We start from the raw sequence: 56,297 nt of genomic DNA, 5'->3' as shown, positions 1-56,297 counted from the left end.
ATAATTATTAGAGAGTTAGATTTATTATTATTAGAATGATTTTATTTGATGACTTACTATGTAATTATATATAACCTGAGCTGCTGTCGAGCCCAACGCAAGCCCACAGTAGCAGATAATTGAAATTCGTTTGGGCTTCTTATATGGATCATCCTGTTGGTGTAGAAACTATTTTAACTAGTCGAAGGTTACATTAAATCACCGGACTTGAAAAACCCGCTTTAAAACGACAACCGTATTCTTTAAACGACTGAACGCTGTACCTAAAACTAGGTTTCTGGCCTTTCAATTAAATTCACACAACTGATGGTTCTTTTATCTAACAAATCAAAAGGAAAATGTTAGCTTCTGCATGACAGAACTCAGAATGTATATGGTAATTACCCTTACATATAATCTTTGATATATTGGGCGGAATTCTTGGCTCTTGTGGTCGGTTACCTGCAAAGTGAGGGGCTTTTACTTCTAAATTCTCTACTGTTGCTTTTACTTTCTCTACCTGGTAGCTCATGACAAGATGATTTTCGCCTTTGATTATCTTCTGCTATTTCAATTGATATTAACAAAGCTCTCGTTTCTTGTCTGATGAATTTTGCCAGTTTTTGCTACTCTATTGCTTTCTAAATGGTAATGATTTTGTAATTGCACAGCTAAACAAGATTAACTTTTGTGGATAACTTTAATCTGTTATGTGTATGCCATGTTAATATCCAAGCGTCTATTTGTGATTTTGAACTTGATGCCAATTGAGATGGAAAGTTTCGAAAATCTAACTTTAAAGAATTGTCCTTTTGGTGTTGAGCTTTTTAGTTTATTTATTTATTTATTTATGTACTTGTTTGGATGATCCTTTAGGTCTTTGACGTCCATTTGCAGTTCATATTAGAAGCTCAGTTGCTCCCGCTCAGAAAAGTAAAACAGTTTCAGCCCAATACTGTCAATGGCTACTATCATTTTTAGTTCTTCATTAACTTTTCCTCATCTATATGCAACTTCAAGGTACATTCTCATTCAAAAGGATTTTTTTGTACATTTTTTTTATTAATCCAATAGTTGAATATTGTTTTAATAGTTTGAATTGTCATAGGCGGATTGTTAGAATGTCTGCTACTGCAACTAGAAATCCCAATACAATGTTCGAATCTGTGACGATACAGCCTCCTTTGCATCCTACCTATGATTTGAAGGGTGTCATTAAGCTAGCTCTTGCCGAAGATGCTGGGGATCAAGGTTTGGTTCCCTCACTTTTCTTAATGTTCAGTTGGTACTTTTCATCTCCAATTCACCAAGTAGTTAAATTATATCTATTCCAATGTATCTGTATTGCTGAGATGAGTATCTGCATTCGGATGATTTTTATGGTTTTCACATAACTTTTAAATTTGAGAGCTCCTATATATAGAAAATGACATTCACTGATATTCTGAATTGTTTTTCCCCATAATGAGAGATTACCAAGCAACATCTATCGTTCAATTGCAGGAGATGTGACTTGCATGGCAACCATACCACTTGACATGGAAGTGGAAGCCCATTTCTTGGCAAAAGAGGATGGAATCATTGCAGGAATCGCACTAACAGAGATGATATTTCATGAGGTTGATCCCTCTTTGAAGGTAACAACTCACTGCACTCTTATGAGTTTGTATTATTTGTATGGTTTGCATGCTTTTTCATTCTTGATGCGCATTAAACTTAGGTGGAATGGTCTCAAAAGGATGGAGATTGTGTTCACAGAGGGCTGCAGTTTGGAAGAGTCTCTGGTAAACTAATGGGGAAATAAAGCAACAAAAATCTCTTCCATACTGTTTGATGAGCTCATTCAGAAGTTATTGCTTTACTTTTCATTTTTCTTATGTGCAGGACAAGCACACAATATTGTTGTAGCTGAAAGGGTAGCGCTAAACTTTATGCAGAGGATGAGTGGAATAGCAACTTTAACTAAGGTTTTCTTCTTTCATTTCCTTAAATTTTGAAAAAAAAAAAAAATTCAAGTGCCATGATGTTATTACTTTATATCTGCATTTTTAATTTTGGCAATAAAGTATGCACTTATCTTTTTCTAGTGTGTATGATAATGGATTGGAAATCTAAAAGGGGGAATGATCAATGTAACATTTTAAAGAGTACTGATACTAATGCAGTCCAGGAATAAGTTGTGTTATATTAAAATTCTCAATTTTTTGCTTTCGTTGCTGCTGTCTCAATCTTTTCATTTTAGTTTGTAAATAACAAAAAATTTCATCTCACCTGCATTTATGTTAGAGCACAGCTAATGCATAATATTTGGGTAGGAACACTGAATAAGATGAAGTTATAAAGTCTTTTAACCCATGAAATAAAATGAGATTTTCATGTGCAATTAACCAAACGAAGTTGGGCGACCTAATAGTTAATAGTTTTTTCTATTTCTTTTTTGATTTGGAAAAGAGGTTTTTATATTTTTTTTTTCATGCTTCTTGCAGGCAATGGCAGATGCTGCACACCCAGCATGTATTTTAGAGACTCGAAAAACTGCTCCTGGTCTACGTTTAGTTGATAAATGGGCTGTTCGTATATCTTCCTTGGTTGTGTTACATAGGAATAAGTTCTCCTTTCAGTCATATACCAGGTTTTGATTGACTTTGTAGCATTCTCTTGTTACAGGTGCTAATTGGAGGAGGAAGAAATCATAGAATGGGTTTATTTGATATGGTCATGATAAAAGATAATCATATATCTATAGCAGGAGGTATTATAAATGCCATCAAAGCTGTTGATCAGTATTTAGAGCAAAGGAACCTTCAAATGGAGGTTGAGGTAGTCTTCAAAACCTCAAATTCAACCTTACAAATTTTAGATGAATCTGCAAAACCTAACACAGATTCATTATCTATCTTGTTTCTCAATTCCAAACCCTGTGATTTTTTAAATAGTCTGTTCTATATGTAATCGTGGCTTATAAGATCATAATTTAATTCCTGAATGTTGTTCTGATTTCTTTTTGCCCTCAAGGTCGAGACGAGGACACTTGAAGAAGTGAATGAGGTGTTAGATTATACATCACAAACAAAGACTTCCTTGACCCGGATAATGTTGGATAATATGGTTATACCACTGCCAAATGGGGATGTTGATGTATCCATGCTTAAACAAGCTGTGGAGTTGATCAATGGAAGATTTGAGACTGAGGTAGCTCTTACTAGCAGTTAATATGGCCTGTCTCAAGAATCTTATAAGAAGGATCACTTTGATTATTATTTTCACAATTATTTGACTGTTTAATTATATTGTAGATAATTACATGCTAAATCTTGGGATGTATTTATTGCATTGAGCTTATTTTGCTCTCCTTTCTGTGGCTAGATAATGATCTATCTGTTTCCTTGTAACAGGCATCAGGCAATGTTACTCTTGAAACAGTGCACAAAATTGGACAGACTGGTGTAACCTACATTTCTAGGTAACTATGCAATCATATATAGTAGTGGCTTTTTGCCCTGCAGTTTCAGGTTTTGACTTGAAATTGATGGGTGCATAGATAGAACTTCAAATCGGTATTGGTATATTATATTACATTCTTCCTTAGAATTAGCAGCTGTGACTTGCTGGATTATGCATTTGAATTTGTTGTCGGAATGTATAGTATACGTATAAGTGGAAATTACTGATCTACTTGGAGCTTCATTACTAAAATTCATTAACTTTTTTCACAGTGGTGCATTGACCCATTCTGTAAAAGCACTTGACATCTCCCTCAAAATTGACACAGAGTTGGCTCTTCAAGTTGGGAGGCGTACAAAACGAGCATAATTTTCTTGTTATCTTCATTAGTTTATGCACTGGTAAAGTCCAAGCTTTTGTACAAAATAATATCAGAAAGAGCAGAATATTTGTCCTGTTTTTGTGTTTCTAATGAAAGGCCATGCTTCCATAGGAGTTTAAAACAGTTACTCTGTTTTAGATGATATTGATTGTTATAGAAGATTGATAAAAATGTAGGAACACATTGATAAAGATATTTTAAGATGGAATTATAAAAAGTGATGCTTTAGTAATCGTTTTCTTGGTAGATTATGTTCACGCGTGTAGTCTATCTAAGATCATGATTGTGAAAAATTGATGGTTTGGTTTGGAAAATATAAAAAATTAAAGGTTGGTTCAATTTATGGTTTTGAAGTTAAAACCACCCAAATCTTTTTTTTTTTTTTTTTTTGTGTGCATCTTGATTAGTCAAATTATTTTTGTTTTTGATATGAAATTATTCCTCAACGTTTTATATTGTAATAATTAGTACTTTTCAAAAAGTTTTCATATTGTCAACTAAACTAAATTGAACCAAACTGTATGTTCAATTGATTTGAGTGCCTTCTATGATTTGTCCATGTTTTTTTTTTTTCTTTTTTATGAGTATTGGAGCAGCAGAGGATTCAGGTCAGACATGAATTTTTTTGATTAAATTTGCAATTAACCTAGAAAGGTAATGCTTTTTCTTTATCAAAATCATGACTTCTCTGATCTGTTTACAAAGAAAACAGGGCAAGTGGTATAAATTCAAAACGACTCCAAGAAAGTTAATGCAATAGGTCAGTGGAATGGCGTGAACCACGTAACATCTCTGACTCCCTCCTGTAATATGAAAGAGAGAAAAGTGGGGCCACATGTGCATCACTTCTTTAACATTATTTATAAATAAATGGTCATATGACATTTGGTTTGTGTCTCTGCCAAAATTGCCATGCCATCACCTGTTCTCTTTTTAGTGAGGAAAAAAAAAAACAGATGGCATTGGATGGGACTTTAATGGAAACCATGTCCTTGCATTCTTAGTTGTTGGGATTTATTTATTCTTCTTTTGATTTCATCTATTTGTTTGTTATGGTGCATTGGAATTACTCAAATAATAGGATTATAATTATTTAAACTTGACGTGGGATACGTCAATGTATAAAATTAATGAAAATATAAATTTTTTAAAATTTATTTATAGATATTTTTTTTCTCGGTGTATAGTTCAAAATATTTTTATTTTAATAAAAAAATTATTTTTTATTGATTTGGTTTATATAGACTTTAGATCGGAGTTAGAAATCAATCCTTGTTTTCTGAGGAAGGATGTTATTTTTAATGTTTAAACTTATTAAAAATTTATGTTGATGTGGGACTGAAAAGCTGAATGTGTTAAAGCGGATTTCATTTTTACATTGTTGGCAGGTGATGTGGCATGGTAAGCCACATCACCCACACATTAACCTCCTAAATGAACCCAAAAAATCACATCATGTCCTCAATTCTCTCACTCTCCTCTTCCTCCTTCAGCTATTACCACCACTTCCGCTGCCATTCCTTTTTTTAGACCCAAAAAAAAAAAAAAAAAAAATTATCTTTAATTAATTTATTCTTGATTAAAATTTCAAATTGCTCTTAAACTCAAACTTGAGGTCAATTTATTTATGAAACGAGCTTATAAATCAAGTAAAAAATTAGTTTATTAAATTTATCGAACGAATAATTTTTAAATTATACTTTCAATAATTTACGAGCAGTTTGACTCATTTTTTTATTGAAGTCAATAATTTACGAGCAGTTTGACTCATATTTTTATTGAAGGAGTATATTTATTTTACCAGATCGTAACTTAATTGATTTTTATCATCATGGATTAATCTCGGTAAAAGGGAGTTGGTGGGATTTTTTTAACTTGATATATACCAACTGATATTTTAATGTAATATTTCATGGAAAATGTGTGAACTTTTTCCTACAATAATTAAAAAAGATTCTCAAAAACTACTAAAAGAATCACAATTTGGGACACTATAGGGGGCATGGAAATTGAAAGGACAGAGGACCAAACTTATATTTATAGCCTTATAGCCTAAATTGCTTTACGTTTCTTCGTGCCAAATTACATTTTAAATTGCAGGCAGCCAACATTGAAAATTTTTCCTTTTGGTCAACTTATTTCTAAATCTAACGGATAGAATTTGGCTTATTTTTTTATTTATTTTCCATTATGTTCTGCTCAAAGTTTATTAGTATTAATTATTTTTATTTTTTATTTACTAAACAAAAACACGCAGACTATTCTGAGCGATTTTGAAGAATATTTTTATTTAATTTCAATTAATACCATCTTAAATGATATGTCAGCTTGTCTGGTTATTTATTATATAATTCATATATCTCTAAAATATTCATATCTTTCCGTATTTTTAAACAATCAATATGCATTTTTTATTAGTTTAAGAATTGCAGGATATATAAAAATAACTAAGTAAATATAATATTAAATTCGAGAAATCATGCTAAATTATCCACCACTGAACATAGAGAAGCCGGTGCGGTTCTCTTAAAATTTCAAAATTTTAGATTTAGCAAAGATTAAATATTCTGACTTTCCATTCCCTAAATCCAAATCCATTAGGATTAGTGATTAGCCATTAGGACTCTTTTGACAAGGAAACACAGATAGGGTTGCATCATCTATGCCAAATTTAAATGTCATGTCATCTTCCAAAAGTCCACCGCCCTACGAAAAAGGGCAATTTCTAAAATTAATTCCTTAATAATTTTTTTTTAAAGAAAAACATCATAGTCATAGCTTCTTATTTAGTCATTATTCAATGATGCCATTGCAAAATTAATATATACTTAAATTTTATCTTAATCTATTTTTTCTCCACCACTAAATATTAAAAAATATTAATATTTTTGTTTATTCTAAAGTGAGAAGTGAGGGTTTAATTACAATAGTTATTACTAATTTGTCGAGGATTGGTAAAAAGAAAATATTACTTTTGTTTTATAATTTATAATATTATTTTAATTCATTCAATTTTTACTAAATAGAAAAAAGAAAACTATATATATTTATTATGAAAAAGAAAGAAAATTTTAAAAGTCAAAAATGAAAAACGAAAATAGTTGCAACTATCAACATAAATGGCATGATAATGATATAGAAATTGGATAAGAATGTGTATATTGAATAATTATTCTATAGTTTAAATAAAATAATTAATAATTTCACATATTCCTGAAATCTTACCCTTAAAATAAAACTTTAAATATGCAATTATTTTGGGACCAAATAGATGAATTTAGTATAATTCACAAAAATTAATCATGTAATATTATTTTACTATTGAATACCTATTGTATATGTACACTAATAATTACCCTCTTCATTCCAAAATTTAAGACATTTTGAATATTTTAAAAAGTAATGAAAGATCTTTTATCATTTTACATTTATTTATTATATTTTTCATATATTATTTTTTATTTTAAGATAAATAATAATTTAATCTAATTACCGTTGATTTTTGTTATAATTTAAAAAAATCAATTACTTTCTTTATCTTCATATCAAAATTTTAAACGATTTATATTTTTAAATTAAAAAAAAAAGAAGTTAAATAAGTGAAAATAGACTATATATCCAATGAAATTTCCTGCAATATAAAAACTCAGAAATTTTGAATCACTACTGTTACCCTAATACTATCCAGCTTGAACATTTAAAAAAAAAAAAAAAGAAAAGAAAACCCGTATATATATTTTATTATGTCATTAAATAGGGGATAGGCTATTGGATGGCGTAAACTAAACAAAGATAACAGACATGGACAGTGCATCTCAATCTAAGGCATTAGAGAGTCAATATCAGCTTTGGACGTGCAGAGTATTTATGTTGAAAGCAACTTTTTTTTCTTTTATTTTCAATTTTCATCATTCTAATTGAAGTTTTTGGTATGGACAAATTAAATTATGAGAAATGGGAAAGTTGGAGCTTTAATTGATCTCAACGCCCTTCCCTTGCTTTAAAAGTTTCTTGTTAGGACATTAATTACTTTGCCTTCCTTAATCCTTAGCTTTTTTTTTTTTTTTTTTTACGGGGATGGTGTTCAATCTTTAGAATTGACCAGCGGACAGATATAATTCTTACTCATTACCTCGAATTCATATAAATTTTCAATACACATGAGGTTATGATTCATGAGCATTGACATTAAGCCTAAGCAGAGGTTAATTAACTGCTTGTACGCTCCCAAAAATTGAACCTAAAATTACCAAAAGTTTATCCAGCGTGATTTCCATTAGACTAACCCTTTGGGATATTCTTACAATTTACATCCTCAATTCAGCTAGTTTCTTGTTAGGACATTAATTATTTCTTGATATTTCTAATTAAGTATTAATGATTTTCTTAATCCTTATATAATTACTTTAATCATATTTAAAATGGATTGGACAGATTTGTTTATACTTTATAATAATATGCATACGTTGTATAGAAAAATAAAAGAGATACTGCAGTATAAAAATGACATTTTGAGCAAAATAGTGCAAAGCCAATGTGGGTTTCAAAGGTGGCTGGCTACTTTCAACTGACAAACCCTCGAGTTTAATTTATTTTTCTTTTAGGACAAGTCAAGAAAAGTTTAAGGAAGAAGTTATTAATAAAAGGATTCTGTAAAGATAAGAAAACAAAGTGTCAAAGATTCATTTGATTCCACACTTTTACTTCTAAAAATTATTAAAAGTTTTTTTTTTTTTGGCAAAATTTATTTTTATAATAAAACCAATAAACTACTCAATAAATAAAACAAATCTATCAGCCAATAATAATATTTTTACGAAATAAAATTGAAGAGGCAATAATGGAAAAGTAATTAGTATTTTTAAAATTATTATTTTTTATTTCCTCAAATGAATTTTTAATATTTTAAAAATTCTTTATGATGCCTGGTAGGTTAAAAGAAAAGAACCGAATTGAATTTGTCTACAAAAGCTAGTGGTACTAATCAAACCTTAATAAATGTCTTTTTAACTTAATGGTAATTATTAAGTCCATAAGCTGACATTCCTGCCTCTCATGACAACCTTTTGATGTGTCATTAGCAAGCAAGGCCAAAAAAAAAAGAAAAATAATCAATGAAACCTACAAAACATAAGAGCCTTATCAAAGAACATTTTGCTTTGGCAAAATTAATCACCTTGATAGAGATATTTACCAACTGATTAGTGAAAAATCAAGAAGATGATTAGATATTGAAGCTAAGTGGAGAAATTAATTATGCCCTGTCCCATCATTATTAAGGATAATATATATATATATATATACAAGTCCAACCAATGCATGCAAAAAACCTCTAATTTTCTTATAATGGAATCATTAAATTGAGAGCACAACAAACATTTTCTTCAATTTCTAAAATTGATGCCAATTGAGAGATTTCTCGAAACAACCAATTAGGATTTTTAGTAATTAATTAATTTGGGTCAATGGGTAATTATAATTTTGATCCACGAATGGATGATGACATCTAACATCACGTTTAAACAATTTCGCACTTAGGAACTCAATTGGGCCCTATTATACATGTCCTAAATGTGCAAATTTTCTAGCGTTAGTGAAATGACATATTTGAACAGAGGCATTACTAAGATACTCAAGGGACATATTGGGTTTTCTCAACCAAATTTTATAAAAAAGTGCAAATGGGTATCTTTTTAATTTTTATTTTATTGTTGTGGAAATACATATATAAATGGAAATACATATACATATATTTATATTAGAGAAAATATATATATATATATATATATATATATAATTTCTCCATAAAAAACCATCCAAAAAAGTAATTCAACAAAATAGCACATCCTCACATGGAGATGAGTCATGAATGATTATGGATGATGGAAATTTGTCTATAGAGGGCGGCTCACCCTACGCCTCTTTTATCCCATTTGTGACACTATACACTATGGCATCAATGATGTAATTTTTTTTTTTTTCCGTTAATCCTACATCAGAAAGAATTCTAATTTGTTTATTTTTGAGCATAAGTTTCTAATTTGGTGACAACCCAAAATTATATGTTTAAAAATAATGTAATTTGTCTATCTTGGCCAACAAAACGTCAAGAGGAAAAAGTATTAAGAACAGAAAAAAATTGCAGAAAAAGCCCCCACTTTCGGCCATTCTTCATTGGCAGCACACTCACCTTTGCAGATGTTGTCTTCTCACCTCACCAAACTAAATTCCTAACCAATGCTACCAAACCGCCTTTCTTGTACTTTTATCCCTCAACCGACTTTTTCTTTTCCTCAAAAAATAATTAAAAAAAAAAAACTTTTCTTTTTGTTTCTCATTTTTCAATTTGGAGAAAAAAAGTTAAATCCAAACTTATATTGGGTTTTATACACATATATCGTTACATTATATCTCAAAATAATAACAATAATAGTAAAATACCTCAAAGCTATAGAAATTAAACAGGGAATAAGAAAAATGGTGCTAGGTGCTAGATAGTTATAAAAAAATAAAATAAACAATGAATAAGAAAAATGATACTATCTCCTTTCATAATATTTATTACATTTGATAAAATAGTTTGTCAGAATAAATTTATCACATTTGCCGTTTGAATGAGTAATATTTTTTTTTTCATAATTACATTTTATATATGACCAATAATTATTATTTCAATTTAACAAAAAAATTTTCTCTCTTTATTTACCGCTACCTCTTTGTGTTCTAAAATCTCTCTATCATTACGATCGAACATATTATGAGAATTGAAGAATTTAAAATTTAATTTAATGTTTAAATATATATAAAATTAAGGATAATATAGTTAATTATTCAATAATTTATTGTAATCTAGATAAATTTAATGATTTTTTAAGGGACTTAAATTTTCAAATACAACAAGTATTATGAAACAGAGATAATACTAAATAGAATACATCAAGCGTGTATATAGAAAAAGCAAGATTTTTTATAGCTAAGAATATAGTTTTTAGGCGAGTTAACATCTGAGCGAGGAACACAGATATTGATTACTAAGCGGTTAACATAGATATCCATTACCAACTAAACATTACTAAGAATATATTCTTTTGACTTGTAACGCTTGGTCTTTTGACTATAACGGTCAATGAAATTTTGGTAACTTATGATTTTATTTTTTGTTAAATTATAATTATAGCCTTAGTTTTAAATGTGGTCTATCGATATATTTTTTTATGAGTATCCCACACTCTTTTTAGAGTACCTTCCCGTAAATATTTCTTTACGGATTAAAATTTTGAAATTATAGAGGCCTAGATTGAATTCATGTATGATTTACTATTTGTTTTTTATTTGAAAAAAGTATGATTTACTAGAGTAACTCTTTATAGATAATATTTTTTAATATTACAGTTTTTTTCCCTCGCAACGAGCAAATCTCAGGAAAAATGTTTCTCATTTTTTAAAATTAAAAAGAAAAAGAAAAGAAAACTATAAATGGCTTGAAAATTAAGAAATGGATTAGTCAAAACTGAGAAAAAAAACCCGAAGAAAGGTCTATGAGTAATACGGATTTGATTCAAAACCCGGGCGTAGATTGATCCGTAAATCAGACCGCCCAAGTCGTATATTCAGAGTTTTCTTTCTAGACGTTGTGAACAGAGCGTGAATACACGCTCATCAAAAAGAGGTCGTTAGTTGTTAATGGTAATAATTAAGCTGGCGAGAAAATTTGCCAAAATCCTGATGGGTAATTAAGGATAGTATTTAGTTGAGTGGGGCCAATTTTTTTAATATTTAAATTTAATTTGACTCTACCCGGTTGTTGAACTCAATTTTTTATTCAATTGATTTATCAGTTTTAAATTTCTTTCATTATTTAATAATAAGCTATTGGATTAAGGAGAAAAGATTTTATTTCGGTGTGAATTTTATCAATGAAGTTGAGATTTAAAAGTACAAAATTAGAAATTCGTGTATAAAATTTAAACGATAAAAAATTAAAATTTTCACTCTTAGAGAAACTTTACCTTAATAATCACTTTTAACACTCTATTTAAATAACCATTTTCAATTTGAGCGTTATGAAAAATTCATATTAAATTATAAATAAATTGAGCATTGACTCAATATTTTAGTATGTTACAAACTATTCTAACCATGCTGTTAATCTTGACATTTTAATTATTTATAAAAATTAAGAAAATAACAAATCACCTCAATTTAAAAAAAAAATATTTAGTTTAATGTAAAAAATCGTGAAATTGAATGGAAGTGAGAGAGTAATTTATGTCTTGTAATCCTATTAATTTATTGTAAACACTATACAGTAAAATACAAAATCCATGTACTTAAAAAATACAGGCAGCTGACTGAGCGTGCCATTTAATATAACACTAATTCCCTAATCCGAAAAAGAAAAGAAAAGAAAAAACTCTGTATTTATTACAGAGAGAGATGGCTGACCAATGAACAAAGGATGCTTACACAACTAACAGAATATTTTAATTAAATTTGAAAACATAATTAATAAAAAGCAGCCAATGAGAAGAAGAGAGAGAATCTAAAAACCCTAATCCAAATGAAAAGATGTATGAGAAAGAGAAAATACAGAATCATTAAGTATATAATATGGAAAAGAGATGAGAGAGAGGGAGTCTGTGCTTGCTTTGCTTTAATGTGAGGGAAAAAAAATATAGTAAAAAAGAAAATAAAAGGGCAAGTAGAGAGAGATAGGAATAGAAATGAAAGTAGAGAAACCGGGAAAGATGGTGGTGGGAATAGTAATAGGAGTAGAAGAAGAAGTGCAGAAGAAGAAGAGAAGAGATATAGAGATGCGTGCAAACTCCCGAAGAAAAGGAACCTTCTCCGTACTCCTCCTTTTCCTTCTTTTGATCCTCATTTTACCCCGTATTTAATTTTCTCGTCACAGTCTTTTCTTTACTTCTTTTATTCACTTTTTTTCTCAATTTTTCGTTTCTCTTCCATTTCTTGCTCTGTGATATGCTTGAATCGATTTGCGGATGCATTCTTGATGAATCCGGGATCGGTTAAATTTTAGAGGGTTTTGAGTTTTAATGTTTTATAATTCTGCTGCTGTTGTTGTTACTGCTGCTCGGAAATCTTGTTACTTCTATTGATAGAGATTTTGGTGTAAATAGTGTTAGATTTGAATCTATTTAGTAGTGGGGTTTTCCTCCTTGGATATATTTTGTGATTCTTGGAGGATTTTGTTTCCCTTTCTTACAGTAAATCTCATCAATTATACTAAACCCACAAAAAACAAAGACAGAAAAAAAAGGAAAAACATTTAATCCTAGATCACCCACCAATTTTATTCTGGGTTCTCATTATACCAATCTTTCATCCCTTCATTATACCATTATATTCTACCAAAACTGTTGTTATTGGATTTTGGTGCTTTTCTTTTACATATATATATCATAATAAATTTACAGAGAAGAAGAAGAACAGTAAAAGTTGGGGCTTAAACTGGGTTGTAATTCTTGTTGGGTGTTTTTGCATTCTATGGGCATACCTGATACTTCACTAACAGATCTATTACACAAGGTTAAGTCTTGGATTTCTCGGGGGGTCAGCGATCTATCACCATCTTCTTTGTCTGGTGAATTTGATATGCCGAATAATAGTATCAAAATGTGTTGCGAGTGTAATACAGGTTTCACTAGGCCTTTCAATGGATACCGCTGCCAAAGTTGTGGTAGGTGGTCATGTGTCAATTGTGCTAGGGGCTATGAATCTCCTGCTGTGGTTATTGAATCCGATGATGTGAAAAGTAAATACAGGGAGGGTATCAAATCCTGCAAGTTCTGTATTGGTTTTCGTGTGAAAAATGAAGGCGGGAGGAAGAATAGTGAAAAAGTGCATCCGTCGGAGTCTCCCAGGGAGAGCCCTGAGCCTCCGTCCCCTTCTTTTAGTGGTGAATCACTCCAGACTGATCGTCTTGCCCACTATCTTGAATCCCGGGATTGTGGGTATTCATCCCTTGCAGTAACCGGGAGTATGGTCTCATTTAGTGCTCACGCATCCCCCGTGTCTATTCACCACTCTCCAAGCAGGTAAAGTTTTATTTATTTTTATTATTGTGGGTTATATTATTTATTAAGGTAGGAGCCCAGACAACTTGCGCCTCTTTTGCACTTAGAGCTTAATCATTGATGCAGCTTTTCATATATGATTCTCACTGTCCTATATGGTACACTAGAATTTTCGCATGTTTTGCTTTTATATTTTGTTTTCCTTTTTGATCGTCTGTTCATGCCTTTTGTGTGTATATGTACTAATTTAGGAGTGATGAAGATGAGGCAGATGATTCTGGGAAGCACTTTTACAGCCCATCAAGTGAATACTGTCATGATGTTTCAGATATAGATTCAAGTAGTATTAGTGCTAGACTTGAGTTCTACGGTTGTAAGTCAGTGGGATCAAGTCCTTTAGACAGCCCTTCTAGGATTAATTTTGCTTCCTATAGAGTTGGTCATTCTGTACAGCGTGAACAAGAAGGAAGTCCATTGTCTCAAACTGATGGTCCCTTTGATCAAGAAAATGTGGCTATTTTAGGAAGGCTTGACAAAGAGACTGAGGATCCGGAAAATACTGATGATTACTCCGATGATGTGTCACTGTTGCATAACCAATTTGACAAGTCTCAAAAGCCATTGGATTTTGAAAGCAACGGTAGTATCTGGTTCCCCCCACATCCAGAGGATGAAAATGATGAGGCAGATAGTAATTTCTTTGCATACGATGATGATGATGATGATATTGGGGATTCTGGTGCATTGTTCTCATCCACTAGTAGCCTCTTTAGCATGTTGCCAGCAAAGGAGAAACACAATGAGGGCAACAAGGAGCCTCTCAGAGCTGTGATACAGGGGCATTTTAGGGCTCTTGTATCCCAGCTTTTACAAGGGGAGGGTATCAAAGTCAGGAAAGAGGATGGTGGTGAGGACTGGCTTGACATAGTTACAACAATAGCATGGCAAGCTGCAAAGTTTGTGAAACCAGATACTAGCAGAGGAGGCAGTATGGATCCTGTTGATTATGTAAAGGTTAAATGTATAGCATCAGGAAGTCCAAGTGATAGGTATAATTTCTATAACCTTTTCGAGATGCTATTTCCTTGTACTCCAATTTTTTTTTCCTTTAACATTTTTATGCCATGAATCTTTAAGTTGTATGAATTTGTTTTTCACTTGCAGCATCCTTGTGAAGGGGGTAGTTTGTACAAAAAATATAAAGCATAAGCGCATGACTACACAATACAAAAATCCCAGATTACTTCTCTTAAGAGGAGCACTTGAATATCAGAGTGTTGAGAATCAGTTGGCTTCTTTTAATACATTGGTGCAACAGGTAACTTCATTAATGTGCTGTTTTGTCCATTCTTGGGTAGATAGAAAGAGTAGTTGAAATGATACTCTGAACTTTTGTCTTTTGCTCAGGAAAATAATCATCTCAATATGATTATCTCAAAGATAGAGGCTTTTCGCCCAAATGTTCTGCTAGTAGAGAAGAGTGTATCTCCATATGCCCAAGATATTTTATTGGCAAAGGAAATTTCTTTGGTGCCCAATGTGAAAAGGCCTTTACTGGAGAGGATAGCTCGGTGCACAGGCGCTTTTATTAGTCCATCCATTTACAGCATTTCTACAACGCGATTGGGGCACTGTGAACTGTTCCGAGTAGAGAGAGTGTCTGAAGAACACGAGACTGCTAATCAGTTCAACAAAAAGCCATCTAAAACATTGATGTTTTTTGAAGGATGTCCACGACGTCTAGGATGCACGGTAGTGGATAATATGCCAAATTATTATGGATTCTCACTCAACATGAATTTAGAGGGGACAATATTTTAAAACATATAGGCGTGGCTTTTCTATTTATGTTCTTATCATGGTATGAATGTGTTTTTGATGTTCAGAGATGGAGTATGGCTTATTTGGATTTGTTTCTGTTGACTCCTGAACTGTGTAATAAAGCATCCATTTTCATGGGGTCTGTATTATCCATCATATTGAGTACATTTTGTGTCAACAGTTATCTTTTTGATATTGCATCTCTGCTCTATGAATTTGTGAGTGGAAAAGTTTCAGAACTTCGTTCTATCTCTGATCAAGTCTTGGTCATCTATTTGTAGGTCTTGCTGAGGGGCACATGTCGTGAAGAACTAAAGAAGGTTAAGCATGTGATTCAATATGCAGTATTTGCAGCCTATCATCTCTCCCTTGAGACTTCCTTCCTAGCTGATGAGGGTGCCAGCCTTCCTAAGATGACGCTTAAACATTCGATTGCCATACCAGAGAAGACTGCAACTGATAATGCCATTTCGCTTATCCCATCAATGGGTTGCCTTGCCATAGCTGATGCCTCTGCCCGAGATGAGGGACCTGTGGATCACAAACCAGAGCATGTAGGATCAGAAACATTAGTAAACATACATACTTGCACTGTTCCTCCTTTTTTTCCTGGTTCCACGGATCATAGGTATGCGAGTCCACTCTCCGATGCTTGCTGCAATGATTTAGTGTCTTGTGTGAGATTGGACTCGTTTGCTCTAAGCCAATTTGAGGATCAGAAGATGCCTATGGTGTCTCTCTCTGGTGTTAAACACCTTTCACTGCCAGACTTGCAAGATGCCATTGGGCAAGCGGAAAGGCAACTCGGGGAGACTCATGAATTAACAAAATCTGAGAGGATAAATGGAGATAAAGTTTCTAGTGAATACTTCTCATCCACGGACACTAACCAGAGCATATTAGTCTCTTTTTCAAGCCGCTGTGTAGCAAAAGGAACTGTATGTGAACGCTCTCGACTCCTGCGCATAAAATTCTATGGATCTTTTGACAAGCCACTTGGAAGATATCTACGTGATGACCTGTTTGATCAGGTGATTCATTATGGATGTCTTCTTTCTGCTTAAGTGTTTCCCTGCTATGCATTTGAATCTTAAATATTAAATAGGAATTTTTTTGTTACCAGGCATCTTGCTGTAGGTCTTGTAAGGAGCCGGCAGAAGCACATGTACTGTGTTACTCTCACCAGCAGGGAAATCTTACGATCAATGTTAGATCCCTTTCCTCTGTAAAGTTATCTGGGGAAAGAGATGGGAAGATATGGATGTGGCATCGGTGCCTTCGTTGTGCTCATATAGATGGAGTCCCACCAGCAACCCGTAGAGTGGTTATGTCAGATGCAGCTTGGGGACTTTCTTTTGGAAAGTTTTTGGAGCTGAGCTTTTCCAACCATGCAACTGCTAATCGTGTGGCTCCCTGTGGTCATTCATTGCAGAGGGACTGCCTTCGTTTCTATGGGTAATTTCCATTAGTTTTAGAATTAAATGACTTTCTAACTATGGAGTTTAATTTTGGTAATCAATGGAAGTCTCATCTGACAGGTTTGGCAACATGGTTGCATTCTTCCGCTATTCCCCCATTGATATTCTTAATGTTCATTTGCCGCCATCAGTGCTTGAATTCAATGGCCATGTTCAGCAAGAGTGGATAACAAAAGAGGCAGCTGAGGTGCTTTTTAGAATCTGAGATTGGTTGTTGCATGATTTCATTTGTCAGATACATGCTGTGGAATTAATTTGTGCATGTTTTCTCGTTTACTGTCATTGTTTTTAAGAGCTTGTCTTCTTATGCAGCTTTTGGGCAACGTGGAAGCCTTCTATGCAGAGATATCTGATGTAGTTGATAGCATGGAACAGAGAAGCAAGTCTTTTGGAAGTGAGCTATCAGATATGAACGAGTTACAGAATCACATTATGGAGCTAAAAGATCAAGTTAGAAAGGAAAGAGATAATTACATAGTAAGTGGACACGAAAAAACTTCTCGAATGTATGAATCATTGTCATAAAAAATTTCTAGCGTGTAAAATCTTGTAAGGCAATTTTAAATTGCCTGCAGCGCAAAGCTGCCCTTGTATTTTTTTATCTTTTATTGATGAATATTCTAATGAGATCCTCTGCAAATAGGGTGTGCTACATGGGGCTGTTATGGAGAATTCAAATCTGAGTCAGTCAACTTTAGACATTCTGGAACTTAATCACTTGAGACAGGCTCTTCTAATAAATTCGCATGCTTGGGATCGTCAGCTTTATTCATTGGATTCTCTCTTAAAAACAAATTCTGTTAAGGCTGTACACAGGGATGCATATAATGCACAGCTGAAAGAATCAAGCCAATCATCTTGCAAGGATTGCAAGCTTGACGATGATCAAGTAGAAAATTTCCCTGGCTATTCAAAACCACAAGACTATGTTGGGAATGACCTGCTTTCAGAGCAGCATAAGCATAGTTTGTCCCTTCAACATTTTGTTACTGAAGATTCTGTGTTGTCTTTATATCATCATAATAGAGAGGAGGAAGGGCATCCTGATGGGGAAATTACAGTAGATAATACACGCTTTGATGACATCCCTTCTAAAGCTTCCAATCTATCTGACAGAATTGATTCTGCATGGACGGGTACTGATCAACTTGTGGCAAAAATTCAATCTCACCATGCATCTCAGACGGATGCACTCCAAGTTGGGACTATTAAGCAGATAAGTATTTGTGATAATCCTCCACTTAAAAGGATGGTAGCACCAGTAAGAGTTCACTCTTTCGACTCTGCATTGAGAATCCAAGAAAGAATCCGGAAAGGATTGCCTCCTTCTTCATTGTACTTGTCGACTCTCAAATCATTCCATGCATCTGGAGATTACAGGAGTATGGTTAGAGATCCTACTTCAAATACGATGAGGACTTATTCTCAAATATTGCCATTGGAGGCTCAGAAATTGAATTTATTGCCAAGCTATGCACCCTCATTTACCTCTTCTTTGTATCATATGACTGGAGGAGCTCGTTTGTTGCTTCCTCAACGGAGCCACAATGATATTGTAGTTGGTGTGTATGATGATGATCCTGCCAGTATAGTTTCATATGCCCTCAGTTCCAAGAAATATGAAGATTGGGTTGCTGACAAGTCAAATGAGAATGAAGGAGACTGGGGTGTGAATGAGCACTGCAAGGATGATTCTGCAACTTCCACATTTTCGGCGTGGCAGTCTTTTGGTTCTCTAGACTTGGATTATATCCGTTATGGAAGTTATGGATCTGAAGATCCTTCATCATCCATTGGTACACTATCTATGGATTCCAGAAGATCTCCACATTTGACAATATCTTATGGCGATAATTCTTCAAGTGCTGGAGGCAAAGTAAAGTTTTCTGTCACTTGTTATTTTGCTAAGCAGTTTGATTCTCTGAGGAAGAAATGTTGCCCCAGTGAAGTTGATTTTATACGGTCCTTGAGTCGCTGCCAGAGATGGAGTGCACAAGGGGGGAAAAGCAATGTATATTTTGCCAAGTCATTGGACGAGAGATTCATAATAAAACAAGTCAAAAAGACTGAGTTAGACTCTTTTGAGGAATTTGCATCAGAATACTTCAAATATCTGACAGATTCTCTTAGCTCAGGAAGTCCGACTTGCCTTGCCAAAGTTCTTGGTATTTATCAGGTTAGGCTCTTCTGCACTTGCAATCACACTTGGTATGTATCAGGTAAAACTTTTCTCATTGTTCTTGTACATTCTTCCACGGCAGGTTACTGTAAAGCACTTGAAAGGTGGGAAGGAAACAAAAATGGATCTAATGGTGATGGAAAATCTCTTTTTTAAGAGAAGTATTGCAAGGGTCTATGATCTTAAGGGTTCTGCTCGATCCCGCTACAATCCAGATACAAACGGGCAAAACAAAGTATTGTTAGATATGAACCTGGTAGAAACACTACGCACAGAGCCCATATTTCTAGGAAGCAAAGCGAAGAGAAGCCTAGAGAGAGCAATATGGAATGATACATCATTTTTGGCGGTAAGATAACAAAGTTTCTAAAATTTACTATTAGAGACATGAGAATCAAAAACACACTTTTTTTTCTTTTTTTTTTTTTAATTTTTTTGGTATTTGTTGTTCACATATTTGTTATACTTTTGTACAGTCTGTTGATGTTATGGACTACTCTTTGCTGGTTGGAGTAGACAATGAGCGAAAGGAGCTTGTTTTAGGTATCATTGATTTCATGAGACAATATACATGGGATAAACATTTAGAGACATGGGTTAAGGCATCTGGAATTCTTGGCGGTCCGAAAAATGCATCCCCGACGATTATTTCCCCGAAACAATACAAGAAAAGATTCAGAAAAGCAATGACTTCATATTTTCTCACAGTTCCTGATCAATGGTCTTCATGAACAAATTCATTGTATTCTTTCCATTGAAAAGTCATTTGTTGGTTAATAAGGCAATAGAGATGTAAGCGGAGGAAAGTGAGAACTTGTGTATGGGCAAAGTTAGCCCAATTCCTTGTTGAGGCCTTTGTACATCATTTTTATACATGTGCAAGAGTCACCCCATTGAAGGTTCTTTAATGTGATTATTTTGCAACGTCTACACAGTTGTTAGTGAGAAATAGGGTCCTGAATACTAAATGGGGAAATGGAGGAACCCCCTTTGCTGTTTTTTCTTTTTCTTTTTCTTGTCTAATTTTTCATGTTTAGGAGGGGAAGGAAAAGGGAGGGTATTTATTTCTTTCACTTTCCTTTTAGAAATTTCAAAAAAAAAAAAATGTTAATACTCCAATTTGGGGATGTAAAAAGTTTCAATCTTTAGAAAAGGAAATGTAGTTTCAATCTTTAGAAAAGGAAATGTTGTCTGATTTTACTTGAAGTCCATTTCTTTTTGACTCGTTAAACAAAAATAAAAATAAAACAAAGTCAGGTTTTCCCTAATTTAGAAAAAAAAAAAAAAAAATCTTTAGTGGCTAAGCTGATGGTAGAGATTGAAAGACTGAGAAAAGGAGGGAAATTGAGGGAAACTTTATGATAAAGTCTTTCAATTTGTTAGTTAAGAGTGGATTTTTTATTTGATATTCTGTTTAAAATGTTATTTATGTTACAGATACAAGAGGAGAATTTGGCACAATCCATTTTATAGAATGAAACGGCTAGCAGAATAAGCATTTTCCCCTTCTTTCTTTAATTAGGCTACTATACAAATAATGGATCATTTCATTTAAAAATATTGACAGAGAAAAAAAAAAGGGATAAAATTATATATTTTTCCAAGTATCGAGATAAAATCATATATTTAGACAAAATACAAGGATAAAATAATAATTTTTCCTTAAATCAAGTAAATTAAAAATTCCTTGTAATGTATATCTAAGCTTATGGATCCATTATATTGTTTTATACAATTTTAATTTATGACATACTAAGAGGCTAAGAGCATCAATAATTATAAGTAAGGATTTTGTTAAGGATAAAAAGAAAATTATGCTAAATTTGATTAGTCACAGTGAAACATAATATAATATATTAAAAACATTTCTAATGTAATGTTTAGATTTTTTTGAGAAAATATTTAAAATATTTTTAATTATATCACATTGTATTCTACTACAGTTCACCAAACATTATAAACTATTATATAACAAAAAGAAAGTTTCATGGTGGAGTGAAAACCAAAAAAAAATACAAACAATTATAAGTAATAAAAGTTAAAATTATCATCCTATGAGTCACTGTGAAAAGATATGTCAAAGGGTTACATCTCTCACCACTGCATGCTCTTAAATTCATAATCCTCGAAAATCTGAAAACTCCATTTTTTTTGGTTTTGTATATACAAGAAAATAAGAGCTTGGTACATGAGAATCTGAAGGCTGAAGGCTGAAGGCTGAAGGCTGAAGTAGAGAGAATGCAATTTATATATGATCTTGTCTTTGCTGGTATTGATCCAGATTTAGACGCTCAAGTGGAATTTGGAGCATTCCAAAAACTTGGAGATCCAACTACTTCACTCTTCTTCACAATTTATTGAGAGTAATTCATCATATATTGTATTAATATTCATTTTGCTAATAAGAAGCCACAGCTATTTGCATTTCTCCTTCATTGACTGGCAAGAAACTAACTCGCTTCTGCTAACAAAAAAAAAAAATAGTGATTGTTATATAATTAAATTACCATTTAATTAATTTTTTCAACATAGTAATTAACATTTAATTAAGAGTCAAATGGAATACGAGGATCGATATAAAAATTATTGCTTGCACGTGTTAAGATTCACCAGTTTCCAGAAGGTTAAAAATTATAGAAAATTGGATTTTGGAATTTGAATATGTCAGTTCACTGTATGTTGGAGGTTGCTTTATTATTTCATTAAATATTTAATAATATCTTTAAGTAATTAAGGACAGGCAGAAGGCTGTTAAGATATATATATTCGTATCTTAACTGGCTAATTAACTATTAATCACTCCAAATGAGGACTAATATTTTATATGCAATAAACTTTTGTAAGCATGCACGTGAAGGGAAGAGAATAATTCATCTCCATTTAAGCATGCCATCATTTATTCATTAGACCATATGCAAATTGAATCATTGACTACTAAATTCTACCAAATATTCATTTTTCAAATTTCAATTTTTAGCAAAAAAGAAAAAAAAAAGAAAAGGAAAACAATAACATATTTGTATTAAGAGAAAGAAGGAAAATTTAATTTTTGTTTTTATTTTCCTTTAATTTGCAAGTGAAATAGATATGTTTTTTCTATTTTAACATTGGCAAACAGAATTCGACTTTAGATGTATTATAGGCATTTACTATTATATTATATTTTGACTTGTAGATGTATATATTTAAGAAATAAGAAATAAGCAAGTATAAAAAATGAAGAGCGGTGTAAAAATGTATAAATTACGGGAAAAAAAAAACAAATGGACTCTTACTGTGTGTAAATGTCCGTTATTTTATCAACTCTTAGGAAAATAATATAAAAAAATCAAAACGAAATAAGGAGACAATGTTGTCAACCCTAATTGATAATAATAAGAATTAATTCTTTAGTTAATGAACTAATTAATCTATTCCAAAATTTGTCAATTAAAACAAAGAAGAACAAACAAAAGAGAAAACAAATAAGAAAAAGGGAAAGAAAACTTACCTTAACACTTTCTTCATTAGTTACTCTTCCATTAACAGAAGTCTTCGAAAGCTTAGTTTGATCATTAGATTTTTTCTCTTTGTTTCCCACATAAAGGTTCATGATTTTTTCAGCTACCTCTGCTTCATTTTTGCTTTCTTTCATCAACTTTTCAACTTCTGCTTTGGGTAGTCTCATTTTTACCCTAACTGCACTCTCTTCATGCCCATTTTTCTCTGTTTCATCAGAAACAAAGCTACTGCTAGAAGTATTCTTAATTATAGAAAGATCAGAAGCCGATCTTCGAGCCAACATTAGACTTTCGAGCCTATCTTTAGCGCTCATATTAATCGGTCCAGACCGAACCCTTCTTGCAACTTTCTCTGTTGGAGACTTAGGCAACTCTACTAAAAAGTAAAGCCTCTTTGGAACCAAATCCTGATTTGGTTGAAGAGGTTTTGCTCTAATCCCATAATGCTTAACTGCTTCTGATTCTAACAAAACAAGACCTGGGTAATCTTTAACAACCTCACCGGCTTTCACCGGAGTTTTTAGCTTGAAGGTTTCACCGGTTATCTTCATGATCTTGACAGTCTTTTTGCCTCCTAAAGTGTTTCCCATAGTTGTGAAGGTTGGTGATACAGTGGTATGAAGTTGTGAATTTGGGTAGGGCTTATAATTATAAAGAGTACGGGAGGGAAGGTGAGAGATAAGGACATGGATTCCTTTGAAAGTCATTAGTCAACAAAGAAGGCAAATATTTGAAAATTGCTAGAATATTTGACAAACGGAATACAGCACGTAAGCTTTCGGTTTCTGCATAAAATTAGCTAGACTTTGGATTTTTTTTTTTTTTTAATATTTGATTGTGCTTGTTTTATATATATCACGGGTTAGTTTTTAATATTTTTTTATCATTTCTTTCATTCCACACAAAGAAAGCCATTCACACTACAAATTATATCTTCACGTTTTGATTTTGAATTAAAATTAAATTGGCGAAAATCGAAATTAATAGCATCGTATGAGTATGAAATCACAAATAAGAATTGTCAAATCAAAGACTATAAAAAAAAAAAAAACTCTCAATTTGTTTTTTTTTATTATATTTTTTAAAATCAATTTTAAACTTTTTGTTGAACTCTTTTAGTTTTTCCGATAATACTATTTGTTGTTGTTATTATTTTATTATTGATTATTAATTAACCAATTTGGTGAGTTAAAGGGAAGACTACTTTAGAAAAAGCATTAGAAAAAGAAAATAATTGTTCCATTTTGAATTATCTCGATCTACAAAGACCTCCAATAAATTAAAAAAAATATTAGAAAAGGAAAAAAAATTGTCCGACTTTGATTTGAAACCGGACGAACCAAAATTGGAAATTCCGAAATTGCCAAATAGCAATTCGGATTCAAAACCGTGCTCATGTGCACTAGAAATATGAGTTGTGCAAAAAAGAAAAAGAAAATTCTGTTAATTACTTAGCTATTACAACAACTATACATGTGCAAAAATACATATATATGATATCATTTTCAACGTGTGGACGTGGGAAATGTGTACTAATGGGCTCCAAAAACCCCGTGATGGGTGGAGAATAAACATGTACTTCATTAATTAAAAAAAAAAGATAATTAATTAACGATAATCACGGCGGCGGGGATTCAAAATCCTTATTGATTGAGTTTTCAACGGATAGACATGTGAAATTTGACTCTTTTCATCACGTATTTGTATTTGATTGATTTTGAGATGAAAAATTGAAAAGTAGTTTGTTCTTTCTTGCATGGTAGACGAAAACTTTCTTTAATTCTAGTCTTTTTTTAATTATTAATGTCCCTTTTACTGTTTTTGATAATTCTGTACTTTTTCTTCTTTTAACATTAATTTTTTAATTCTTGTGTTTACTAATTGATACCGGTCTTCATCAATATTAGCATGTGCGGAAATGTGAAATCAAGAACCAAGTCTAAATTGATAGTCCGCTCATCAACTTGGAAGTTGTTAATTCTTGTAATTTTCTTCTATTTTTTATTTTCATTTATGGGACTTAATATTATCATCACTTGACTTGAAAATTAAACTGTTTCTCCTATTTTCAGAAAAAAAAAAAATACAAATTTGTGAAATTAAGTTGTCGCCAATAAGTTGACTACTTCAATGAATTAATATAAAAATTGTGTTTATAATGATAATTAAGAACCAGAAGTCATCATTATTATTTTCTTTAAACTGACTTAATTTTTAATTTTCAATTTTCAATAGGAAAATAAAATATTTTCTTGGTATGTTATTTCTAGAAACAAGGGAGCATTAATTAATTATGGATATTGCTTTGATCTAATTGAAAAGGTTACTTAATTAAGAAAATACGAGCAGTTTGATTTATAATATCAAATTATAAATTGATTAGCTGCATTTTGTTAATTAAAAAAAAATTAAATTACATTTCAAAGTGTGAACAATCCAAAGACTATGGAGAAATGACAAAATGAAAAAATTATTTGGAAAACGCAGACGATGGTGCTACAGTTTGAGAGCTCATAAACAAGGGCAGGCATCATATAACCTTTTCCTATTCGACAACAGTTATTGAATCCCTGTCTCAACAAACATTGTCGGAGCCTGCCTGTATTTTTTTGTCCTCAATAAATGTGAAATCATAAGAAAATTGAAAAAGACTCGATCAACATCTTGATGTTTATCCACATCACTTTTTTTTTTTTTTTTCTTGATATGGTATCCTATTTTTCTTGAAATATATATTGGCCACGTTTCCCATATACGAGATTTGATTTTGCAGACATGGTTGATATACCATAAATAATTGTTTGGCCATTTTGCAATTTGCAGCCTGTCTAGATAAGGCAGAAGACAGAGGCATGCAATACCAATATTATCACTTTTAGGTTTATTATTCTCTAGAAACTTAAAAGTAAAAAATAATTTTTTTTTGTACCTTAATTGTACCTTTTATGATTACTTAATAATGTTAGATTTTACTAAACCTAAATTAGATGATTAGTATTTTAATGACAGTTTTATTTATGGTCAATCACGTGCTTAATGGCTGCTTTACTAAAAGTCAGCTTTAGTTGTTTGCGACTTTATGAGAGTAAAAATTTCTATTTTATGTTTGGTAGGCAATATGGAAAAAAGACTTAAAATTCAATTACTCAGTTCGAAATTTGAACTATTAACCTCCAATGTTACAAACAATTCAAAATTCTAATACAATAGGTTTATCTGTGTAGATCCTTCGCTTAGGAGTAATTTGTTTAGGCTGGAAGCTAAATAATGAATTTGAATTCACTTATCTTACTGAGTTTAATTAAGAAAGATATCGAAAGCTGATTGCAGAAGAATATCAAGTAGTAAATAAAGTAGTAAATAGTGTTATTTTATAATGTAGCAAAATTTTATTTTTTTTCATCTAATATGGTACATAATTCATTGAATCAATTCTAAAAATAAATTTTTTCATTTAAACAAAATTTGATTAGTAAATTTAAATAAATAATGAATTAATTTAATTTAGAGAAACAAGTTCATTTCTTATCATTGAATGATTGGAAATTCAACAAGTGTCATTAAGCTGAAACAAATAATCATTGCATTCACTTTTAGTGTGAGATTTTACTCACTTGCGGTCCAAAATGCGTTATGTTAGTGTGTTACTAACCCACTAACAATCTTTTGTATCTTTAAATTGTATCCACTCATGTTTTAGTTTATTTTTTACGTTTTGCCCTTTTCAAGCATAAGAGGGAGAAAAAAAAAATGAAAAAATAAATATTTTCTCCACTATGGGTACTTTTTGGTTTCCTTTTGAAAGTCAAGTACTTTTCACTTTAAACAATATCAACTATGCGTAATAAACCCATGTAAAGTTTCCTGGATTATGAAAGGAAATACATTCATTTATTAGACAGAAAAGAAATCTTTAATTAATCAAATATTATCATGACAAACAGATTATCAATTGTAATTTTTACACGCATGAAGAAGGAAATAAATACAAAGAGCAATGAGAAAGACTTTGTCTCTCATGCTTATGTTCTCAGGATCACACTATATAATAGAATGGTGTGGGTGTGGCAATCATTGTCAAATAATTAGAATAAAAGAAACAAAAAAATTAATGAAAAATCAAGCTTTTTGGTTCAGTTACCATTGTTAGAGTTCTGTAGCTTTCGAAGATGCTCCAACAACGAAGTAGCCTTCCGCTTGGCCCTTTCAGTGCCGCTTTTAGCTAGCTCCATTAATGGTATAACGGCACCGAGCCTACTTATGCAGGTAAGATTCTCAGGATCTCTCTTGCACAAGGAAAGCAAAATGGCAGCTGCATTCTCTTTGTTGCGTGGCTGGCTCGTTCTCAATAGATCTATGAGAACAGGTATAGTGCTAGCCTTTACTATGGCAACCTTAGCATCTTGGTTGCTAGCTAGAACAGAAAGAATTGTTAACGCCTCATTGGCCATGCAATTTCTTGAATCTGTGATCATCTTTAACAATGCTGGGATAATTCCAGCCCTTACAGCCCTTCCCTTGTTCCCTTGATAAATGCACAGATTGAACAAGGCAGTTGCAGCATCTTTCTTCCCTCTAGGACTCCCATTTTCAAGCAATTCTACCAAAGCAGGTATCGCTCCCGATGCACCGATTATTATTTTGTTCTCATCACCAAGTGACAAGCTAAAAAGTGTTGCTGCTGCATTCTCTTTTGCTTCAATGCTCCCAGCTCTGAGAACTTGGACAATTGAAGGAATAGCACCAGCAAGCATTATCAGTCCCTTGTTATTTTCATATATAGAGAGGTTAAGAATTGCGGTAACTGCATTTTCTTGTACTGATACATCTTCAGCAGTTAAAAGATTAACTAGAACAGGAATAGCTCCTGCTTCTGCTATTAGTATCCTGTTATCTGTGCTTCTTTTAGATAAGGATCGGATTTCAGATACAGCAGCTCTGCGTTCATCAAAAGACCTGCTTGAGAGCTTGCGGACAAGTGCCTGGATGGCTGCTATATCACCACTTACATCACGAAAAGATCCATCGCTCTTTTTTATTCTCCCATTTGCTAACCCAGTTGGCTGCTCAATATTGTGATTCACACACCACTGAGTTATTAGACTTCTCAAAACATAATTTGGAGTCAGTGTCAAGTGTTCAAGCTTTTGCTGCGTTTTCGGACATGTTACATTGCCAGTGTCTATCCATCTTTGAATATAAGACCGCTCATAAGTCTACAGAACCATAAGAGGTTAATCAGAAGGCAAACATAATAAAAGTGAAAGAGATTTGAAATTTAAGCAAAATTTATTTAAAACATATAGGCACACATTAAAATGGGGTTTGAGGTTCCAAAGTGTACCTGTCCAGTTGCCACAATTACAGGATCCCTCATCAATTCCAAAGAAATAGGGCATAAAAAGTCATCAGGAATTATGGGAGCATCAGGTTTCTTTAAGTCTTCCATATTCTTGCAAGCCAAATTATTTTTCTTGCTTTGATCAACTTCACTTGGTTCACTGATGACCTGATCTGCAGCATGGCTCTTTGACCCATCACTTCCAGAAACAGCGTCTAGCTTTTCCAAAACTTCATGATGGGAATCACAAGTTTTCTCAATATGTGCACTCCTTGTTAGCCTGTTTCCCTTTTGAGCCTGATCAACTACTTTGTCCATGGCATCAGCAGTTAAGGTAAAAGAAATTACTCTTGAATTCATTGACCCATATCTTTCTGAGGCTCTTTGCAACTGTGATCTTACCAATGCAACCTAGTGAAAGATTAAAATATTAACGCTGAGCTCCATCAAGACCATAGATCCGCATATGTTTTCAACACATACCTGTTCTTGTACTTCCTCTGAGATGTCAAACTGATCGTACGGTATGCTAGCCAATGCCTTTTCCAGTTTCCATGTCACACATTGAAATTGGAAGGCAATTTTCTTTGCAGCTCCATCCTTAAGTCAATATACATACAAAATTCAGAGAGGTACCTATATATTTTTAAGAGAATGTGCATGAACACAGCAAAATTTCAGCAATAATGGGCTTCAAGGTTGGAACAGCTCTAAAGAAGTAAATGTTCGTCTCCCAATGGTTACCCATCAACAGATCCAATATGATGCTTAACAACATAGAATTGAGAAATACTATACAAAATTTCCTTGCTTCTATAATTTTGTTCAAAGAAAATACTAAATTTAGAATCTCATCAACGTAAGATCAGAGGTTTAAAGGCTCAATAACTAAAGATTAATAGAACCAATCTACATTCAATTGATTTTTAATGTAATTTCAAGTAATATTTTCCAAGCAAAATTCAAAAAGGATTCATTTTTTTACTAGTATTCCGTGATGGTAATTCAAAAGGGATTCACAAGTAAATTCCAAATAATCATAACAATATATACAGAAATGCGCATGCAAATTATTACCAGCTGAGTACTATTCAAGTTGAGCAAAAACTGTAGAGTTTCAACTAAAGCTAAGTTTTATAACACCAAATTAGAATTTCACAGTTCATACCCAACTAAATCCATAGAAATGACACATTAAGCTGTACAAAAAAAAAAAAAAGTTTCCACTTACAGAATTATTATTGGATTTGAAAGTGGCAGCAACCGATAGAAGACGCTTAGCAGCCTGAAGAGCCCCAAAAAGATCGGAGCACCAATTGCCAGAAGATGATGAACAAGAACTAGACGCATCCAACGGACCAGATTCACTTTTGTAATCTCTAATCTCTTCCAATAAATGCGTCAACAAAGAAATTCTCCGTACCAGATCCATACAATCCTTTCTAAACACTAGATCACGGTCGATGATTCCAATTCCGGCGAACATCCCGATTATCTCCCCGACGAGTTCTAGTAGCAATGCAGCCGGAGCGACAATGTCAGCTGGTGCTCCTCCTCCGCCAGAGGCTTCCATAGCGACGTGAATAGTCGGCCGGACCGGCGATTGCCGTTGACGTAGAGCAATATCAGCGTTCTCTTGTGAGTATATTGCAAATGTTTCTTCTTCAAGGTGTCTTTAAGTTTCAAGTTTAACCGTTCCTAGAAGGGTGGTGACATGGCCAAAGCTGGACAGAAAAGCTGATTCATTGGATTTTGATAAATTTTATTTAGAAAAAGCGAGATTCGCGGGACGAAGTTGTGTTGTGTTGTGTTGTGTTGTGTAGTGTAATAGAGAGAGAAAGAGAGAAAATACAAGGGAATACAGTTGGCAATTGCCAGTGAGAACTAAACTTTGAATTTTTAGTCTTTGCTTTCACTCTCTAAAATTATGTATTTATTTATAACATAATTATCATTTAATCACTCTCTTATAGAATAAAATTAAGGAAAAATTATTTTGAAAAAAAAGGAATTAACTATTTTATTCTTGTATTTTGTAAAATACATAATTTTGCCTTTGCATTTTTAAAAATACATAGTTGTCCCTATAATTTTTCGTCTTTCTACAATGTTATATCTTTCTATCAAATTTTTTATATTTTTATATTAAATATATGATAAATTAGTTAACTTTGGTAAAATAGAAAGACAAAATAGTCAATGAATAAATTAATTAACTTTGATAAAATATTGGTACAAATAATTATATATTAACGAAAAAAATACAAAATTAACAGAAAAATATAACAGCATAATAAAAGAAAAAAAGAAAAAGCAAGGCTATTGCTTGAGGAGGTTTGAATTGATAAAAGTCTTTCCTTAGTGATGAGCAGTGGTTGCAAGGCTGGAAAGCAGAGCTTTTTATGTTATCCATAAATGGATATTTACCAATTTTAATGAACAAAAAAAAAAAAAAGAGAGAGAGAGAGAGAGAGACTTCACAAAAGAAAGTAGTGGGCCAAAAAAAAAAAAAAATAAATAAATTTTATATATTATACACACACATACAACATAGCGGACCCTTGTCTTGTCTTTGTGTTATTATTGTTAGATAGTTTTCTTTAAAGAAAATGAAAATAAAACAAGAAAATTGTGGCTATAGTTCTGTTTTTTTCCCCTCTAGCTTTCTAAAAAAAAAGCTTTCTATTTGTTGTTAATGAAGTGCTTAGTTTATGTAATTTGTAAAATGATGCTTAAAGGCATTTTTGATTAATTAGGCAAGCAATGCCTTGGGAGGAAATCTACTATTCAAAGATAAAGTTTACACCAACAATTCAATTTTTTAATTATAAATAACCCAATTTCTTATCCTAAACTATGTAAAAGTGAAAAGTTTAAAAATGTCAGTGTAAAATTAGGAAATCGAAATATAAAATTACTACTATCAGATATATTTTATTTAAATGTGATATTTTCTAAGCATTGGAGATACGTATAAAAATATTATAAAATGTCTCGAATCAATATGCCGTTTAGAAATACAGGAGATATGCTAAAATTGGAAAAAATAGTGCCCCTTGTACTTGAAACATGAAAACGTTGACAATTGATGCATGAGATTTCGGTGGTAATGAATTAATTGTTGAAAAAGCTCCAAAATAAAGAAAGATAAAAATCCTCTTTTTAAGAAAAAAAAATGATTTAATTTTCCACTAGAAAAGGTCATCATTTTGATGAGCTAGCACCCAATAATAATAATAATAATAATAATAATAATAATAATAGGCTGACTCCTTTCATTTTCATTACCATGCACCCAACATAGCAGCAATCAAGGAAATTTTTTCACTATTTGAGGCTTATAATGTTAAGATTATTCTCTTATAAAAAGGGAAATAAGAATGTAATTTGGACAAGTAAAAAAGGAACTTAAGCCTATTTTCAAATTATATATGGATAGAATATAAAATTGTAATCAACAGTTTATGTTTGGGATCCACATTTTCTTGGTAAAGTGTGGGATCCACACCCTAACTAAAAAGTAGAGCGTTTGGTGATATAGACAGGCATCATTAGTCGTTACAGCTAATTAATTCCTTAAAATGTTAAGATTTCGTTATTGGACTTTCTCATTTCATTATAAAATTTCAAAGACAACTGGTTGTTTGTTTGGTATTATGGACGGCCATTGATTGTATCCCACGTATTAAATAAATAAATAAAATAAAGAAATCTCAAATGGATATTCATTATATTTTACCCGTCTATTGTATTTGTTCTCTTTGGAAAAAATTTGGCTAGATAGATCTGTTACACTAAATAAATAAAATTAAAATTTTTTTTAAAAATATTTCAATTTTATTTTTTATTTTTTAAATACATAATCAGAAATACTATTATTTTAATAATCGCCGCAATTGTATACAAATTTTATATGCACTGTTAAGAGGTCATGACTTTTAGATATAGGATTAAAAACACATTATTTTAAAATTGGAGGACCTTACTGATGATTTATGTTTTTTTTTTTTTTTATCAATAGTTATTTATTATATGCACAAAAAGATATAAATATTTTTTAAAAGTACAAAATTTGTAAAAGAAAAAATTCTTATGATCTGACTTTAACGTTAGAAATTTAAATTGGCAACCTTGTTCTAGAAAGATAGTTAATTATATTTTATGAGAGTGTGCATTCTAGTTAATAGAATCATTGTATATGATCCATGGGCTTTGGGCTAAAGTGTGTAGACCATAAATTTAAGACCAGGCTAAAATAGAAGAATTGATAAAGCAAAATGCATTTTATGGATCCATTGACCAATCTTCAAGATTCAAGAATTTCAATCATTAGCTCAACTACGAATTGAGCTCTGGAGGATGAAAATTTAGAAGGTGAATGGAGGGCACGTTGGGTTTAGTTGTTCATATTAACGTATAGTTGATACTTTAGAATTGAGAGCGATTAATTTATAAATATTGATATTTAATAAAATTTTAGCTACGGTAAAGATTGTTAAAAGTATAATTATTTTTATAAATTATCATTTATCACATATATATATTTATGTTGATTTTATTTTATATATACTATAGAAATAAAAAATATCAGTTAAATTTTCTATAGTTTTTAATAGTTATTTATATCTTAAATTAACTATAGATGAAATAATAAGATAAAAATATTAAATTGAAAAAACTTTAGTAGTTATTATTTTTATAAGAGTAATAAAGTCTAAATATATAATATAAATATAAAAACAATGGAGTGATGGAAATGTTTTAAAAAAAATTAACTATCAAATGAAACATTGAAATATATTTACATACAAGGAGTAATGTAATAAAAATAATTAATGTATTTTCCTCTTTTTTTTGTGTAAAAATCACCGGTGTTCGGACTTCATTACTAAGAACTGCCTAATCCAATTCAGGGTTTAGTCACAGTTAAAACTCTTTATTTCTCCCTGCAAGTGTGTTTAGTGGAGATTAAACTTTAGAATTTTTCTTCCATGCCTAGCCTGTGTTGCCACTGAGCCATAACCCGTAGGTATGTATTTTTTTTTTCTCCATCAAGTGGCAATATGTATATAAATAATTATTTTTTTTTTTTGTTACATTGCTGGGAACTAATGATTAAATGGTCATTGTCTATCTTTTGTTCCAATATAAAATTTATAACGCTGTAAAAAGAACAACATCATTAATTTATGAAAAGGCCAGTTGCGTTTGTCAGTAAGGGAAACTATAATTATCAAATATATAAATTAAGAAACGTGACACATAATTCATGCGCCTCATCACGTGGAAATGCTATGCTTTTCCATTTTCATGTTCCATTTAGTTCATAAACGTGATACACACTTTCCTTCACGTTCTTCATATGGCTTTTGTTATTGTTATTGTTATTGTTTTTAAGGTTTTATGTAATGACAAATTCAAACCCCCCAAAATGGACCCAATTAAGCTCATTTTTCTAATTAATTATTATCAAATTTAATTGGACTCGTTTATATTTATAAAACTATAAGATCAGATCAGGTGATTGAAACAGTCTTTGAGCTTATCTGTAAATACTGAGAAACTGCCTTTAAATATCAAGAAAGCAACAAGAGAAAACATGTACAAACAGCCCAGGAAGACAAGAAACTGTTACTACAAAGATCAGTAGCATTGGCGTGGGACCATTCACCCTGTTATAACTAACAACAAAAAATATGTATTATACCAAACAGTTTTGTTTTTGGAAAGACTTTTAGTTGTAGATGTGATAAAGAAACGTATTTCGAAGATTAATTTCAATAATGTTGTTTCTCATCATAGGATGCCTATGATTTTTAATTGTTTGCAAGTCAATTTCTGGTTGATCTTTCGTAATTGTTTTAAAAATAGTAATTCTTGTCAGGATTTTCTTTCATGTACTGCACTGTTCTGGAGGTGACCATTTTCTTTTTATTAGCAGTTTGGTGGTATCATAAGCCAGCTTTTTTGCACTGCATTAAGTTTATTTCTCCAGTTTGGCTAAAGACAGATCATCCACACCCAGATTAGGAAATTCATAAACGACTAAAAAGATTTATTTCTGATATATGGCCCCAAGCATTAAGCCCTAGTTAATAAGGTGAGGAACAAACCTAACAACGAATGGAGCCAAGCCAAACTTTCAGATTTGTCAGTGACCAAAATTTCTTGTTTTTTGAGATATTTTGATCTGCATTTTGTAATCTGTTTTTAAATGGAAGAAAGCCTTAGTCAATTCGTACATGCCATATGATGCATGGCATTCATTACATATCAATAATTATTATTTCTTGCAAATTGGACAATCCTAATAAAATAATTATTTCTGGCAGGAAAATACAAGAAAACTACATATGACATTACCAAAACCTAGCAAAGCTAATAGTGTTCTAGGGCAACAATTTTAATCTTCTTCCATCAGTTAATAGATGCCAAAGTGCATTAAATGGGTGTTGAAAGACTCATTTAACTAACATTCTTCTCTACTACCGATCAGATGCCTAATTTTGTTCATCTTCAAGTTAACCTATCCGATTTCATTTTCTCTTTTTCCTTTTTATGTTACCTTCATCGATCAAGTTTCCTTTATCTGAACATGTAGAAGGTAATATGCTAAAAATGTGGGTATTTAATTAAATATAGATATTTATGATTTTCCAGATGTTATATACATATATATATCTACTGTTCCACTGAATGGTAGATATGGATTATACATACAGTAACTAAGAATTATATAAAAATGTATGTGTGTGATTTGGTCAAAACCCAAGATGTGTAAATGTTTCTTCTACATCACTAATCCATGTTAGTTGGTAGTTTGACGCACATGCCTTTACTACCACTGAAATTAAGGAATATATATATATATATATATATATATATATATATATATATAGCTTTCTCCTATCACAATAATCTAGTAAAAATTATTATTATTATTATTTTTTGAATGTTTGGTATAAGTTGCTAATAGTAATTGTAATATATTCAAATTTCATTGTCATATCTAACTAAGCTGTTCTAACTCTTGGAAAATCAAAAGGATAAAAGGTCCGGTCCTTAATCAAATGAGGTAAAGTTGTACAAAACTTTTTTATAGGAATTATTAACTTTGCAATTTCTATTTTTATGTGGAGAAAATGATAGTAAATGATTAATCAAGGATTATCCATAGCAGGTTAATTTGGATAACCTCTTTGGTCCCCACTTAATTATTGTGTTCTTGTATCTGAATTGAGATTCTTCTCTATGCTTCTTTTTTCATAAAATTTCTCCAACTGGTTCTTTTAAATTTAAAAATTTGTTAACTTTTTAATTTATTGCATTTGTATTATATCATCAATTATACCAAGTACAAAAAAAAAAAAAAAAAAGTACATCTGTTGAGCTAAATTAGCCAAGGCCATATATATAAATTTTCATATTAAACTAAACTAAATTAAATTATTTATTACCACATATTTATCATCAATCCACTAATTAATATCTATGTAAAAACATTATTATTAATGTACATATCGGAAATTCAAGAACTAAAACTACAAATAGTTACAAAATTGAAAGCATAAAGACATATTTTGATTCAACACACATTGACAACCATGCAATCTCTTATTAATTAACAACAATTGATGGATGATTAACAAGAATGTTAACACTAAAATAAAGTTTGTACATAACTAATTGAATTAATTCATCCAATTGAGAGATCTGAAATGGATCGATGGCCTTTTAATTTTTCTGATATTTCCTCAAACAATAATAATGATCAAAGATTTACAAAACTTAATCTTTCACAGCAATATTACTGAAAGAGGACAAGTGTAGGTGAAGCAACTTCACGTTTCTTGGATAATTTAGACTCCTGACTAGTATTTATGATTTTGTGTTTATTGTCTTCAACGATGTTATTGGCAGCTGAAGAAGAAGAAGAAGAAGGAATGCTGATTGTAAGCTCAAGATTTAGGTCTGGCAATATTAAGCCAGATGTACGGCCAATATCCTCTAAACAACTTGCTGCATCAGATGCTTGCTCATTGTCATTGTTATTATTACTAGTACTGAGAGGTAATTTTGTTTTACTTTTGTTCAACCCTGAAGATGTTGCACTTGCTGAGTCTTGTAGGTTTGATTTATGATTAATAGGACGAGGGAGATTTTGGTTTAATCTATGATTGTTTGGATCAATTCCCATGTTTATTAGCTTTCTTCTTAAATGAGAATTCCAGTAATTCTTTACTTCATTGTCAGTTCTTCCTGGCAATCTCCCTGCTATTAATGACCACCTGAAAACATCAAATTTCTTTTAACCATTAGTGAATTTTTTTTTTTTTTATCTTTAATTTACTATACATGAAACATAGAATATGATCACAATTTTAGCATAATTGGTATATATATTATATCTTAAGAGTGTAAGAAGTGAGAATATCAGGTTTGAGTACTTCATCTATTAGTAGAATTAAAATTCTGGTTAATCTAAATTATAAAAGGTTCAGGGCAAAGCTATCTACTATTATGTAACTCATGCTAATCGTTATTTCTCATTTAGCTAATTGCAAATTAAAAAAACAAAAAACCCATTAGAACATCAATGGTTCATTGCTTTGTTACAGAGATCAAAAGTTTTAAAATCCTAACAGCCATTTTATCCTTTAAGAATTTCCTACATATATATATATATAGAAGTGTCATTAATTGATTTGCAGATTCTATCAGCTGAAAGTTGATTCTTCTTAAAAAAAAAAAAAAAAAAAAAAAAAGGGGGAAAGAGAGGAAGTTAAAAGAGTGAATATAGTACCGGTTTCCTAGAAGAGCATGAAGCTTGATGATAAGATCTTCTTCATCTTCAGCAAAATTGCCTCTTTTAAGGTCTGGCCTAAGATAGTTTATCCATCTCAGCCTACAACTTTTGCCGCAGCGAAGCAGACCTGCTAACCATCATATATTTCAAAATCAAATTCAATACTTCCTCTCTATCATTATTCTACTATGCATTAAAAGAATACAAAAATGAAACAAATCAAGAATTTTATCTTAAAAAAATATAAACTCTGGTGGAATGAAATGCATTTTTAATTTAATTGTAAAAAATTATATATGTAGTAATAGGAAATAAATGTGGAGTTAAATTAATAGAAAATAACCTGCAGCTTGTGGGAGGGTTCGCCAGCAACCTTCGCCATGTTTTCGAATGTAATCAATGAGTTTCTGATCTTCTTGCTTAGACCAAGCTCCTTTGTTTGTGTCTTGCTTATCACAGCAAGGCTTTCTCATTGCTAGCCTTTAATTCCAGACTGTAATTCTTGAATGAAAAAAGAAATGTATGAGAAAGAATTAAACACAGAGAGATGTAGCGAAGAAGAAGAAGGGGTAGCTAGCTAGGCGTAATATTTGGATATATAGGGCGAGCAAAGACAAGAGTTGACTTGGACCGGTGGTTTGGCCATGCGGATGACTGAGTGGGTGCGTGTTTGTGCCTGCTAGGACAATACTTTGATATAAAGAGAGAAAGGTGGTGGTAGGGTTGACGGTCTTCTTCGTGTTAGTTGATGTTAAGTATAAGTCCTTATCCATTCCTAGTTCCTCACTCTCATTTTTTACTTACATTTTTCTTAATTGTAAAATTAAATTCTTTATTTTTAGGTTTAGGGTATATGAATATATAGCACTCTTTTTTGCGTTGTGAGATTATGAGGTTAAAAATTAATAGTGGATTTATATATATTAAGTATGGATTAGAAATTACATTTTCCTTTTCTTTTTTGTTTAGAGGAGCAGATATTTAGGGTTTCAGCTTCTAGTTAAGGAATTGTATTATCATATCAAATGTACATTTGATGAGCACAAGGAATAATTTAAAGCCTATATATTTTTGTTTTTCAGATAAATTGTGTATTTAAATTAACGATCCAAGTTAGATTAATCAAAGATATGTATAAGATTTTTTTAAAAAAAAAAAAAATATTGAGTTGAAAATAACTTACTTGAAAATAATTTTTGAATTTCTTGATATTTAGAGAAATATGAAAAATTAGTCAATAATTTTTTTTTTTTAAGAAAATGACTTCACCTTACAAAAATGAATATTTTTTAGACATTAAAAAATTTATTTATAACCTTATAAACATATAATTAGTAATCTATTAATTATTCTTCAGTAATCACCATTATAAATCATTTCTAATACTCGATATTTACTAATCATTGTCAGTTAACAGTATAGGTCTTCCACTATCTTAACTTATTATTTTATGTATTTTTTCACATTAAACAATAAATATTTAGGATATGAAACTTGTGTAATTTGAAATTATTTATAGTCATAAAAATTTTAATAAAATTTTCGATATTTCAACTACATGACAGGAAATAAGTAGTTTGAAAAATATTTCTTTTTCAATATTACAACTACACGACAGGAAATATGTAGTTTGAAAAATATTTCCAAGTAAACGTTTTAATATTCTAAATATTTGTCGTATTTGAAATTTCACATCTCTTAAAAAAAATATTAAATTTGTATGAGTTAAATAAATTATTAAGTACATTGAGTATATCAACCTTAATTTAACATATCCAAACACTAAATTTTTTTAGAAATTGAAGTAATAATTATTGGTTAGATACAAATGTATAAACATGAAAATAATTTATTATTTTTTAAAATCATAAATATGATAAATATTTTATAATATAATATTTTTTCAAATGTGATAAGTATTTAGGAACGGATAGAGAGATGAAAATAGGAAAATGTTAGAAATAAAAGTAATTAAGCAGAAGGAGAAAAGAAAGTTGGCAATATCACATGATTTTTGGTTGACTGATGGTTTTGGACAGCTTCCATGGAAAAAAAATTTTGAACAAACAGTCACTTCCTCTTCAGTCTTCACCTTCCAGCATTAATTCTAATAGGTCCATCTCCTGTCAAACAATATTCACCAACAAAATGGCTTCTTATTCTTGGAAAATGACTGCTTCTCTAATACTTAACCACTTTCTATTAATTAATTTCGTTATTTCCTATGTTCTTCTATCCATTTTATATGTATTATGGGACAGTTAAAGTGTATCAACCTTTTTATAATCATTAAAAAAACTTGAAAGAAACCTTTATTTTTCTTTTTCATCTGTGAAATTTTTCATTCTGTAGATTAATTAATTTATATACGTACCGGTTTATAAACTAATTTGCTTTCAGTAATGTATTTATATTTTTGTATATCTTATCATTGCTTTTATACAAATTTTAATAATTAAACTCACTTAATAAATTAGTTTGGAATAAAATTGCGAAAAAAAAAATTTTTTTTTCCTCTCATGAAATAGACTGAAAACCTTAATATGTATACCACATAAAATTGCAACCTTAACGTCTTCTTATTAAAAAAATATAATTTGATTTTTGGAAATTTGCAATATTATTAAAGTTATATACAACATTTCTTCATTTGCATACTAAATCTGTTATTTAACTATCCACATAAATATGATATTTCAGTCATCATGTTAAATTTTATAAATTTTAACTTTTTTTTTATTTAGATGACACTTTTGAAAAAATTAATGTCATATTAATTATTTAAATATTTTTATTTTATTTTCAATTTTATTTTTATCTTTATTTTTTAAAAAATTAAAGTAAATAATAATATTATTTTTATAAACAGAAAAACTGAATGAGAAAATTTGTTTGACGATAAAACATATTTAATAGAGGTGAATTATATAATTTAGAAATTAATTATGCTTTTTTAAAAAATGAGGGTGACTTATAATTTTAGATGAAGGAGAAAAGGAAATAAGTTTATTTTTTTTTATTTGGATGTACATTGAGAATGCACTTCGTTATGTCACATTATTAGTCATAAAGTGCATTAATTGGAAAAATATAATTTAAAGAAAAAAGAAAAAAAAAACATAATGGAGTGAAATGGATAAAATGGGGACACAATAGCTTTAGTAGGATGTGACATGCTACTGTAATTTATCCATCTAATATAAATAAGAATGAACTATTGGCTCCTACAATACAAAATATATAAACAAATTTGGCCCACTGTCACTATTTAGCACTGGTGACTTCTTGTTGGAACTGCCCTTAGCTATATATATATATATATATATACACACAAATGTAATGACGTGGAGAATTCATAAAACAAATTGAACAACAGTTCCCTTCTATTAAATAAATAGAATTTATATAATTTTTTTTTAATTTAAACAATTTGAAATTTCGAATTTCTGACTTTAGGGATGAAGTTTGCTTAAATATATAATTCATTACTACTAATCGAGCAATCGGTTGGCTTTAGAATTATTATTAATGAAGTAGTTTATAATTTCTTGAAATGAGAATTTGTCTATTTTAAGGGAAAATGTCGATACAGCCATTGTTGGATAGGCAAAATACTAAAAAAATAATAACTCCATTCCTCTTTTGTGGGGTAGGAATTCACAAATTATTTCCCTGTCATAAGGGATATTTAGGATAAGGATAAAAAGAGAGAACTAATATGGGATCATGGACCGTCTGATAATCATGTGATTCTCGTGCTTTGACAGTTCTTGAAAGAAAAGCTGGTAGGTGTGCTTCTCTTAATACTATTTAACAAGTCTTCAACCTTCCTTCCTGATTATGGAAAGTTTATTAAATTACTTCCTGGTTATAAAAAACAATTGAGCTGCAGATTATAGCAAGATCCTGAACAGACAATATTGCAAGAACTTAGGAGGTAATGAATATAAAATTTCTTGAGTTAACCTAGCTACTTATCTTGTACAGACAGCCATGTTTCCTTTAACCTAGTAAAAGTAAATTAATAGTTATAAGTTGACAAATAGAATGTAATTATATTATTATGTATAAATTAAATATTGCTAATTCAAAAGGTGGTGTAGGTTGACTGCTTAAAAATTTAAATTACTATGTAAATAATGTAATATTTAATTAATCATTGATGGAAAATACAATAAACAGAATCAGAGTTTGTTGCATAAAGGTTATTTAGTGCACCAAATATTCCATGTTTATAGATATCGGAGTTTTTCTTTTATTTTTAGAAAGAAATATTTCCATAACTTGAACCCGTGACTCAATTACAGGTCACAAATGGGTTTATTGCATAATTAATTATATATATATTTTTATGTAAATAGCAATTGATTTCACAGTCTCAGTGAGCAACAAAGATAGTTATGGACAAGCTTTGGAATATTTAGTATAAAGCAATTTCAAAATAGTAAGAATGTTCTGGACTAAGTGTGGATGCTACCAACTACAACTAATAATGAATATTTTTTTTTTTCTTATAATAATTGAGACTGGATAAAATGAAGGTGACAAGCTCCCATTGGTTGAAAGGCAGATATATAACTTGAAATGACTGTGGCTATATATTTCCAATAATCCAATAAATAAAATATATGAGTCAGACAAAAAATAAAGAGAGGGATCCTATGATCCCTAAAACACTATCAATCATGAATGGCAAAAATGAAAATTCGATATATTTAGAGAAAATATATATTTTTTATACACTAAATAAAAGTAGGTTATAGAATGAATATTTCAGCCTACGTATAGTGGTTGGTGTTAAATAATAAAATAACTAATAGTTCAAAAAAAAAAAAAAAAAAAAAAAAAAAAAAAACTAAACCTACCCTTAAAAGCCTTTTCTTTTTCTTTGTTTTTTTTTTTTTTTTAAAAAGTCAACCTTAATTTATGGCTTAGCCCGAACGACAGAACAAAAATGGATGGTTAGATATATTATCAATTGTTGTTTATTGACAGGTTGGGTAGCTAGACCTAAAATGCAATTCACTTCTCTGTATCCAATCCCATCCTTCCTTATTTGCAATACGGTATTTTCTTTGTACGATGAATATACAAAAAATTGATGATACGACAATGTGCTTTATTTAACTTTTTTTTTTTTTTTTAATTATCGATGATATATATATATATAGCTTGTCTTTCTGAATAGGTAAAAATTATCCAATCTCTGTTTCTTTTATTATTATTATTATTATCTTAATCATGCTTTATCCTCAAATAATTTATATCTTTCTGAAAATTAATTTTAAAGTTTAAAATTATTTTCGAAATGCCTATTTTGTCAATTGTCATAACTCAAAATCTACGTAAAATTTTTGAGTATTATTCCCTAAAAGTAATTATTTGACTCATATTTGTAAAACATTTTTTTTAATTAAGATTCCACATTTCATTAACAAAAAAAAAATTATATATTTTGGATACTAAAATTATAATATATATATATATATATATATATATATATATATATATATATATATATATATATATATATATATATATAAGATGTTCAAACTATTATTTATATGTTGCTGATGATTATGTGATCACAAATTGTATGTTGATTTTTAAATGGCATATTATATAAAATGTTTCACATATTGAATTAATGATAAGCTATTAGGCTTTTATCAATGAAATAGTTCAATTTTTATAGTTATGCATTTTAGGATTACATCATTTTAAAAATCAAATTTAGTTAACAGATTTTTAATGTATGAGAATTTAAGAAATTAAGTAAATACAATCACATTATATTTTTCTACAAAGTAACTTTCCTGAAAATATGCTTTTCAGGAAGTAGGTCGATCTAAACCAAATGAGGTCAGATATATGAAAATGTTGCACATTTATATTTGCATTTCTTATTTCTTTCGTTAGAATATGATTATATACTTATATTATTCTCATTATCTATAAATTGACTTTTTAAAAAAAAAAATTTAAAATATTAATTTTCTAATATTGAGAATGGAGGCAGTGTTGTCAATCGACATTAATACATCACATATAATAAAAAGAGAAATGCATAAGAACCACATATAGAATGTATAGCAATAATTAGCTCCAATCAATTAGGAGCTCCTAAAACTAGATACTTAATTATTATTATTATCATTATTATAGAATTAAAAATATATATATATTTCCCAATGAAACGAGAACAATGCTCTCGTATTAATTGATTGTATTGAATTAGCTTGGAGAATAGGTCCACTTCTAATACTCTCAGTTTTACCCCAATCTAAGATATACAAGTTAAAAGCTGATGCTTAATTGACATAAGAATGATGTACTCCTAAAAAAGTTGTAATTCTAAAATATTTGAGGTCTTAACATAAATATTCTAAATGTTAACTCCTCACAACAAAACAAAGATTAGTTGGGATAAACTCATGCTCCACACTCACGTGGAGCGTGGATCCCATATGCTCAGATTCACTTGTATAGATTAACTTATTTGATCGTGATTTGTGAGTGAGAGGAAACGTGCGTTGTTCCTGTTAATAATGCTATTCAACAACTTCTAACATCATACCATAGCATGATCTACGAAAATTTTCTACTTTCTTTTCCAAAAAAAAAAAAATCATGACCAAGAAAAAAGTAAGTTTGAACTCAAAATCTGATAAATTCTAACTAAATATGAGCTTAGGCTTAAATGGTAATGAATCTAAAACTATGCAGTTAGAAGTTCAAATCCCTAGTTGGAACCTGGTGAATTTATAATCATAATAATAATAAATAAATAACATATTGATGCATTGATACGTTTACTTTATTGTTGATCGAAAGAACAATGCTCAAAACTTTTCATTTAGTGCTCTGAACTATAGCTGTCATGATTCTAGAAAGGTGAGCTTTTTTTTTTTTTCTTTGGAATATTGGGGAAGAGGATTCGAATATATATATATCGTCAAGTCGTATATGTACTTATCACTATACTATGCCCTGGTGTGCAGAATGATGAGCATTAGATATGGAATTTAGCAAGAAACAAATCAATGGCAGACTTCTTAAATCATGTTGTGGATGAAACTACAAACCCATTAGCTGGCGCAACAGAAGTGCATTGAAGGTTGCCAATTCTGTTTCTTCGGAGAGAATGTGGATCTATTCCTGCCTTATGAGCTGCAATAATGCCAATTGCTTCCCAGTAGTTTGAAACTGTGACCTGCAAAATAATCCACTTTTGCTTAGTTTTGAAATAAATCATAATTTCTTGACGATCTGATTAATAAAATTCCCAATTGTAAATGACAGACCAATAATCAACGCAGTAATGTTAGATGTTTATTAGGTGCAAGTGGACCATTGGACATAATTGCAACCTCAATAAACATTTCCAATTTATCCCTACAATTTGGGATCTAAAGTAAGATACTGTATAATAGTAAAGTAATCCAAGCATGACACATAATACTTGTCGAAGATAGGCCCATTCAAGAAAGAAAGCAGGCGTGGCCTGCTTTAACAAGGAAGCAAGCCAACATAGCAGACCCATACATGGTAACTCGCTTTACAACTGGGAAAATTGGAAGTTAATACGTTGTCATTCACAAAAAAGGCTAAATGTCTAATTAACACTAGCACCTGGCACCTCTCCTTCGAGAGATAACACAACTAGGCAAAAGAGACAGAATAAAGGAGTCTGTTAATTCTGTTACTTGTTTGTTTGTTTAAGCAAGTATACGCTGGAAGGTAAAGGTGGGGAAAATAAGAAATTGGCAAACAGATAATAAAGGCTGTACAAGTACTACTTCCACTTTTTTCATCAAATATGCCTAATCCATGGCCAAATTCATTCCGAAAAGTAGGCAGAGCAGCATTTTCAAATAAAGTTATGAGGTTCCCAGAGAAAGATAAAAATACTTGTAAAGCACAAATGTTTGGGCATCAATTTCCTGTATCTTAGCATACACACCAGCGAAGAAAATACTACTGACCACAAAGAAGTTAAATTAATTCTCAAGGCCATAAAAATCTAGCAACTCCAAAACAAACATGAGCAAAAAAGAAATATGATTGTTCAAATGATATAATCCATACCGCTTCGATCCCAAGTTTATCTGGTGTACTATTGAGAACTGTTACGTTTTCCTCTACGGTAATTATAAGTGGCTGAAAAAGAAAAACAATCAGTAAGGCAGAAAAGGTGGTAAGTAGCCAAAATGCTAATTATTGGGCTCTACCTTACAGTCTTATACAAGAATTAAAATTTTCTATATAATGAAAGGGAAATCTGATGTGCTCATGCTTTTGAATTTCTACCTTGTGTTGTTTACTTCTTGCAAAAGCAAGAGCACCATCTCCACCACAAGCATCTACTGGAAGAACAACACTATCAACATCAGAAGCTAATAGGCAACCTTTTTCTGAGAACTGGGAGTTGTTCACCAAATATTGCGGTGCTCTACTCAGCCCAGCAAGTACACAGGGCAAGAAAGTGTATCCTATCTGTTGAAAAGGGCATTGAACATAAGTGCACATATGAGATCCAGAGATTAAAAATAAAAATGCAAACTGCAACAGATTAGATAATAGAAATTCATATAAACACATGAGAAGATTACGTTATCTTTGGTCCATTCCACTTGTAAAATTATAGGTGTAAACTTCAAATTTGCTTTCCTAATTTTACTAGGGAGTTCTATGATTCTAATCAGACTTCATCAGTTCATCAGTTAAAGTTGCCAGGAAGATGAGGGTGTTCGCATGGTTGAATGAGGTTGCTGATCATTATATCATAATATTGACTAAAATACTAATCTGTTGTAAGACAATCACATGTAAATGCAATGAGAAAAATAAATAGACACTTACAACAGTTTGAAGAGATCAAGATCTATTTTCGACAAAGGGTTTGCTTCTATATTCAGCAACTGCAACAAAATTAACAATTTCTCAATCCCTCAGCCAGGATTTGCTTTCCCAGAAGAACAATTTGGAGGCCCACAGCCCATCCCCTTGTTTCTTAATTAAACACATAACATTGGCTAAACGTATTCTCTGTCTATTTGATTCTATACTGGCCTCCCATTGCCCATGATCACTCACCTCCAGTAGCAGCCTAAATGTTTAAATACAAAATTAAGATTGATGCACTCAGTCACAGCAACACAGTTTTATTCAAGTTCACAAACCTCCTCAGCAGCTGATTTGGGACAAAGAGATGGGGTCAAGGGAAGTGGTTGCATCGCAGGAGCATGTGCACAAGGAATCTGGAATTCCTTGACCACGAGATGACTTATAACTGCTTCTACTCCTGCCAATACGTCTATTCCCTGCAGCCAAAAAGAAGAAAAAAATAAATTAAAAAAAAAAAACATAAGGTGAATGACAACAAAAATTTTGATCTCAAAGCTTTTTTCTTTACTAAATAAGAAAAAAATATAAATCTGTTGCTAAAAGCATATTCAGAATAAAAACTGCAAGACAGAATACATGAAACTTCTTGTTTTCAGAGTATAAGAGCAAGTGTTAGATCAGATGTGTTAATAATACTTTGAAAATACTTGGCACGCAGAAACTTAATAAAAAAAGCTGAAAAGGTTTTCCAAGGACACTATCAAATTTTTTGGAATGCTTTCCTTTCATACGCTCAATACATCCAAAAATTAGTTGTAGCAGGAGGCTAACATCAAAAACATGGTTGTCATACCATTCCCTGACGATAATCATCAATGTCGTCAATATCATCATCTGGAAAGCGTCCAACAACAGCAATGGCATTCACTTGAGATTGGACAACTAAAGTCTGCACAGCCCTTAACAGTGAACTAGGATTCTTAATCCTGCCAGTTGATTGACCACTCTTGGGATCAACCCATTTTTCCACCTGCATTAGTTAATGAGCTTTAAGCTCTTGCAATCATATTGGTCAAAATATTAATTCCCTTTTCTAGGTAGCATATAATTTCGAAGATTAATTATCTAAACATAAACGGACTTGTCCAAGCAAAATCTTTTGAGTATTGACAAAGGTTAGAGTTGCCCTTCTGCTGTTAATGCATAAAATAGACAGAAAACATGCGCATATACTATATGCATAAATATTTTGAGTGTCACCAACCGAATAAAATAATATCTCAAATGTTCACTAATACAAATCCAAAAAATGGTACCCCTAATTTTAGAATAGGAAAGAGCCTTAGAATTTGATTGTGCAATACAATTTCAATGGCATGTCTGTATAATTAAAGTGTTCAAAAGAAAAAATATTTGTAATCCCTTGGAACCAAGAGAGCAATTTAAAATGAAAAGGAAAAAAAAAAAAATCTTTCTGATACAGCTGAAAAAAAATGGTACCTCTAATGGGGTATCAGTTATAATATACTCAACAACAGGCAATCCAAGGGAAGCTCTAGTCGCATCAGCAACTTGCAAATGCCGAATTCGAAGCTCCTCCTCTATTCCCTTGTCAAGAACCAAGCCTACCTACTTTGGCATCACATGTCCAATGAAAGATAACGAAGTCAGCAATTTGCCCCACGACCACAATTAACACTACTAAACGATATCTACCAGATAAATCAAATTCAAGCAAATTCAAGACACCTTATTTTGGTGAACAGGTTGAAGAGCCCATAAACCTTGCGCAAAACGGTCAAGAGCATAACCTTCAACATATAACACGTTCGACATAGGCCAATATAGCATGGCAGCATTAAGCACCTGTAATGTGTTTATTTGCAAAGTAAAAAATGTAATGATTGCTCAAAATGCAAATTGCATAATTCCAATGAAAAAGAAGAACGTACATTAGGATGTGTGATAAGGCAATCTACGACGGATGACAAAGCACGAGCAACAGGTAAAGCATCACCGGCGAATCCACCAATGACGGCCCCCACTCCAGTCGGGACTATCATTACGCTTGTATACTCCCTCCTGCACTGATTCCCTCCCCAAAAACACCTTAATTTCTAATTTACAGTGATACAATTGTGATATCATATATGTATTAAAAAAGGAGAGATTCTCAAGCAACTGAACTGACCTTGCTCGAGTAGTGAAGAGCGGAACAAGAAAACTTTGGTCGAACGGACGGTTGTGATTTGGTTGTTAATAGAGGGAATGGACGATGATGATGGAACGTTGTTATTGCCATTTTCAGGCGAGGATGCTCGTTGCCTTGGCCGTGAGTGTTGATTTTAGCTTTCCCCAGTGAACAGAAAATGTTTTTGCCGTTTGACGATTTTGCCGCTATCCAAGGACGTGGCCCAGTGGATGAGACTCTAGGCATTGGTCTTTCCCTTCTAAGTTTGTGAGCCATCTCGGCCGCATGGGCTATGGCCTGTCTTTAGAAATTTCTGATCCGAATTTGGTCCAGGAATAGGAAAATTTTTTTTTGAGTATTAGGAATACGAAATTAGGAATAGAATGAAATTTCTACAATATAATTTATTTTTTTATTTCCTTCACAAAGAATTTTAAAAATTTTTAATAATAATATAAAAGTTTTAAGATTAATATTAGATTTTGTTTTGTCATTCTAATTAAATTGAAATATAATTGTTTGATCTTCATATATGATGGTACTGAATTCAGCATTTTCAGATTACCATTGCTTTTTCTTTTTTAACAAAAATGAAAATACTATTTTCTACATCTTCAATTATCGTAGTTTTATCGTATATTTAACTTATTTTGTGTATTTTCAGTTGTCGTATTATCATATATTTATTTATTTATTTAATTCAAAAGGGGAAGATAAAACTGAAATTAATTATTTATTGAATAATAATAATAATACCTTTTATTAATTTATTTGAATAATAAAATATGATCAACACCATATTTTGTACTTGGTATTATCACAAATTCTATATTTTTACACTTTGGCCCTCCTTCAACTTCTGCAGTTATTTCAAAATAAATAGCCATCCTGCCAAAATAATTAAAAGTTAAAAATTATACTTATTAAGAAAAATTAACTAAATAAAGAAAGAAAGCAACCTTAATTTGTTCTTAAAACTCTAATGTTCTCAGTTCGCCTCCTCAACGAATTAACTTTAAGGGTCGCATCATGACATTATCTTCATGATCTAAAATCTGCATTTGAAAAGTAACATTTTTGTTTTATAAATTTGAATTTCTCAGAAGAGGAACAATTCCAAAAAAACAAAACAGCAACCATATCTAAAAGCCATCACACCGTTAGAAGTAGACAAACTTAATAATGGTTTTGCAGTTTTTGGAATTTTCAATTTCATGGAAGCCTCTGCATGTGACTAAGAAGCAAAAAAACTTGTCACTTAGCGCATTCAAATGGACTAGTTTGGCTAGGATACCGGATTTTGATTCTATTAAAAAATTTAGATAAAGGACTAGTTTGGCTTTCCAACTTTGAATTTGTCATCGGTTTATCATTTTTGTGATAATAAAATACTAATTTTTTTACTTTTAAAATATTTTTAAAAAAATAAAAAGAAGAAGCAGAATAAGTAACATCTATCTGAATTGTTTTCTTTAAATATATTTTTTATTGTTTTAAACTTAAAAAAAACGTAATATATTTTATTATTTTATCGAAAATAAAATAAATTAATTATAAGTTTATATCCTAAATTAATATATATATTTAAAATTAAATTGAATTTTTTAATAAAAATTTAAGGATTAAAAGTGAATCATTTATCATTAAAATAATTTCACGAATCAAATCATTTTTTCAAGAAATATGAAATATCTAAATCATAGAAGTAAAATGATCTATTCAACTGATAAGAAAAGATAAAAAGAAAAATTATCATTGATAAGAAAAGGAGGAAAAAAAAACTTTTTCAAGAAATTGAAAACATCAAAATCATAAAAAGTAAAATGATGTAATTATTGATAAGAAAAAAAAAGTAGATGGTGATAAATGTTAAAAGCTTTTTTAGAAACGATAATATTAAAAATTGAATGATTTGTAAAATGAAAATCTGGTAATATTTAATCATTGAGGTGGATAAAAAATAATGTATGTATTTGTAATTTCTTGATCTCATTATTTTTCATTTTTCCATCATCACAGTTGTTATTATCGCTGGATAGATAAAGTAAAAAGACTTACATGGCAATGGTAGACGTAGCCAGGTTCCGCGGTTGCATCAAACACGTAGGATGCATTCGAGTGTATGTAAGCAAACCTCACTAAAATCTTGGTGACGTATCCGGGTATCATCTTATATACGTTCTTCCACCCCTTCTCTTGGGCCTGCACCTCTAACTTCTGACCACGTGCGTACTTGTCTATTTTGCACTTAATCGCATCGTTCACTTTCAACATGCAAGCTTTAAAGCCCTCCAAGTTAACCAACTCCGTTTGATCAATCACTACAAATAATCCCAGATGAATATGCAACGGATGATTATCCTCCGTTAGATTGATCACATTCCACACCTCTGTGGTCCCCTCTTTTGGTGTCTCAGTCACTGGTTCCTCATAAGATTTACCGTTCAAGAGAAGATGAGTTGGCTCATCAGTCGCACTTGTGTATTCGTACATAGCAATGTACCGTGTTTGCGACGTACTGGATAATTCTGGAGAAGAATATTTAATCAACTTCTTAGGCACTCTCCACGTGTCAACTTCTGGATCCTTCTTGATGATGAATTTCATCACTTTACCGTTTGGTTCATTGACTGGGTCCCCCGTTGGATATGGATATGGTGCATCATTAGCTAGAATAACAGTGTCTGACTTTGACTTTGAAAAGTCAACAACCACATCAGCAACTTCAGATGGGGCCAGGAGAGTTTCATTGCTCACAACAGGTCTTTCAAGATACACAGAGTCAGATCCCACGTGGATGAATCTCAAGCCATTGGTTAAAAAAAATCTAAAAAATCTTGCATTGCTGGCATTAATAATGCGAAATCTATATTTACGACGTCGTACAATCATACGCGGCCAAGCTTTGCCATTGACCACAATTACATCTCCGAAGTACTCGGGTTGCCACTGTGGATGTATGGAGGGATTGTTTCCAGTAGAATTCATGTATATCGAACCATTAGTACGGAAGCTTCGATCAAACACCATCAACGTCCGATCAAACTCATCACCATAAGGTAGTCTAAGTGGGGCCTCAACTTCAGGATGACGAATAATGTAGGCTCCAACTAAGCCGGCCAATAGGTTGACTCTAGTCAACCCCATTGCGTGATCATGGTACCAAAGGTTCCCAGGTTGTTGAAAGTTGTGGTAATGATATGTTTTTTTGGTCCACGTGGGTCCCTTTTCAGCAAATCGGTTAGTGAACCATGACTGGGCATTCCCATCACTCTCGGGTTCGCCAATAGTACCGTGGAGGTGCACCACCGTAGGAATGCCTTTCTTTGTGGAAGGTATGGCGGTTGGGGTTGTCGGATCCCATGGAAGTATGTGCTTTGAAGGGAGGTGATTTTTCCACGTCACGTAGGTGCCAACGCCATGAATGGCCTCAATTGTTGGACCAGGAACGGTTGCGTTGTGCTTAGATACACCATATGCAAACACTGGTGTTGCCGGTAAGTCCCGATGGAATTTCTGCCAAAACAAATACAGTCAAAAGTAGTATTAATAAGATATAAAAAAAAAAAAAAGAAAAAGAAAAACTCTCCTGAAAGTATTTTTTGGATCCTTCAAACAAATAATATATATATATATATTCAACCAAAATTAAATATTTAAAGAGTATCAATTAAGCAAATAATTTATTCCCTTAAAAAATAAATATTAACTGGTGTAAGGTGTGTGACGGTCATATTTAATTATTTCATTGAAAAATGGCCGAATAAGACCGTGGATTATTCCTTCGGGGCATTCGATGAAATTGCAAAGACATCGTTGATTAAAAAAAATAAAAATAAAAATAAAAATAAAAAATTGACATATAATTCTTGTTTAGAATAGGAACGGTTAGAATTATTATTACTATTATTATTATTTTTTGAAATGGAACAGTTAGAATTATCAATGTATATATCTCTCTGTTCAATAAATATAAATTTGATTTTCACATGGAGTAAGATAATATTATTAACTATAATTTTATTTAATTTTTCCTAATATATTTAAAAATATAAAAGCATAATTTAACAGAAGTTTTGAAATAAAAAAAAAAATGTATTTATGAAGTATTCAACATAGTTAATATGAATATCGTAATAGAGGTGAATTGATAGTTCAAATTTAGAGGGAAAGTATTCCTTTATTTAGATTTTAATATAAAGAGAAAGATTAGAACGGTGGCCACCAAAAAGAAAGAAGGAATAAATGAAACTATGTAAAGCAAAGAAACACATGATAGGGCTTCCAATTGAAGCCATTAAAAATTTGAAATCGATAATAATAAAAATAAATAAAATAACCCAAAAAATTAAGAAATGAAATTGCAGCAATAACTATGCAAAAGCATAAATTAATTCAAATACTAGTAAAATTAATAAACTTACTTACCCATTCTATCTTGAACATGCCAATTCTAAGTCGCTTAGGCTTGGGAACCCCATTAACAATATCATAACCATGGATTCTAGGCACATCTGGAATCTCATCAACAAACATTTCCAACTGTTTTGGATTCATAACCTTCTCTTCTGCCCATGTTGTTGTAGTAAAAACCAGTGGCAGAGCCACACATGACAGAAAAAGCAGCAAAACCCGATCCATGGAAAGGAGAAGAAAGAAGAAGAAGAAGAAGAAATTAGAGAGAAAGTGAAATGATTATTGATGAGACAGACATAGAAAATTATATTATGTGAAAGAAGCAATGGTGAGTGTGAAACAGATCAGGAAGAGCTTTATTTTCTTTGGTGGGCTTCGATGTATCCTATTAGGTAAAGAAAAGAAAAGGAAGATATATAATTAAAGATAAAAGCAATTAGGGCTACTCTTACTGATATTGGTGGGCATATGCTTGACTTACACAAGTAAATGACATCTTTTGTCTTCTTTCATAACGTGACTGTGAGCGACTTCTATTTTCACCATAGAAGAGGAATATATCTATAACACATCAATTCATCCAATGATTTTTATTTGTAGCCTCTCCTTTGTATAGGCAAATATTTCCTACAAAATGCGAACATAATTAATTACTTTACAAAGTATGGAATATGATATTCTTTTAATGACCAATTAAGTTAACTGCATATGAAAGTTTTAACTCTGTACTGATAGCTTTTAGGGTTAAAAAAAATTCTTTTTTCATACCTTTCAATCTGTAAATTACAGAGTTTATATACACAATATATAGAATATTTACAATAATTGCGTTTGATCATTTCATTATTTGCTTGATCCAATTTCCTTATTTTTATGATTCTGATCCTTTCCTTATTTGCTTGATTCCGATCCTTTCCTTATCTGCTTGATCCAATTTTCTTATTTTTCTGATTCTGAATGATTTCCTTATTCTTACACTCCCCCTCAAGTTGGGTCGTAGGGTCTCCGACACCCAACTTGACTAATGCTTGATTGAAGATCTTTCCTGGAACTGCTTTGGTGAGTATATCTGCCAACTGCTCCTCAAACCGAACAAATGGCAAACAAATGCTTCCATCTTCAAGTTTCTCTTTGACAAAGTGTCTATCAACTTCCACATGTTTGGTCCTATCATGTTGTACTGGATTTTCAGAAATGCTTATAGCCGCTCTATTATCACACAGCAGTTTGCAGGGCCTTCCTGGAGGGAAACCTAACTCTGTCAATAACTTCTTCAACCAGAGAACTTTGGCTAAACCCCCTGCAATCCCTCGAAACTCTGCCTCAGCATTGGAGAGAGCTACCACCTTCTGCTTTTTACTTCTCCAAGCGACCAAGTTACCGCTAACAAGAGTGAAGTACCCTGATGTCGATCTCCTATCAATCGGATTCCTCGCCCAATCAGCATCAGTGTAGGCTTGTATTTCTAAGTGACCATGCTTCTGGAATAACACTCCTCGTCCTGGTGTTCCTTTCAGATATTTGATAATCCTGAGTGTTGCTTCCATGTGGTCAACCTGTGACTTGTGCATGAATTGACTAACCACCCCAACTGCATAAGCAATGTCAGGTCTAGTATGTGAGAGATAAATTAGCTTCCCAACTAGCCTTTGATACTGGCCACGATCAGCTGACTCAGCTCCTTCAATGATCTTGAGCCCATGATTGACTATCATTGTGGTTTCAACCGGCTTGCAATCCACTAATCCTGCCTCTGTGAGAAGGTCAAGTATATATTTTCTTTGTGAGATGAAAATTCCCCCTTTTGACCTCAAGACTTCGATGCCTAGAAAATATTTTAGTTTCCCAATATCTTTCATTTCAAATTCTTTGAAGAGCCTCTCTCTCAATGATGTTATTTCCTCTGTGTCAACTCCTGTGATAATCATATCATCCACATATATAATGAGGCAAGTTAACAGCTCTCCTTTCTTCTTCATAAACAGTGTAAGGTCAGAATTACTTTGACAGTATCCATATCTTTTCATGGTCATAGTAAATCTCCCAAACCAGGCCCTTGGAGACTATTTGAGCCCATATAATGCCCTTTTCAGTCTATATCCTTCCCCAGATTTGAACCCCTTTGTAAAACCCGGAGGAGCTTCCATATAGACTTCTTCTTCTAGGTCGCCATGTAAGAAGGCATTTTCACATCGAACTGATGTAGTGGCCAATCAAGATTTGCAGCTAATGAGAACAACACACGTATCGTATCTATCTTGGCCACAAGAGAGAATGTCTCTTAGTAATCTATGCCATAAGTCTGTGTGTACCCTTTGGCAATAAGTCTAGCTTTATAACTTTTAATGTTTCCATCTGCACGATGCTTTATTGTAAAGACCCATTTGCAACCAACTAGCCTTTTTCCTTCTGGTAACCTGTATTTCTCCCAGATACCATTTTTCTCCAGTGCATCCATTTCAACTTGCATAGCTTGTCTCCACTGTTGGCTATTCTGGGCTTCTTCAACAGTTCTTGGAATATCCTCCGAATATATTGACATTTCAAAGGCCTTTGCAGATTCAGATAAGCTCCCCCTGACTAAGTTTGCCATTGGATGTCTTGAATTTCGAGGCTCATAATCAGGTTCATACCTCTTTGGTGGCACTCCCCGATTGCTTCTTGGTGGAAGAACATACCTCTCAATTCTTGGTACCTCTTGGGCTGTCAAATTAGTCATTTCACCAGCATGTATATCTAAAGGAGCCTTAGGAGTAAAGTCACTAACCTCGGGAATATCGGTTGGAGAGGATTCAACATGATCTGATGTAATGGACTGTTCCATGTTATCAGAAGCAGATCCGATGATCTCGCATACTTGCTCTATGAGGACAGTTTCAGGCAGTATTGGACTATGTAACCAACCTAGTGGATCATTTCTAGAACTCTCCCCTTGATCACTAGGTTGGTTGTGAAAATAGTAATCAGTTTCAAGATACATATGACCAGATTGAGGATCAAAACACCGATATCCTTTTGTATGAATCTCATAGCCAACAAAAACACACTTAACAGCACATGGGTCAAGCTTGGTGCGACTAACTTTTGGGAGATGAACATAGACTGTACTACCAAAAACTCTTGGAGGTAGAGTTAGGAAAGGAGGTATGTTGGTGTATTGAGCCAAGGTGGATATGGGTTTTTTCATGTGGAGAATTTTGGTAGGTAAACGGATCATAAGATAAGTTGTTGTAGCAACAACTTCAGGCCAATAATACTTAGGTACTTTGGATTCAATCATGAGGGCTCGAGTGACTTCCAGGAGTATCCGATTTTTTCTTTCGGCCATTCCGTTTTGCTGTGGTGTGTGTGAGCAAGAGGTTTGGTGTATAATTCCATTATTCTGGAAAAAATTTTGCATTTTTTTTGGTTTACATATTCCCCCCCATTGTCAGAACGGAGAATTTTTATTTGTTTCTGAAATTGGGTGTGAATTAAATTGTAAAAAACAACAAACTTATCAAAAACTTCAGACTTATGTTTTAGAAAGAAAACCCAAGTCATTCTTGTGCAATCATCAATAAATAGAAGGAAATACGAAAAACCATTTTTGCAAGTAACAGGGGCTGGACCCCACACATCAGAATGTACTAATGAAAAAGGGATATCGGTTCTAGTGTCATTAGGATAGAAAACTTGTCTATGACTATTTGCCAAGATACAGGTATCACAAGACAACTGATTTTTATAAGAAAAAAATAAAGGAAATAAGTGTTTGAGGTACCATAAGGAAGGGTGACCCAATCGTCGATGCCACAACCAAGCCTGTCTATCCACCGTCCCATGAGCAAGCATTGCGGTACCTTGTTGGTTCACTTCATCAACATAGCATTGCGG

At 31.7% G+C, this 56,297-nt stretch overlaps 7 protein-coding genes across 14 annotated transcripts; 2 read left to right on the top strand and 5 right to left on the bottom strand.

Moving 5' to 3' along the window:
* Positions 1-219: 219 nt before the first annotated feature.
* On the top strand, positions 220-4,037 carry QPT (quinolinate phoshoribosyltransferase). Of its 5 annotated transcripts, none has more exons than XM_012216813.4 (11): positions 220-376; positions 856-999; positions 1,088-1,230; positions 1,483-1,616; positions 1,700-1,763; positions 1,864-1,946; positions 2,466-2,549; positions 2,647-2,799; positions 2,995-3,171; positions 3,375-3,442; positions 3,696-4,037. In XM_012216813.4, exons 2-11 carry the CDS (start codon positions 941-943, stop codon positions 3,790-3,792), a joined length of 1,062 nt encoding a protein of 353 aa, XP_012072203.1. In that variant the 5' UTR covers positions 220-376; positions 856-940; the 3' UTR covers positions 3,793-4,037. The 5 variants fall into 5 exon arrangements, with proteins under 5 accessions (XP_012072203.1, XP_012072204.1, XP_012072205.1 ...); XM_012216814.4 differs by having other exon boundaries at positions 224-376; positions 877-999; XM_012216815.4 differs by having other exon boundaries at positions 295-448.
* An 8,391-nt stretch (positions 4,038-12,428) lies between these two features.
* FAB1C (FORMS APLOID AND BINUCLEATE CELLS 1C) lies at positions 12,429-20,250 on the top strand. Its single transcript, XM_012216812.4, has 11 exons — positions 12,429-13,863; positions 14,094-14,891; positions 15,007-15,160; positions 15,250-15,594; positions 15,945-16,694; positions 16,787-17,118; positions 17,202-17,328; positions 17,454-17,618; positions 17,785-19,317; positions 19,403-19,669; positions 19,797-20,250. Exons 1-11 carry the CDS (start codon positions 13,313-13,315, stop codon positions 20,049-20,051), a joined length of 5,277 nt encoding a protein of 1,758 aa, XP_012072202.1. The 5' UTR covers positions 12,429-13,312; the 3' UTR covers positions 20,052-20,250.
* Positions 20,251-21,330: 1,080 nt separating this feature from the next.
* AT17.1 (plastid movement impaired protein) lies at positions 21,331-23,549 on the bottom strand. Its single transcript, XM_012216811.4, has 2 exons — positions 22,811-23,549; positions 21,331-21,781 (listed from the first exon to the last, which is right to left on the bottom strand). The coding sequence occupies exons 1-2, from the start codon at positions 23,525-23,527 to the stop codon at positions 21,719-21,721; spliced, it is 780 nt and encodes a 259-aa protein (XP_012072201.2). The 5' UTR covers positions 23,528-23,549; the 3' UTR covers positions 21,331-21,718.
* Positions 23,550-26,710: 3,161 nt separating this feature from the next.
* LOC105634046 (U-box domain-containing protein 11) lies at positions 26,711-30,055 on the bottom strand. Its single transcript, XM_012216810.4, has 4 exons — positions 29,393-30,055; positions 28,645-28,761; positions 28,165-28,572; positions 26,711-28,036 (listed from the first exon to the last, which is right to left on the bottom strand). The coding sequence occupies exons 1-4, from the start codon at positions 29,732-29,734 to the stop codon at positions 26,954-26,956; spliced, it is 1,950 nt and encodes a 649-aa protein (XP_012072200.1). The 5' UTR covers positions 29,735-30,055; the 3' UTR covers positions 26,711-26,953.
* Positions 30,056-35,756: 5,701 nt separating this feature from the next.
* Positions 35,757-37,553, bottom strand: LOC105634045 (transcription factor MYB8). 2 transcript variants are annotated; one of them, XM_012216807.4, is made up of 3 exons: positions 37,311-37,553; positions 36,965-37,097; positions 35,757-36,449 (listed from the first exon to the last, which is right to left on the bottom strand). In XM_012216807.4, exons 1-3 carry the CDS (start codon positions 37,438-37,440, stop codon positions 35,969-35,971), a joined length of 744 nt encoding a protein of 247 aa, XP_012072197.1. In that variant the 5' UTR covers positions 37,441-37,553; the 3' UTR covers positions 35,757-35,968. The 2 variants fall into 2 exon arrangements, with proteins under 2 accessions (XP_012072197.1, XP_012072198.1); XM_012216808.4 differs by having other exon boundaries at positions 36,965-37,094; positions 37,311-37,552.
* A 3,026-nt stretch (positions 37,554-40,579) lies between these two features.
* LOC105634044 (uncharacterized) lies at positions 40,580-48,893 on the bottom strand. 3 transcript variants are annotated; one of them, XM_012216806.4, is made up of 11 exons: positions 48,762-48,893; positions 48,006-48,318; positions 47,767-47,901; positions 47,564-47,680; positions 47,315-47,443; positions 46,668-46,844; positions 46,150-46,290; positions 45,278-45,463; positions 45,056-45,127; positions 44,053-44,180; positions 40,580-40,801 (listed from the first exon to the last, which is right to left on the bottom strand). In XM_012216806.4, the coding sequence occupies exons 2-11, from the start codon at positions 48,279-48,281 to the stop codon at positions 40,789-40,791; spliced, it is 1,374 nt and encodes a 457-aa protein (XP_012072196.2). In that variant the 5' UTR covers positions 48,282-48,318; positions 48,762-48,893; the 3' UTR covers positions 40,580-40,788. The 3 variants fall into 3 exon arrangements, with proteins under 3 accessions (XP_012072196.2, XP_012072195.2, XP_089572437.1); XM_012216805.4 differs by lacking the exon at positions 40,580-40,801 and having other exon boundaries at positions 43,745-44,180; XM_089716311.1 differs by lacking the exons at positions 40,580-40,801; positions 48,762-48,893 and having other exon boundaries at positions 43,745-44,180; positions 47,767-47,896; positions 48,006-48,178.
* On the bottom strand, positions 48,720-52,827 carry LOC105634043 (multicopper oxidase LPR1). Its single transcript, XM_012216804.4, has 4 exons — positions 52,434-52,827; positions 50,064-51,521; positions 48,965-49,060; positions 48,720-48,893 (listed from the first exon to the last, which is right to left on the bottom strand). Exons 1-3 carry the CDS (start codon positions 52,644-52,646, stop codon positions 49,007-49,009), a joined length of 1,725 nt encoding a protein of 574 aa, XP_012072194.1. The 5' UTR covers positions 52,647-52,827; the 3' UTR covers positions 48,720-48,893; positions 48,965-49,006.
* Positions 52,828-56,297: the final 3,470 nt, after the last annotated feature.

This window comes from Jatropha curcas, chromosome 11 (assembly GCF_041381405.1).
Source record: "Jatropha curcas cultivar XTBG-Jc1 chromosome 11, XTBG_Jcur_1.0, whole genome shotgun sequence".
Lineage (NCBI taxonomy): Eukaryota > Viridiplantae > Streptophyta > Magnoliopsida > Malpighiales > Euphorbiaceae > Jatropha > Jatropha curcas.
Note: the sequence above shows the minus strand (reverse complement) of the source record. Positions and strands in the feature narration are given on the sequence as shown.

What these genes read in the sequence shown, in the direction of transcription:
- LOC105634046 (XM_012216810.4), bottom strand. Translation starts at nt 29,734, where the DNA reads ATGGAAGCCTCTGGCGGAGGAGGAGCACCAGCTGACATTGTCGCTCCG. An exon ending in CAGAGGAAGTACAAGAACAG is followed by an intron (nt 28,573 to 28,644) that starts GTATGTGTTGAA and finishes ATCTTTCACTAG; the next exon opens with GTTGCATTGGTAAGATCACA. An exon ending in TAATTGTGGCAACTGGACAG is followed by an intron (nt 28,037 to 28,164) that starts GTACACTTTGGA and finishes ATGGTTCTGTAG; the next exon opens with ACTTATGAGCGGTCTTATAT.
- FAB1C (XM_012216812.4), top strand. Translation starts at nt 13,313, where the DNA reads ATGGGCATACCTGATACTTCACTAACAGATCTATTACACAAGGTTAAG. An exon ending in TCAGGAAGTCCAAGTGATAG is followed by an intron (nt 14,892 to 15,006) that starts GTATAATTTCTA and finishes TTTCACTTGCAG; the next exon opens with CATCCTTGTGAAGGGGGTAG. An exon ending in CACGACGTCTAGGATGCACG is followed by an intron (nt 15,595 to 15,944) that starts GTAGTGGATAAT and finishes ATCTATTTGTAG; the next exon opens with GTCTTGCTGAGGGGCACATG.
- LOC105634043 (XM_012216804.4), bottom strand. Translation starts at nt 52,646, where the DNA reads ATGGATCGGGTTTTGCTGCTTTTTCTGTCATGTGTGGCTCTGCCACTG. An exon ending in GCATGTTCAAGATAGAATGG is followed by an intron (nt 51,522 to 52,433) that starts GTAAGTAAGTTT and finishes TTGTTTTGGCAG; the next exon opens with AAATTCCATCGGGACTTACC. An exon ending in GCTACGTCTACCATTGCCAT is followed by an intron (nt 49,061 to 50,063) that starts GTAAGTCTTTTT and finishes TTTCAAATGCAG; the next exon opens with ATTTTAGATCATGAAGATAA.
- QPT (XM_012216813.4), top strand. Translation starts at nt 941, where the DNA reads ATGGCTACTATCATTTTTAGTTCTTCATTAACTTTTCCTCATCTATAT. An exon ending in GAATAGCAACTTTAACTAAG is followed by an intron (nt 1,947 to 2,465) that starts GTTTTCTTCTTT and finishes TGCTTCTTGCAG; the next exon opens with GCAATGGCAGATGCTGCACA. An exon ending in ATGGAAGATTTGAGACTGAG is followed by an intron (nt 3,172 to 3,374) that starts GTAGCTCTTACT and finishes TCCTTGTAACAG; the next exon opens with GCATCAGGCAATGTTACTCT.
- LOC105634045 (XM_012216807.4), bottom strand. Translation starts at nt 37,440, where the DNA reads ATGAGAAAGCCTTGCTGTGATAAGCAAGACACAAACAAAGGAGCTTGG. An exon ending in AACCCTCCCACAAGCTGCAG is followed by an intron (nt 37,098 to 37,310) that starts GTTATTTTCTAT and finishes TATGATGGTTAG; the next exon opens with CAGGTCTGCTTCGCTGCGGC. An exon ending in CATGCTCTTCTAGGAAACCG is followed by an intron (nt 36,450 to 36,964) that starts GTACTATATTCA and finishes TGATGTTTTCAG; the next exon opens with GTGGTCATTAATAGCAGGGA.
- AT17.1 (XM_012216811.4), bottom strand. Translation starts at nt 23,527, where the DNA reads ATGACTTTCAAAGGAATCCATGTCCTTATCTCTCACCTTCCCTCCCGT. An exon ending in CTAATGAAGAAAGTGTTAAG is followed by an intron (nt 21,782 to 22,810) that starts GTAAGTTTTCTT and finishes TTTTGTTAGCAG; the next exon opens with AAGCGAGTTAGTTTCTTGCC.
- LOC105634044 (XM_012216805.4), bottom strand. Translation starts at nt 48,281, where the DNA reads ATGGCTCACAAACTTAGAAGGGAAAGACCAATGCCTAGAGTCTCATCC. An exon ending in TAACTGATACCCCATTAGAG is followed by an intron (nt 46,845 to 47,314) that starts GTACCATTTTTT and finishes TAACTAATGCAG; the next exon opens with GTGGAAAAATGGGTTGATCC. An exon ending in CAAGAAGTAAACAACACAAG is followed by an intron (nt 45,128 to 45,277) that starts GTAGAAATTCAA and finishes TTTCTTTTTCAG; the next exon opens with CCACTTATAATTACCGTAGA.